Source organism: Thalia democratica, chromosome 4 (genome assembly GCF_965202585.1).
Source record: "Thalia democratica chromosome 4, ktThaDemo2.hap1.1, whole genome shotgun sequence".
NCBI classification, from domain to species: domain Eukaryota; kingdom Metazoa; phylum Chordata; class Thaliacea; order Salpida; family Salpidae; genus Thalia; species Thalia democratica.
Window position 1 is genome coordinate 20,740,239 of NC_139168.1, and position 72,089 is coordinate 20,812,327.

Sequence of the window (72,089 nt, forward strand, 5' to 3'; positions counted from 1 at the left end):
TCTAAAATTTCTTTCTCACTAAAACTAAAGCTAAAAATTTACCTTTAAAAAGTTTTCTAAAACCAAGATAAATGTCTTTATATTATTGTATTACTAGCTTTGTAGTTACTTAAATATTACAAGCTTGAACAAAAAGTAAATTGTTATAATCATTTAAAAAGATTAAACTTATTGTGTAAACTTTTAGTCATTTACTTTAATGTTCCTACTTTTACCTTTAGATAGAGGTCTTTTTACAAGTAAAAAGTTACTTTCATACCTTTTTAGCGGCAACTAAAATGAAGTTAAATATACATAATTTACATGATTAATTTGTTTTTTAAAATTGTTTCAGTAAAAGTGTTTGATAATCTTTGCATATTTATTTTATTTAGGTTTAGCTTACGACTAAAGTGTAAAAAATTATATACTAAATCATCGACTATTGCAAAAATGTTTTTCAATTTATCAGAAAATTTTACAAAAATGTTGTATACATCATTAACATTTGAAAATATTTCTTCACGAAAAACTAAAAAAGGCTAAATATTTAAAAATTCGCTATGATATATTTTATTAAGCTGTCAGCTTTAAATTTATTTAATTTTTTGTAATTATGCAATTAAAACTTCCAAAGTTTACGAAAACAAGTCACTCATGTATTACGTTAATCGTGACTAATTAGTTCACGAAAAAATGTATATGTTTATATACATGGCCGCGTTCTAAGCTATTACAGCAAATAGGTTCTTTTAAAACCACAATGACTTGTAGACTTTGTGAGCATTAGTTTACGACTTTAATATAAAGATTTATTGTTACAATTACATAAATTTAATTTTTAAAACTATTAGTAAAAACAAGTATTTAGATTTTCTGGTAAAATAAAAAATTATACTGTTTTATTTAACTTATATCTTTGCGATTATACTAGTTTTTGTTTTTCAAAGTTAAAAGTATTTCAGTGGTCTATAAAAGTAAAGTTTTAAACCTAAAAGCTAATTAAGCAAAGCAATGTTTTGGTTAATACTTATAAAATATTATAAAAATACTAAACATTAAATATAAAGTACATAAGATTTAAGTATTTTTGTACCTTTATAGTTAAATAATCTTTAACTAAAATAAAACAGTAACAATTAAAAAAAATCATTTGAGCTTTTTTAAATTTTCGGAATAGTAGTATGCGATTAAACTTTTGAGAAAATATTTTTTTTTAAGTATAATTATATTTTTAGATTAAGATTGCTTGAGTCACAAGGTTTGTTTCTTTGTCATATTTTTTGGTAAAGTAGCGAAAATATGCATTCAGGAAAAACTTTTTCATAAAAACTTAGTCAGTACACGTTGTTGTTGTTGTATACAAGCAACAGTTTTTTTTGATACAAAATTCTGGAAATGTATTTACAGCTGTTGTTTATCGCAACTTTTTACATAACTTGTTGAAATAAAAAATAAAATATTTAAGCTGTTTTTGTTTTACAAGGTTTTTAATAATCCTGGGTCACGATATTACTAAACATTATAAGAAAAAAATCACGTAAAATGATTTTCTTCGAAATTTCAATATTTTACAACGTCTTTTTTAATTTACAAACAATTGTTGTGTCACGCTAATAGTATAACAGTATATAAGTATTTTTGTAATTAGTAAGCTATTTAAGAAAGATAATTAATAAACATGCTGTATCAAGTAATATTTGATTAGTTCACCTTAGTTAAAAGGAATAAATGCTTAAAAGTATTTAGTGAAAAGTGTTATGATATATTTATTGCAGACCTTCAAAATTTTGTTTAAAACGAATTATGGTTTTATTTAAGTTTTAAAGACATATAAAATGTACGACAAAATAATTTTATATAGTGTTATAAAATCAGAAAAATTAAATAAAACCATAGTTCAAACTAATTATTTTTTTTAAGATTAGTGGTTAAATCAATGCCATTACTGTTCTAACGTATTTAAGTAGTTTATTTTAGGATGAGTAATCTTTAAATGTATAACAGTTTTGTATAGATAGCCAGAAAATTATGAAAAATTTTCAAAAAAAAAACTTTATTTGTGTTACTATGTTTTACTACTTTGCATTCTACAAACTATTTAAAGCCCCTTGAAAAAATAATGTCAAATAAATAAATAAATCGGAAACCCTTACAAATTTTTGTTATCTTTAAGCGTGTGCTAATACTTTTAACACCATCTTAATTCGCAGATAAAAAAAAATAAAACCCGTATTGCCTACTGTTACGTCACAGTAATACTTGCTTTTGTATATACTTTCAAACGTGAGCGTAACGAAAACATCCGCACTACTGCAACGTATATTGTTGCTGGTAATCAGTACCAGCGCACCGAAATAAAGTAGCTGATCACAGAGGAATTGCTACTCGAATTGGCTCGAGGCATTAGCGACTTCTAAGCGCACGAGAAAAAGTTCAGTGCGTTTATAAAGCGCCGGTTGTCAGAAGTTTATTTCAGTTTGAAAATCAGTAAAGATTTATTTGGTGAAAGATTAAAATACTTGGTTTGGTTGGATTTTGAATTAAAAGTAAAAATGTAGAAAATCATTTAAGCTCTAAATCTTTTTATTGTTTTTTACAGTCAATTGTGTATTTGTGTAGACTTATAAACTTTCATAACAAACTAAAGATTTTAATTTTGTTGAAATATGTTAAGTTTTATTGTACTAAAAGTTTAATAATTTAATAATAAAATCTCTTTTAAATTCTAGATTTTGCAAAATAAAATAGAAAATGAGACAGTTATGTGCACTAGTAGCACTAGTTGTATGCTTTATACAAAGTAAGTTTGTTTTTATACTACTTTAACTTTAAATTCTTATTTTAATTTAAATATTCTTAGTTATTTCAATTTTTATACATAACTTTAGTATGTGTCATTATAACTAGATGGCACGTAAATACATTTAGGTGTTAATTAATATGATAAAATCAAAAGTAAACTAAGCTTAAAAAACAGTTACCTTAAAACTACTCAACTGTTATATCAAATTATAGTATTATTGTCTATTTTTAAGCTTTTTTTGATTATGATTACAGCCAAGTCATTTTAGACTGTACTTTTAGATTGAAATATCTTTAAAATGATAAGAATACCTAAAAACTCTAATATTTTTAAGCAAAACAATAAATACTAAAGCAGCTAAAAAGTGCCTTTACTAAAAAAGTTTTTTATACTAAATTGTTGTAATTGTATAATGTGTGGCTTTAAAAAAATAAAGATCTTAATAGATCAACAGTTAAAACTATTTAAAAGTTGTTATGAACTACTTTAAAGGATATATTTTTAGTAAATAGAGTTTTTGTAACTAGATAAAAAATCTTAATAATTTTTTGCAACAAGGAAAAATTGGTTTAAGACTTAAAAAAAATTAGTTTGCGTGCGTTTTATTTATACACAAATAAAAAATGCGGATTAAGGTAAAGGCGTGACTTAATTAATTGGAAAAAAAAAATTATAAATATAGTCGTACATTGCAGCATATTCTTGTAAGCTCTGTTAAAAAGATGAGTAGTTTACTTTAAAAATATTTCAAGTTTCTACATTGAAACAAATGTAATTTTAGTAAAATATTTAAAGTCAAACATTTCAAATAAAAGAATAGGCCAAGAAGTTGAAGTTAATCATAAAAAATGTTTTGTATTAATTTCATACCATAGTGGTTTTAATATCATATTATGTTAGTTCGAAAACCAACTAATATACATATAGTATTTTGCATTTTATATTAGAGTTTTCAGTTCAAAAATAATTTGAATTTTTTCACACCAACCGTAGCCTTACATAAAGGTTTACTAAAAGGTGCGATGTCGACCACTTTTGAAAAAAAATCAATTATGCATACTAAAATTCTGACGTAATAATGCAGTAAATTAACACTAATTAAAGTAAATTTTCACTTTATCAATCAGTAACTGTAAATAGCCCTATACAAAGTGATCTAAGTGCTTTTTAACTACTTATGGTGTATTAATGCGCAAGCTAAATAAAAATACAAAATTAAAAATTAATTTTTTTATACAATATTTATAACAAATCACCCAACAGTAACCCCGTCCCACCAGCAGAGCTGCAGCGGAGTGGCGCGCGACAAGAGGCAAGTGTGCGGAGTCGTCGGAGGAGAGGACAGCAGGAGTGCTTGTTTGAAGGTGAGGGGGTGCTGCTACGACTCGAGCTCCAGCCCCAAGTGCTACATAAACACCAGTTAGTTTGTATTAGCAAATAATAAAAAAATAACTTACAAATAGTTGCGACGACTTAAATTCAAGCATCAAGTGTCACATCAACACGAGCTAGTTTGTTAAAATAAATAATAGAAAATTAATAAAAACTAATTAATACGATTGAAGTTGAAGCCCCAATTATTACATCAATACAAGTGAGTTTGAGATGACAATTAAAAAGAATTATTTCCAAGCAAGTTGCAAGAAACCGTTTTTACCATAAAAATATTGTATTAAACAAGTTTATTTTTTCAGACGCCAAGTTTGACGGGTTCTCGCTGACGCAAGCCAAACGGAAACTGGGAACTCCCCCAAACAAAAACATCGACATGAAACCGCTGCAGAGTGTGGCGAGGAACCTAAACGTTTCTTTGGTGAGTTTCTTGTATTAGGTAACATTAGAAACAACTAATAAAAACTTTTTCTCAACGTTTCATTGGTTCGGTTTTTTAATAGCTACTGCTATTTTTTGAGTTTTTGTTTTATACAAACTGTATGAATAAAACAAAGTTCAGTTTGTTTTCGCTGTATAAGGTGTAGATAGTGATGATAAAAAAAACTAAATAACTATAAGTTTGTACTCGAATAAACTGCTCTTTTTAAGTGACGCTATAAATAAAACTATTTTTATTAAATTTATGTCGATTCAGCTGCATAGCTATGGCTAGTAAAAGAGACAAAAAGTTATTAGTCTGAAAACATTTTTACTTTTACTGCGTAGCTATGGCAAGTAGTATATATGAAAAAAAAAACTATTAGAGTGTAAATGTTTTGTACTTTTTGCTTCTGTGATATACTATAATCTTAAATTATGAATCTTAATTGGTGTTATATGTAGTAGATTTTCTTAAATTTATTTATCTTGCAGTCGGACAAGAAAGATTTCCAGGGCAGACTTGGCATGTTCAGCACTGTAAACACTTTCACAACCCTCGCTTTCGGCTTTCCTAAATGTCCACTCAACGTGCCACTGTGTCAGAGGTTTGAGACAAAATATTTTTTATTAAAATAATAATTACTTGTAAACAGTATATTGTGCTTTTTAAACAGTTTGAAAAACTCTAAATAAGTAAAGTATGTTAGTTGTTATTTCAAGTAGTGTTATCACGTTTTAAAGATCTTTTGGATATCTGTTTAAAGACTTTTGAAATAATTTAAAACAATTTTACAGATAAATGAGTAAAACCTGTTAAAGTTTTGTATTTGTTGTAATTATTTTTTTGTACACTGTATAAACTATTTTATACAAATAAAAGAGATCTGCTAAAAATAAACTTCAAAACTTCAACATTTGTTTATAAATAGCAATCCCCATTAACAGGTTGCTATGCCAACCGTTCAACCCCAACGCTGAGAAGAACGCTAACGAGTGCTACAAGGACCCCAGATGCTGCTTCGATGCCGACCTATTCGTCAACAAGCAGATATTCGGGGACAATTACCTTGGCAACGCCCCTGTTTGCTTCCTAGGACCAACATCTTTGAGATTCATGTGAGTTAGTTGTATGTTAGGGGATTTTAGCTGGTACTTACTTTGGAAACACCCAGTTGGCTTTTTTGGATGAGAATCAATGGTGTTAATTCAAATAAACTAGTGTTTGAGGTTAGGGGTTTTTCTGAAACCAATGGCACTTAAGTTATTTGGAACAATAGAAATATTTTTATGAGTTATGTAAAGATGAACTAAATGTGAGACAGAAATTTTAGCTAGTTGTAAAGTAAATATAATCACCGGTTGTGCTGCCAAACTTTTGTGGTTAAATTTATGCTAAGTACGCCTTACTGTTGTCACAGTGTGTTGCTAAACTTTGGAAAAAAAAGTGTTAACGTCTGTTTTAGACAATCTTCGTTATCTAAAATTGACCCAAAATGGTGTTCAACTAGGAAAAGGTTAAAAGATAACCAGTTAAGTTTGTAACTGTATTTGTATAAATGGAACTAGTTATGTACAAACGATCATCAGGTTAACAGGTCATTAATCAAATAATCATTAGTTTTTAAACTATTTCAGTTTACGTTATGCATAAACAAAAACAGGGAGCTTGCAAGGAACATCCGGCCGTGGTCTCCGTTCTACCTGGAACCGATCGTTGAGGTGTTTGGAAAGTATCTGGATCTGAACATAGACTTCCAGAAGGCCCGCCAGTGCCTGGGCGCCACCATTTTCGGAACCTCGAAATATTTCCAAACACCAAAGTGCGGCTGGCATGGTTTGTTGATGTTCTGTGCATATATTTTTGGACTATTATTTTTCAAACTTATTTTGTTGTAAGTATGTAATCTTAAAATAAAACAACTCAATTTTTATATTTTTTAAACTCTAGAAGCTTATAGTTTTAGAGTTCTTGGAATTTCAATTAGAATACTCGAAGTAAGTATATGATTAATAAAATTAAAATTTTATTTTTGTTTATAAAGTTTGTTAAATTTTCTAATAATTGTAAAGTAATACATAAAAGTGAACATGATAGGTACAAAGCAAGTTGTTTAAACACATTAATAAGAAAAAAAAAAAAGTACAAAGTAGTTAAGCCATCTATAATAGTATTACTTTTCAAAATTTCATCCTAACTATTCCAAACTTTAGGAATCTCGAAGATCGAGTGCAACTTGAAGGGGTGCTGCTTCAACGACAAGAACGGACAGTGCGTGTACCCTAGGTACCTGTTCAAGGAGCTTCAGTCATTCGGTATCCAGCAACAGATTACCCAGGATGACAGGGTCCAGTTTCCCGAGCTGTTTCAGTCAACCACAATGTCCACCACTTGCTCCGATGTTAGTTGCTATTCATTTTTATTGAGTTTTAATTTGGTAATTAGTCTTAACTTTCTATTTAGTTGTTTTTAGGTAAAACGGTTGTATGCTATGTGTTCTGATCTTAATTTCTTTTGTTATAAAATTTATATTGCTAATTTTTTATCATGCTGAATGTTTAGACATTCAAACATGGTTTTTATGTACTATTTATTCCAGTTCAAGTTACATCGCATGAAGATTATTAAAATGATCATTAAAGTAATTAAATTTATTTAACAACGCTTTTTGCTGCTTACTCAGCCAATGTTTAAACTTTATGGCGTGAGTTAATATTAAGGTTACAAAGTTTGCTACATAAAAAATCTGAAAAAAGTGATTAAGGAAGTGTTCCTGAGTTTCTAAACTTTTGCTACTTTACTGTGCACATTTAAAAATAGTGCTAAAATAGTTTTTTAATGTTTTATGTACAACTTAAAATTTTCAATAAAAAAAAGTAAGTACCCATAAGCATGTCACGTACAACAAGTTCAAAAAATTTGTAATTTCGAAAACAATTTTTTTACACAGGTGCTCAGATTAATTACCATCTGATTGATCTTTGCACTATTTACAAAAATGCTATAAAAGTATGTAAAATATTGAACAAACAATTTGTATACAAATATTTACGGAAGTGACTCATAAAGTTTTAATATCATATAATACATACCATACATGTGTTTAATTCAGCTTTATGTACCGGTTTAACACATTTTAAAAGAATTGTGTAAACAAAATTTTACAATTTTGTTTTATTTTGTTTAAAGTAAATTATTAAGACGATTAGAAACTCTATGTATTAAAAACCATTTAATAAATATTTTAAAACGAAATTTTTATATTGATTTCGTTAATAAAATCTAATTTTCAAGCTCTAAAACAGGTACATAAAGCGTTTGAAATGTTTGTTTTCTAACAAATTAAGTATATGTTTCCTAAAATTGCTTTTAAAAAGTTTTATTTTTCTTCTGCATGAAAACTTAAACTTAAAATCAGATTGTAAAACTAACCATACTAGCAGCTAATGGTTTATATATGATAATATCTATTGTTTTAATAAATTCTAAAAAACATGTTTATTTGTCCAAACAAATCAGAAGCTTAATACTATTATTTTTTAAACCATAAAGTTCTTTAAAGTTCTTAAAAAATTACGCCAAGCGAAACAACTTTTATTTCTTATTTCTAATTCTTAAAATCTTTATTTCCTTATTTTTAATCCTTATTTTTTGTGTTTGCTTAAAAACCAGAAGTTTATTATTTTTTCAACCATAAAGTTATTAAAATCTTTTTTTACGATTTTTCTTCACAGCCGAACGCCAAGCGAAACAACTTCCATTTCTTATTTCTAATTTTTAAAATCTTTCTTCTTCACAGCCGAACGCCAACACTTCCCCTCTCGAGGTGTTCCAGAGGCTCCCCTGCTCCTCGGACACTTCCTCCTCCTCCTCCTCTTCGCTGGTCACCCTCCTCTACTCCTGCCCCGCCTCCTGCTGCAAGAACTACTACGCCTTCCTCGACATCGGCACGAGCTCCTCCTCCACCTCTTCCAAGTGAGTTTGTGACGTCACAATGTACGCTTGTATGTGTTGTTCGTTGTAATAAAATTCTGCTGGCTTACCTAAAGCTTTATAACAGCGTTAAAGTTTAGTTGTTGTTAGTTTTGTAAAGCTTTACTTTTGTGCATAGCCTGTTATTTATTCGTTAATTTAACTTTTAAAATAAATTATTTAACTATTTTTAGCGTCATAATGCACACTTGTTTGTGTTGTTCGTTGTAATAAAATTCTGCTGTTATACCTAAAGCTTTTTTAAGTTTCTTAGTTTTGTTGCAACAGTGTAAAACTTTATTTTTGTGCATAGCTTGTTATTTACCAACTTCGTTAATTTAACTTTTAAAATAAAATATTTACATATTTTAACCGTCTTGGTGTTTTCTTATCAGTATTACTGTGTTCAGTTATTTTTTAGTGAACCTGGAGTAATAACGTTAATTTAAGGTTTTTCATAATATTTTTATTCTTCCAGGTTAGCACTTTTGACTGGAGGCAACTCTCAATTCAATATCGCATCTGCACTTTCTGGTAACAGGTATAAATTGTTTGATGTTTAACAATAAAAATTTCTTATCCGATATCTACTAAAACTGTAGTGTGGTAACTGTTTAAAAACGTGTTTTTATTTTTGTAAAAAGAATATAGTTGTACTTTTACTTAAAAAAAATGTAGCTTTGCAATTCTTTTTTTAACTCAAACTACATGAAATAAAATTATAATAGAAGAGCATGCTTATTATTTGGACTTAAATTTTAAAAAGCTTGTTAGTTTTGTTGAGTAATTTTTGACAATACTTTCATCGCTACGATGACAACTATGGCTTTAAAAACTCAAAATAGTTTTTATTTCGCAGGAGCTTTATTTCATTTTTACTTTTTTGAATTTTTATTTATATATTTTTACAGGAACCCCTAAACAGCACAGTTCCTTTTAAACGCATACTGCTACTTCATTTATTTCATACAAAAAAAAATTTCACAGGAACTTTTATAACTAGTTATTTTTTATTCTCACAGGAACCCCTTAAAAGCACAGTTCTTCTCAAACGCATACTGCTTCTTCTTTTATTTCGTACAAAAATATTGTGTTTTCACCGGAACTTTTACACTTAGTACACTTTTATTTTCACAGGAACCCACTGACAGCACAGTTCTTCTTGAACGCATACTGCCCGTATCTATACTTCCAGCTCAACGGACTCCCCGATCTTTCGGAATCGGTGAAGGGATGCTGCAAGCAGTCGTCTTGTTACCACAAATCTCTCGTTAGTGTTTGAATAGTAGTGTTTGTTACGATTCTTTTACTTAATAGTTATTAAAATCGTTTTAGCTTTTAGTAGACTTCAGTTAAAGTTGAGTTTGTTTTATTACCTTCTTTTGCCAGTCTAAAAATTTGCATGCAACACCGAGTGAGTTGCCAAGTTATAAAAAAATTATTAAGGTAACAATGTATTGCCTTTATTCTAGATTCTAGAATTTAAAATAAAGGCAATACATTGTTACCTTAATAATTTTTTCTATGGATATATATTTTTTAACTTGGCAATTCACTAGGCAATCTTGGCAACTTGGCAAACTAGAATCTAGATAAAACTATCATACCAATCAGAGGGCCAACAATAATATTTACGATAACTTAAATGTATAAAAGTATAAAATTACTCTTTATTTCAGGGTCAACAGCAACAAATGGCAATGTGGGGACAGTGGGGCCAATGGTCCCAGTGTACAGGTAATTATTGTGACTATTTATACATAAATGTATATATATATATATACAGAATTGTTTTAAGTAATGTCTTGTTTTTCTAATATAACTATCTCTTACGTACGTTCACAAATCAAAATATGGAAAAAAATATTTTGTATATTTGTAACTATGGTAACTAGTAATGTATATTATCTGTTCAAAGTTGTATTTAGTAACTCTAACATTATCGGTTTTTATGTATGTACACAAACAAACACTAAAATAAAAATGTTTTCTGTATGAGTAAAAAGGCAACTGTATAAAAAATAGTTATGTAGTGCAAACAACAAGTTGACAAACTATAACTTCACATAAACAATGAGTGATGTTGTAATAAGAATTTTTACAAAACTTACAAAATGATAATTTAATAAACAACCCACAAAAAACAGGAGGATGTAACCAGCCTGGGCAGCAGCTGCGCACCAGGGCTTGCATGATAATGGGGCAGGTCACGCAGGGCTCGTTCTGCACTGGGGGCAGCCAGGCGGGCACGGACAGGAGAAACTGCGTGGGACAGTGCGTGGGTCCCATATTCAACTGGGGGCTGTGGTCGGCGTACGGTAACTGCATCGGTGAGTAACAAAATGGATTTTAAACAACTGATAATAATTTTTGGAATTTAGTTTTGAATAAAACATTTAGCTAGGGCCATTGGTCAGCTTATTGCAGCTGTTTTAGTAAACAAAACAAAACACTTATTTAATTATACTAGTTAATACAAGCTTAAGTGGGTTTCCTGGTCAACGAATAGTAACCGTATAGGTGAGTATCGACTACTTAAGAGTACAGATAAATCATATTAAACAATTTAAAAGAGTACTTCATTGAAATTTTTAAAATCTAAATAAATACAAGAAAATGTATAAAATTTAGTGTCTGCCAAAAAGTTAAAATCCATAAAAGTCTGTTCGGAAAAGTACTTCTATCTAGAAGTGATAATTTTTATTTTTACTAATTATAACGCGGCCTTGTTTAATCAATTACAATACCTTAAGTTATTCCAAGCTACTTTAAATAAAAATAAATAAACATTTTTGCAGGCCAATGCAGCATGGAAGGATACCAGCTGAGGTCCCGAGTCTGCCAGAGTCCCGACGGAGCCCGCGGCGACAGTTGCCCCGGCAACCAGGAGCAGAGGCTGACCTGCACCTTGGCCCCGTGCCCCTGCAGCTGGACGGCGTGGTCGGCGAGTGGCAGCTGCTCGAGGACTTGCAGGCCCCAGGGCACCCAGTTTTACGGGAGGCAGACCTACACCAGGGACTGCAGAAGGTAGGAAAATATCAAGGACATAAATACTTTGCTGCATTTTTAATTAAGTTAAGATATATGAATTTATTCTTTTAAGAATTTCTCTTATTTAAATAGAATTGTATTTGAATAAGATTTATTTCTTATTTAAATAGAATTCTATTTGAATAAGATTTATTTAAGCACTGACGAGGTCTTTGACTGAAATTTATTTTGAAAAGTAAATTCTTGAAAGATTAAATTCATTACTTCTTCTCTAGCAGTTGAGATCTCTTTATTTGTTTTCTTAAAACCAAAACGTATAACAAGTTAAGATATATGTCAAAATACTAATAAAGTATTCTTGAAAGAGGTAAGTTTTACTGCCTTTATACACAAAAACCTAAATTTTATACTTTTCAACAAATGTTAAAACAGTTTTAGTTTTTTTACAATCTGCTTTTATTGTGAAAACCAACTTTAAAATCCGAGGTTTACAAAAAATAACTGATAAACTAAAACATCTAACAGAGAAGGCACCAACGCCCCATGCAATTCAAACTCATGTCCGGGCTCGGCATCCAAACAGGAAATTTGCGCCTCAAACGTGTGTCCAAGCTACCAGATAGGTTGGTGGACACTAACGCCCTTAAACATAAAAATATCTGTAGTTTAAATTTAATAAACAGTTTTACGTATATAAAACACTGAAAGATAGTTCAAATGAGGACACTAATGTCCCTACTTGAAATTCCGTGTATCTTCAATTTATAGTTTTATTTTCACGGCTGTCTTTACACCTTTAACTTAAAAAAAATAAAAGTTGACACTTTCTAAAAAACCCGCACATTTTGGTAGAATAGAACTTAAAGCGAAAACTAAGTTTTCTTATCAAGTAAGTTATCTTGACATATGTTAAGTAATAATTTTTATACAATTTAAGTATACTCAAACAATCTTGATCAATTTTCAAATTAAACGGTTAAAACTCTCTGTCAAGCCACAAAACACCAACTAAAGCTTCATTTATAGTTAATATTACTTTACTTGAAATATTAAATTAATAATGGATTAACAAAATAATAAAAAAATAGTAATTTACTTTACTTTCCAGGAGCGTGGACTCCGTGGGGACGGTGCAACCAGAACTGCCAGCAGGAGAGGATGCAGATGTGCACTTTGAACGGGAGGACGGCCGCAAGGAACACTTGCCAGGGACAGCGGCAGACCAAGAAGTGCCAGACAGGACTTTGCAGGCCGCTGAGGTCTTGGGTGAGTTGACATACTTTTTATAAAGTGTAAATTATAGAAAAAAAATCGGATTTATTGAGACCAGACTGTACAGACCGCTGAGGTTTTGGGTGAATTGAAGGATGATACATGCTATGTGTAACTATTTTAAAACTAGAGACCAGCACTGTCAATTAATTATACATTGTCGATAGAATAGCGACAGTAATTTTTAGACTCTGTTCAAAACGCGTACTTATCTGGTAGATTGCTGTACGTACATTTCTTTTTTTTTTTAATTTTTATTGATAAACGAGGTACTCGTGTGTCGAGGGTCATGCTCTCGTGTAAACCAGAACTTACCACAGCTTACTGCTCCCTAAAGTTTGTACAAAGATAGTGCAAAGTGTTCTATAAGTTTTAAAACGTGAAACTGTATAAAAATATGCGAAATAGAATGGATGAACATGTGTTTTATAATACCAAATGTTTAGTCTTGTTACCTGCTACTAAATAGTAATATTTCTACTTTAAATGGTTAAAAGTCTGCATAAAAGATTTCAAAAATACGACACGCTTATTTTAAACACTAAATGTTTAATTAATTTTTACCGAGCGTTTTTTTCCTGAAAGTGAACCAACATTCACTAAAACTTCTTCTTCACAGGTGAGCTGGTCCAACTGGGGCTCGTGGTCCGACTGCGTGCACACGGGCCTGTCCAGCAAGACCAGGTTCCGCATATGCCTGTACCTGGGCAGGAGCGATTCGGAGATTGGCGACGACATCTGCGAGTACGTGCACCAGAACACGAAAGCGGTTGAGAGCGCAGGGTGCTCGGGCGGCAGTGGGGGCAGCTTCAACTGTTAGTATTTGTTTGTTTTGATGCGTTTTTATTTAAGTTTTAGTTTTTATTTAATTTGATGTATTTTAAGGGAAATAATTTAATATAAATTTGAGTTCATTTGTTTAATAGTTAATAATCCTAATTCATTTAGTTAGTAATCCAACTTGTGCAAACAATTGTAATATAGATAGATTTAAAATTATTAAAATTTTTAGTAGTGTTTTCGATTGGATTAATTTAGAAGCCATTGGTTTTTTAATAAGGAAGCCTGTTTTATGTAAGCAAAAATATTTTGACCATACTGTTTTTTTATTTTCGTAACATTTTATAAGGATTGTTTCCATTTTATTTATGTTTAGTTTTACTGTAGATCAATTATAACGTAAATGGACTTATTTGATTTTAACTGTTACTAATTGCTTTTTTCTTTTTTTAATCTCTTGATTACTTTATGATTACTTGATTACTTGGTTACTTTATAAGTTTGTAAAATCTTATTATTTGTTAGCATTGTACTCTACTGAAGAGAATTGCTCGAAATATATTTAGTCTTTCTAAAATTGTGTGTCTTGTGTAACTTATTGTATACTTAAATATACTAAATATTTTTTTATTTATTTTAATGCTTCTATTGTTAGTTTTTATCTATGTTTTTATCTTTTTTATGTAATGTTTAGACACTAGTTTATATTGTTTTTAACGTATTTTTAAGGATTAATTCAATTTAGTTGTTTGTCCATATATCTTTTAAAGTTTCTGCTTAACAACTTTAACTAGTTACTATATTTAATTTATATCTAATTTACACCATATTTAATTACTATATTTTATCACATTTCGATACACAATAAGTTTCATTATATTCAGTTAAGTAATTTTTTTAATGGTCTTATGCTTGCTAACGTCTTTACTTCCCGCTTACTTTTTTACTTATTTATTTAGTTAACAATTTTTAAGTAATTAATATAATTGATTTGTTAATTTTTATCTTATTATGATACGGAAGAAGTTCTGTTATATTCTTTATGTAACTTGATTGAAGTTTTGCAAAAAAGTTGTTAAATGATGACGTCGTTACATACCGCTCACTTTTCTATTGTATAAAACATATCAAAAAAATATACTGTTTCAAAAACAAAATTTACACCACAAGACAAAAAAACAATAAATAAAACAATTTACAGACGCGTACAATTGGTCGTCTTGGGGCAGCTGGTCTCAGTGCGACGCCCCGTTGTGCCAGCAGGGTAGAAGGACTAGGACCAAGCGGTGTCTGAACAGAAACAATGGGGCAACTGTGAGTTGAAATAACACTTGTATTTTTTTTTGTAAAAAAGTTTAAATTTTACTTTTAGTGAGCTTAAATGTATTTTTTTTACAGTTTAAAAAAATAATGTATTAAAACTGGTTTTTTATTAATTAGTTACTTTTAAAACCTTTGATCTTAAAATTTTGAAATGAATAAAACCGCAGTACTTATAAAAAAGCTTGTTAAATACAAAACATTTTGGAACTGATTATGTTACCTCTAAACTAGTTACGAGGTTAAGCAAATTTATTTTTTTCATTCAAATAAACAATTTATCAATTTTCAGGTTTCCACAAACAACTGCCCAGGAACTGCGTTCGAGCAAGAAACATGCAATGGAGATTGCAATGTCAACATATTTGCAGATCTTTTCGGATAAACTGTATAGAAAATAGTAAATATAGTAATAACTGGTTTCAACATAAAAAAAAACTTCTCGCTGTAAGAGCTATAAATGTCTTAATCAATTTATTTTTACTTTTATCATATAATACAAGTTTTTAATTTTAATGTTTGGAACTCACAAGTATTTTTTTTAGCCTTATTACGTTCCTATTGCACTTACGTACTTTTGTACAACTTACTTGCGCTACCTACCGGTAAAGTTTAGAATTTATGGTAATGCTTTTAAATGTTAAGCCAAATGGTTTTAGTAAATGTATTAGCACTTAAAGTATCTAGTTTCTGTTTATTTATGCGAACTTGCTTGCACTGCTGTAATTTGTTTTGAAGTTATTCAATAAACAGCTGTGAATTTATTTAGATTTGTTTTATTCGTACTTTTGTAAATATACTTGGCAAATTTTACAATGAAATTCATTAGTGGACGACTTGACGACCGAGAAGTCTTTTCGAATACCCAGGATTCTAAATCAATATTATTTGAGATTTTTCATTTTTTTCAGTAAACTTACTATTATGACATCATTTTAAAGTGACCACGAGTATTTAAAATTTATTAAACCTTTTTACTCCTTAAAAATGCATCAAGCTTTGTAAATGCAAACACGACTATTTTTTTCATCAATATCAATCAATATATTTTTATACCTGTACGTAGAGTTTTAAAACATTTAAACACAACATCAAAACTTTCAAACTAAAAATACTAATACCTTTAGGAAAATGTTTTGCTTCAAGAATAAACAATGCAACCACATTCAAAAGTAAACTGAGCTAAATATAAAATCTGTTTCAACTATATTATTCAGCCATGTTATTGCTATCAACATTTTAGGCTAGGTATAAAATTGTTTTACACAAAGTTTAAAAGTTAGCTTAGGTCTGATTATGAAGTCTTAAAGTAAAGGTTTTTATAAACGCACGACATTCTCCTAGTTGGCGGCGATTTTGGCAATCAGTAGTATAAGGACGAAAAATTAAATAGGCAATTAGTCTAGTAAAGGAGCGATTGTTTTTAAAAATTCTACCAAATTGACGATTATGAAAATCTGTTTTAGAAAACCTGATTTAAATAAATCAGTTGTTTGATAATTAAAAGACAAAATTTGTTTTAATACCAGGTTGCAAACTAAAACTTATTATTAAGAAAAAAAAAAGTTTTATTCATCTTTTTAAGCTTGTTTAAAGTTTATTCTATGAAAAATATTTGCTTTGAAAACGAACTGAAAAAAAAGTAGTTTATCTAAAAAAAGTGTTCTTTAAATTACTTTACTATATTCAAAGAAACTGTGTAACCAAATAGAATTAATTTGATAAAACCATCTTAGTTCGCGTGTGAGATTAAATATTTCAATTCATGCAATCATTGCCCATGAATAGAACCAAACGTAAATAGATATTCTTGCGGTTTCTAAAACAAGTTTGGTACAAAAACAGCGGTTTTGACATCAGAATAGCATCAACTAAGTGCTTGTATAAGGCTGATTTATTTATAATCTGGAGGCACATTCTTGTAAGATTGATGTTTTGTCAGAATATAAACTTGGATGGTTTTTTATAGGCTAAGTTTTAAGTGAAATAAATAAACGATTTACACATTACAAAAGAATGCCAAAAAAATTAGTTATACTTTTGCATATTAGATATAAAAAAAAACATTTTAATTAAACAAAAGCTATTATATCTTTAAAAAAGGTTTTCAAATTGCCTTAGTTTTGTTGAAAAGGACTGATAACTATTTAAATGCTTAAACTTTAAAACCCTTGCTATTTAAAAGTTAATTTCTTATGAATAAAACGCAAATTCTGCAATAAATACCTATTAACAGTGCAAAACACACTTGAAAACAAGTGTGATTAGTTTCTCAAGTACCTTGTGTTTACATAAGCTAAACTGTGCACTTCTTTCTTAACTGTTTATAAGTGCTAATCAGTTGCTGAGTGAAAATTATAAGAACTATTTGTTAAAAACATTATGAACTTTTAATTAATTATTTTACACTGCACATTCTCATAAAAAATATTTATTAAAAGTTTAACCCGTTTTAATATATCTAAGTCTACTGTGAAGCTATTTCCTTAATACTAATTACTTTTCTTTAAATGTTACTTGAGGTATTCAGTTTTCAAACCAAGCAATTATGAACTAGGCCAAAGGAAAAATGAGTTTATTTCTCAACAAAGACAAATCGACACGAAAAAGAAGTAAGTGGAATAAGCAACACAATAATCCCATATAAGATGAATCTACTTGAATTGTCTTAAAATTCTCACGTTATAAATATTTCGGCACTTCAAATGCACTCTTGAGCGCATCCTTGAAAAATTTTAATTTTACATAATGCTCAAAAATGCAACTAAAGTTTAAAAGAGAAAAGCATGTTCGATGATTATAAGCGAGATAAAACAGATTTGTTCTTAATGATAGTGTAAAGTAGTAATGTATTAAAAGCACAAGCTTTCAAAAAGGATGTGATTAAGATATACGCAAGTACCGTATGATAGAAAGTTTGAAATAATCTTTGTTTTAGTAAAGTAAAATGGTAAACAGTTGTGACGTCATAATAAAATCATAGTTCGATTACGTCACAGAGACACCATCCAGGCTTCTTCTGTGTTTAACTCAAAATGTTTCATAACTCCATTTGATTGTGGCTCTGTTAGTTAAGTAAAAAATATCTTACTAACAGAAAAATTAAAGTAAAATTTAGTTCACACTAGATATACTTAAAAAAAATGTTTTAAATTAGAGTTGGTGTTTGTTGTTATTACGTGTGCCGAATAAATAATGCAGCAATTTGTTTTTATAATAACAACGACCATTATGAATGTAAAACACGTAAGTTGTTTATAATGCTAACTGCAACAGAGTAGTTCAACTACGTTAAAGCTACTACAGAGTGGTTGGAAGCCCAGGGAGAAAAAAAAAGTTACTTTGATAAAACTTTTGATAATACAATAACTATTATTCATTTATGTAACAAAACTGAAAAATTGCAATTTTAAAAACTAATGATCACTGATTTTTAACTAATGTTAACAAAAGGTTCAATAATGTTAAAAATTCAGTAACATTAGTAACAATATGTTTTATCGAAAATTAAACAAAACTAACTTTTGTTTCTTTTCACTTCCACATGACCACCTGCGTTGCCATTGGCAACCGGCTTCTTCCTGGCAACCTTGCTCCTGTCGAATCCCACTGCCCTCGCCACCTTCTCCATCTGCTCCTCCCTCCGGGTATTCCCCTCTTCCCTCTTTCTCGTCTTCACCTCCGCTTCGTACTTCTTCTCCGTCAGCGGGCGCATCATCACCCGCTGGAACCTGGCCTTCAAATCCTCCTCCTCCGACGACTCGGTGCTCTCTTTCCTAACAGGGGATTTTTCTTCTGGTTTAGGGGGTTTACCGTACAGGTGGTCGGTCGCAGCGAGCTGGTCCACGATGCTCTGGCGCCCCGGCGCGGAGTTGGTGGAGTCGCGGTGGGTTTTCGGTTCGACTGGGATTTCCGGGATTTCGGGCGTTATCATTGGAGTTTTAGGCGATTCGGAGATTCTGATTGGCTGTTTGGGATTTTTCGCGCCGTTTTTAATCAGAAGGGTTTTTGGGGGAGCGGTTTTAGTTTTAGTCTTCTCATATTTTTTGCCCTGCTCTTCGGATTTTTGCCTCTCGATGCTCTGCTTGGTCACGAGCTCGTCCGTGTAATATTGGATGACCGGGGTCGGTGTGTTGCGCGCCCTAGCGGATGTTTTATCCTGCGCCGCTTGCTTCTTCAGAGCAGGTTTCTTCCCGTTTTGTCTCGACTTCAAGGATCCTTGAGACTTGGCCTTGACGGATTTAGGGTTCTTTCTTACTTGGCTTACCTTAATTGCTGACTTTGACACCAGCTTGGGTTGTGCAATCTCTTCCTCTGAAGAGCTTGATGAAGAAGAATAGGACCTCGTGAACCTCCCGCTCAAAACCGCTTCTTCTATCAGGTTGTCTGCGGAATTGCTCCTTGAGGGCCTTGACGCCGGTCTCGTACCCAAGATTCTTGCCGCTCTCTCCTCAAGAGTCTCGTTTTTTGGAGGAGGTGGTTTCTGAGACGGGAATTTTCTGTTGAAGAGAGGCGAGTCTCCGACCACCGAGCTGTCTGAGTCCGATTCAATTTGTTTCTGTTGCATTTGCGAGTTTGCGTTTGTTGGCTTCAGTCGAACGTTCTGGAAACTGTTGCTGCCTTGGGGTGAGACTCCGTTCAAATTCGTTCTGTTGTTAGTTGACCTCAGTACCACCTTTGGGAACCCGTTTTGTGGACCTTGCGCACTGAAGTTTGAGCTTCTTAGAGACACGTTTTGTGGTTTGTTTTTGTAAATACTTCCCGCCACGCTTGTGGGTCTCAACCTAACCTGTTGAAATCCATTTTGCTGGTTGTTTTGTTGAAATCCATTTTGCAAAAAGCCATTTTGTTGATTGTTTTGTTGCATAGGGGCCAAGCTTAAATCGTTGTTCCACGACGAAAAGTCCAGTGACTTTGGTCTCGGCTTCCGTGGTCTCTGGTTCATGGGGACGACTCTTTTGAAAACAGGTGAATCCCCGACTACGCTACCTTCCGATTCCTGCTCGTTGTCAGGGACTACCTGGGTGTTCAAGTCGTTGCCAGGGAAGTTTTGTGTGTTCAGGGTCAAAGTTGAAGAACTGTACTGTTGATTTAAATTGTGAGGTTTGGTGTTGAAATTATTTACAAATTCGGGTTGATGTATGTTGTTTCTTCGAGATATGGTGTTAAATTGGTTGTTATGATTTTGAATTTCTGGTTGACTAAAACTGTTATAGTTGTTATGGTTACCAAGCTCAACGGGTTCTTCTTTCGCCGGGGGCCACTGGGGAAGCTGTTTTCTTGCAGCGGCCGGGTTCCTCTCCTTGAAAACGTTCCCGCCGCTCGAGCTTCCGTTCCTCTGCCTCACTTGGCTCCTTTCGTCCACCCTCCAGTTTGAGCTGCTCAAGCTCGTCTTCCTCAGCTTGACGTTGAACGGACCTTCGCTTGTCGGTGACGTTCCAGTCGGTTTCAAAACTGCGCGAAAATTCGGCTGCGAGCTCGAAGACTGGTTTTCTGTTGCGGGAGTTTTATTTTCAGGAAAGGGGGTTTCTCGGTCCCCGTTCAAGATCCCGTTGACCCTGTGAAGCAAGTTCTCCGACTCCATTTTCTCCCTCTCCTGCTTCTCCTTCGCCCTCCTGATTTCCTCCAGCTCCTCCAGCTGCCTCCTCCTGATTTCTTCCTCCTCCCTCGCCATTTGCTCCTCTTCCCGTCTCATCTCTTCTTCCCTCTCCCTCAGGTCTCGCTCCTGCTCCTCTCTCAGCATCTCGAGCTCCTCCTCTCTCTTGCGGCGTTCCTCCTCCCCCTTCTGCCGTTTGAGCTCCTGCAAGATAGTCAGAGAATTGATAATCTTCCTCTGGTGAGACTATTGATTATAACTAGTTGTATTGTAGGAGCATTATAAAATTTTATTAATTTGTCAAAATTGCTAGACTAGTTTTAATACTAAAACAGCCGATAAACTTTAAAAGTAAATTTAAACGCAAACAAAAAGTACAGTTAATAAACTTTTAAAACGTTTTTTATGATCCAGTTTGAGTTTGAATCACACAGTAAAACAAAGTTCTGAGACAAAAGTTATCCTAGTTGTTATGAGGAAACTGAAGTTAGTGTAAAGCATGTACTCCTTTCAACCTGTAATCTATGGGAACTGGCACTTAGCTCAGTGAGCATTGCTTCTTTACATAAAAAAAAATAAAGTAAAAGAATATCTAGTACCTACAAACCTGTAACCTCTGGGAACTGGCGCTCAACTCTGCAAGCATTTCTTCTTTCATCTTTTCAGCTTCCTCAATCTCTTCATCGCTCAACCTCGATATTTCTGAGTCATCTGCAAAAAAAAATACTAGTGTTAGCAAATATAATTTGTTGTTAAAAACTTAACTGTACTAATTTAAAGTTCAAAATGTGTTTTTTTTTTATTTTTAGTAGTTTTTTTTTTTGATTTTTAACTAAAGTTTTTTTTAAAAGCATGTTGTTGTGTTATATAATATTACTAAACGCGTGAATTGCACAAGTTGTCAGTTTAGTAAACCATCAATAAGTTTATTTGAATTTTTAATAAGCATTTTAGCTACAACTCTGCGGTCAGAACACGTTTTAAAATACTTTAACATTATTAAAGCTAGTAAGCAAAACAACTATTTGTTTTACAAATAAAAAGTTGTACAATTAATTTTCTGAATAGTTTAGTTTAATTTCGATCATCAAAGCGTTTGAAGTTATGATAACTAAAACAAACAAACGAGTAAAAACATAAGTAGTTTGTTTAATCAACCATAGAAGAGTACTTGTGACATTAAACTACGTTGAAGCTACACATAGTGAGTTTAAACTTAGTAGGAGAAAAACAAATAATAAACTTTGTTTACGTGTAGTTTTTAAGTTTGGTTATAAAGTTTGATCTTTTTACTTAAACGATGTTTAAGTTTATGCAACTTATCTATGATCATCTGCTTGAAACGGAAATGACTCAAACGTAGTAGAATCTTCATTAAAACTTAATTAAGGACTTATTTCTCAGTAAAAACTTTTTAATCCAAATACTTGAGTTTATTAAATTAAACCAAGTGTAGCCTTTAAACACTTAAACGTTCTAAATATGAATTTTGTTCAATTGACAAAAATTTTATAAAACAATCATTCATTAATTATTTATTCAAATAAGATTTACTGATCCATGACTTATTTTAGTTTAAAACAAAATTAAAACAACCTTTAAACAACAAAACCTCAGTTTTTTAGTTTCCACTGTAAAGTTTATTCTATTTATTTCTAATATTTATATATAAGATTAATTATTTCACAAAAAAGGTTATTGAGTAAATTAAGTGTAACTTTAAATACTTTCATTTCTAAAAAAATTAATTCACCTGTAAAAGAACTTTCACCGGTAGATGACGCGCTTTCCTCGTAAATAGTTTCCTTCTCAGGGCTATACAACTGAACCTCTGCATCTAGCATTTGTTGCTCGCTTACCACTGAAGCGACACCAAGAGATAGGACTGATCTAGGACGAGGTATTGGCGGCTTTATGACGTCACTGTGTGATGATCGTGACGATGACGACGTCATGGAAGACATGTCGTCATCTTCGTTTAGGTCGTTTTGGTCTTTTTCTTGTGGAGCTGCGCTTTGGTCGTTTTGGACCTTCAGTTGGTTATTTTTTTGGGGTTCAGTTTCCTTTTTACTTTCTTCGCCCAAATTTTTATCTTTTGTGCTTTTTACTTTGTCGTCTTTCGTCGGTGGGATTTTCGGTTTGTCAATCTTCACCGGTCTCAGCATTTTTTTGATTTTTGCGATTTCTTCGTTCACGATTGACGGTTCGCTTTCTTCATCGTCATTCTAAAATTGAGTTAAGATATAATTATCTTTTGAAATATACTTTTTACTTATATAGTAGAAACAGGTTGCTGTGAAATGCTTTGTACTTAGGTAAAGATGTTTATATTTATATTTCGGCAACACACAGCTGTAAAAAACAATTAAAGCTTGTTTTTTACGAAGCTGCTTTGTTGATCTGTTTATGTGTTGTGTGGAAATTTCATATGATTGTGTTTGTATTGTTTTATGCAATTTTGGTATAAAATAAAGGCGTCTCAAAGTAACTGCAAAAACATTGAATGTCTTTTTAATCTTCAAAACATTTTGCAAAGTCTATAAGTAAATAAGATAAACTTTAGATCTAGTAAATAATATGAATAAAAATGCATACTTTTTATTGAACGATAAAGCATTTTTGAACATTTGAAAACTTATAATGTACAAATAATCTTTGAATTTTTCAGTAAAACTAATTAAGAAACCATGTGGTATATTTCATATTTGTTTACCTTGATACGGTTTTATTAAACCTCAAATATAGTTTGAACATCATTCTTGCATTTAAAAAGCAATTTAAATTAAGATATTAAGCTTATTGTGGTTGTTTTCTCGATTAATGTACAATTTTGGTCAAAACTAATTTACTGTTAAGTATGATCGATAAACTAAAATGAAGTTTGAAAATCTTTGGCTTAATAAGGTATTTGAAAAAAATGCTGTATTTTGTTAAAAAAAAAGTAGGTAACTTACAAGAGCTTATACAATAATAAATAGCTTAGAAAACTAAAAACATGATTAAAAGTTTCGTTTAAGTAACTGTACTACAATTTTATATAAGAACAAAATAGAAAAATGTTTTTAAAAAGCACTGTCAAAATCCTTAATCTTTGTCTATCATTTAAATATAAACATATTTAGTATCTTAAAACATTTTTAGATATCAAACTTAAGAACCTGATTTAAAATATTGAAAACTTTACAAACTTAAAATTTTTCACTTGTTAAACTTGAAACAAAACATAAAGTTCAAACTTTTTAAGTAGGGGATTTAATTTGACAAAAGTTGTTTAAAAACATGACAACAGTCAAGCAGTAATACAGAATTCAAGCTCAAATCCAGAAAACAACAAGTTTCTGCTTTAAAAAAAAAGCACTATATGTTCAACAACCTTTTTGTGTGCCTCTGAATCTTTCTCAGCGCTTACAGTTTCACTTGGTGAAAAACAATTTCTTGGACCATCACCTTCTGAATTTCTCACTTCATTTTCAATGTTTCCAGGGCTGGTCTCCAACGCTGCTGGGTTGTCAGTTTGTGAGGCTTCAACTTCGTTTCGGTTTTGGGGATTTTCTTTGGGCGGGCTGCTCTCTGAAGCGGTGCTGATGGACTTGGGTCTGGTCAGGCAGAAGAACTTACCTGAGTTTGTCTGAAAGGAGGTTGCCACGACTGAGTCGCACTCCTTCATAACCATCACTGGTTGCTCGTTCAACTCTGTTGAAGGATAATTGTAATTCGATAATGGATTATAAATCTAATTTAGACATTTATAAATTGTTTACAGCATAAACATTTGTTTAAATAAAACTAGTTTATTGTGCACAAAAAAGGTTCCAAGATGAACAAACATTTTCAAACGACGATATTTGTGTTTTTCTATTAATAAAAATATAAACAAACACTAGTAAACACGCTATATTTTTTTTATTAAGTAATAAAATTAATTATTGATAAAAATGTAACAATCATAGGTTGTTTATTAAGTTCTCTGTGTTAAAAATAGTTAGGTAAAATGTTTTCAAATTCTATTCAGTGATTAACATAATAAAATTTACTACTAGAAGCGTAATTGCGTATTCTAATTTAAAAAAATGCATAGAAATTTGAAACGATATTTTCTTTGTTTTAATAAACAAAAATTAATTCTTTTTCAAGTTTTACAAATACTTGAACTTAAACAAGTCGTAAATTTTATTTCAATAACTGCCTTTTTTGTGTACTTAAATAAATAATAATTAAATTCAATAGTTCTAATTTTGAACATAAATAAAAGTATATGTAAGTTGTTTGTAAACTCTTTTTTATAATATGAAACGTGATATGCCTACTTATTACACTCCAAGCCGTCTACTAAAAAAATTTTTAAGTCAAAAGTTAATTCTTAAGAACACTTTAAAAGTCCATGACTGAGTTTGCAAATTCTTAATCGGGTTAACTTAAGTTTTTGCTGCTACTTAAGTAAAGTTCTGCTCGAAAAACTTAAAAATCACGTATGTAGATTACAATTGTCAAGGTTTTCTGTTCACGCATACTTAAATAAATCTTTTAAACTTTCACTCACTAGATTATTTTTGATGAAAATTATGTTCGGTTATCAGTTTTAATAAATAAATGAGTATTTTTGACCTTTTTTGCTAGTTAACCATTTTAACTTGCGAATATGTCGTGGTTAAATATTAATTTGTCAAACGCATGCATTGCTTTAAGGCATGATAATACTTTTTTTTGATCGATATGAAGCAAATCTATGGTTACAATAAACTTTTCATTTCACGTTTTAAAAGTTAACGACTTGTTTTAAACTATGCAATTTTTTATTAACAAAAATGCGAAACTTTTTATAAGTAAATGAAAGACTTCATTTGAAATATCAACATGTGGAGTTTACTATTGAATTAAAAAATAAGGTTTCTGCACAAGTTTAAGTAAGGTTACTGAGAAAGTCTACATTTTAAACTGAACATACCTAGCAGTTTTTAAAATTAAAAGCTAGAATGCAGCTTCGTACAACGTTTAGATTAAGATTCAGTTCAAACTTTTAAAAACTAGTAGTTGATTTTTAAAGACTTAGAGTGTACAATATTTTTTCAGGGTATTTTATTTGAGCATAGTTTGACAACGGAGCAAACATTTTAAATTAAACTTTTTGTAGAATAGTTAAAAAGAAAAACATAATAAATATTTAATGCAAATTTTAGTGAAATGAACAGCTTTAATATTTTATAAACAGGTCATAAAACAAGTAGGCTAAAGTTTAAAAGTTTAATAAATTATGGAGAACCAATAAATAAAAAATACTGGATGTAAAATTAAATGCACAACTTTATATTTTAGCACACTTGTATGTAAAAAACGTAGATATTATACATCTACACACGGACTTGATCTTATCTACGCTTAGACATTTGCATGTAGGTTGAAAAAGGTTTACTTGAACTTAAAATGAAGCCAAACAAAACAACAAATATGCTTATTGTAATTTTCTTATTGCATAACACTTACATATAAGACAATAAGCAAGTTTAAAAAGGGTGTTCTTGTTTAAATTGTACTTTAAAAAGTTTAAATTACTTAGGCTTGCTCCTTAAATTGAAACTTTAATTGGGCAATTTCGATTTGTGATCTGTCCCATGGCTAAAATTTTTGACAGAACAAAACGTTTAAGTACAAAACAAGTGAATTAACTTTTTGGAAAATATTTTTTTGATCTAGTTTTATTTTATCTTTAGTTATGTAACGTAGTTTTAATGGAATTTAAACATGTTTTATGAAGCATACTTAATAAAAGCAAATTATATTTTTTCTCGTTGTTTAAAAAAATGTAATTTATGGTAGGTAATGAATTTATTAAAATACTTATTGACTAATAAGAAACAAAAGTTTACTAAATATAAATAACTTGTTAAGTTTGCTTTATATTATTGTTGATAAATTCTGGAAAATATAGTTTTAGTGCTTTACTTAATTTACTTTTGTTGTGGTTTATAGTCAACTAATAGCATACTTTTATTAAAAAAACTATAATACTGCACTAGTTCAATGTACTTTAAACGAACACAACTTAATATTTATGTTACTGTAGCAAGGTTTTAGTATGTGTTTGTAATAAGTAGCCATTATTACAACACATACAATTGTTCTATAAAACAAGCCATCCAAACTAACTTTTTGTGTATATTTAACTTTTAACGACAAAAATAACAGTAAAACAATACAACAAACTTTAACAATATAATAATAAAAATGGAAAAGCTGTACAACGTTGAGATATGGTTATAATAAAATTTTTAATATAAATTTTTATTGTCATTAGCACCATTGATCTGCATACTACCGAATGCAAAAATGCAAAAAAAATCTTAATAAAGGCTTTTGGAAAGAAAATATTTTTTTTAAGTATTCAAACTTAACGCAATAAACTAGTGAAGGGTTTAATAAAAGAGAAAAATAAAATATTTTTAGTAAAAATATACCGGCGTATTTATTCAATAAACCAGCCGTGGCATAGAGACTAGTGAATAAAAAGCTGTGAAAAATCGATAACTTCTATACCTTTCCCTTTTCGCTACTGTGCGCGAAAAGTTTGAAAATTTATAAGTTGGCTTTGGTGTTTATGGCCAGATTGAATTAGTTCTGATGTTTCAATTTTTATTTTTGAAACGTTGAGTTTTTTGTTGGTGAGAAGTGAAAAAAAAATAAAAACTTTCTGAATTAAAAAGACTTTATTCACCAAAAACTTTTAAATTCAGAAAAAAAGAAAGAATAAAGAACTGTTTTAAAAGGTTAACTTTGTTCCACAATGACAAAAAATTGTATAAAACAAAATAAAACACATAAATTGTTTGTATTAGAGAAAAACATAACAAGCTTACAAAATCTTAGAATTAGTTATGCAAAGAAAATCTTACTCATAACTGCATTACTTATGCACAAAATGTGCTTTTCTTTAAGTATACATAACAGCTTATGTATTACAAAACGAGATTAGATCTGCATCCGATACAAAGGAATATATATTTCATGGTAATATCATTCAAAACAACAAGGTTCTCTACAAGGGTACAGTGAATCGATTACTTATGTAAAAATATTCTCATTTTGACTCATATTCGTAAAGGTAGCCGATATTATGCGAAACAATTTATTAATCATAGGTGATCGTTTGTATTGTGAAGTACTTTAAGAGTTGCTAAAGAGCATATAAGGGAAAAATGTCAAAGATTTGCTGTTTAAATATTTCTGAGTCATCTAATTTGTGTCACTTGACCGTTTTAAACTATTGTTGTGCTAAGCTGTAACTTTATAAGTTGCCACTTGTTTTGCTAGATTATTGGATTGAATTACGTTAGATTTTTAGTTTTATAAATGTTCCCAGGCTTTAAGCAGCTAATAAATGAAGTCAATCTAGACTTTTATGCACAGATTGATCTAAAGAGAAAACAAAAGCTTTAGTCTGTTGAAATTTTTAAACTGTTTAGTTCATCTCAAAAAAATATTTTTCGATACAACTTTAGCTATAATTTTAAAAGTTTAAAATACACTGTAGCAGAATGGTAAAAAAATATTAGTTTTTATCAAGTTTGGTTTTTATATTTTACACAATCTCTATTTTTTATTCTATGCAATTATCTTTATCATATACGTAATTTTTTCCGAACTTTCATTAATTTTTTAACAACGTAATAAAAAAATTAACAAACTTTTTGCTTCTTTCAGCCCCAGGTTCACTTTCTCCCCTCCATTAACGAAGTTTGTTTCCTCCGCAATCGCTATGACGTCATTGAAGCTGCTTCCGGTGAAGGAGGACCTGTCGAGGGTGGCAAACGACTTGCGGTTCGACCACGTTGTGGTGCTTGGAGGTCTGGGGTGGCTGCCATGGTAACTGAACCGGTTACCAGGGTTACCATGGGAATTGCCACTAGGGGGATGTAGAAGGTTTGCTGTGGGGTCCTCGCTAATCATTCCTATCGAGCTCGGTGTCTGAAAAGATTTTATAAATTTTATTCCTAAAGTATTTATAATTTGATGTTAATATTTATTTTTAGAAATCAAAAGAAAGCTTCAATATAGCTTCTATTGTTTGTCTCTCATTTTTGAAGTATGTACTTAATATTTTTGTTTTATAGTAGTAACGTTAAATAAAAAATCAAGTTTACTTCTATGGTAATGTTTAAAAAAAGTTAAGTCATCAATTAAATTCCAAGAGATTTGTTTGTTTAAAAAAAAGTTTAAAAGAGCTGTTGATGTTATTTTACATTGAAATGATGTTAAAATGTATCTTAATCAAGCTACCGAAAAGGTTTAGAAACTAGATAAATAATAATCGTGTACAAATAAGAAATAATATTCATTTGTTCTAACAAAAAAAACACTTTAAAGATTATATTTTGAACTTTTGTGAGTTTACATTTAGAAAAATGTAATGCTTTCCATAAAACTTAATTTTTATAAGAACTTTTACAAGACATTTTTTAATGTTTAGATTTTACTGTTGAAAATGCTTGCAAAGCGCCATACAAGTTTACCTTTCAAAAATTAAAATAAAATACGTTAGAAAAAGGTGTGCCCCATACAATTGTAACGTGAAACTGTTGTAATATTGATTTCTTTGTTTCGAATTCTTAATGCCAATTCGGAAGTGCGAAATCCTAAGGTTTTTGTGTACGGGTTAAACAAATATCGTAAAGTTTTATTATTTAAAAACATAAATCTAGTAAAAAAATTTTTTTCAGTTTTCCGTTTTATCTTAACCTTTTTCAAAAATACCTGCTAATAAGAAGTCAACCGAGTGTAAAGTTTTAATTTTGAATTGGTTCCATGAAAGTTGTCATTATGGATCAAACTTTCACTTTTAACCTATAATATTGATTTTATAAACCTTTATTACCACCTGTGAAAGTTTAATTAAGTTCTTAATTTTCTTAAATTATAATTGCAAAGAAAAAGTTATAAAGCTTTAAACTTTTAGCTGTATACTTTAAGTGCTTGAAAATAATAAGTTGATTTTTTTTTTTGCTTTTATCACCTTTTGTTTTGAAAAGTTACCTTCATCAAATAAATAAACATGCTGAATTTACAAAAATCGTTTTTTGCTTTACATTAATAAGCATGCTTTAAAACTTGTAAAGATAAAGAAAACTAATAAATGTACAGTGAAGTTAAAGTTTGAGCATTTCGTTCAACCTTTTAAAACAAGTACTTTGTTTGTCTCTAGCTGTAAAACACCTTTTAGATATTATTCAGATAACAGTGCTTTCTTTGAAGAGCAATTTATAAAATTTATAAAGTTTATAAAGGTTTATCACAGTACAACTTTAAAAAAAGCTAGTCTAAAATTTAAACTTGAACTTTAATAAAGTGGTAATAGGATTAACTTACAGATTATACTTTAATTTATTATTTTTATTTAAACTTGTATAAACAACTTGTTTGAAACGTGTAATGATACAATAAATAAACGCTCGTCAACCTTTAAAGTTTCTTTTAGTATTTACCATATTCTAAATTGAATTATTTCCAGTTTGTATTATTATTTTTGCTAACGTAAATCTGTGTCGACACGTAGTATTTTTGTTAGGGGGTGCGAAAAATTTGAATATGATTGTCTTTTACTTGTTTTAAAAAATCAAAATATAAAATAACGTTTTATGATTTTTTTTCTAATTGCCTAATTTAGAATTGTTTTTTTGGAAACTTTGCTGCTTATATAGTTAAAACTGTAGTAGCACATTTTTATTATAACCTCAAGTATATTTTGAAACTTTTGAAGCCAGATATTCACTGGTCTACACGATATAAATTGAAATTAGAAATAAACTTTACTTTTGCAGTATACAAACAGTTAGTTTGCACTTCAATATAAAAAGGTAGGCAAACCTCTTTTGCAAACAATAAAAACAAATTGTTCAAAACAAAATATGCGAGTTTGTGGTGAAAATAGCTTTTGACGGTTTAGCTTGCTCTTTTTTATGTACAAATTGCTTGATGTAGTTTTATTGAAGTAGTTTGAAATGAAATTGAAACTTTTAAAGGTTTATGACAATATATATGATGGATTTGTCAATTTATTGTGCAAAGTAAATTTAGTTTTCAAAATTTCAAAAATTTTAAAACTTTCAAAGATTAGCTAATAGATAAGAACAGTCTAGTGTTCAGAAATTATCTCAAGTTATGCTATACATTATGACGTAAGAATAGTTTTCTATTGACTTTCTTAAAAAAAGGCACCATTTAAACTAGTTACAATATAAAGTCAAGTTTTTATTGGTTTTTAAAATTCTAATTAAACATCAAACAGTCTTGTTAAACAATTTTTTATTATAACTTAAAACAACATAACCCTAAAAGCTTATGTCGTTGTTTATGCTATTGTGCAACTAAAATGGATATATTTCTATAGCTTTTTAAATGTCTATTTTTGTATGCAAAACAAAAAATTGTATGACGCAAAAACAAACTTTTCTTATGTGAGTTATGCAAGCATGGCATAATTTTTTTTGACTTGTTTGAACAGTAATTAAACTAATTGAAAGATTTGTGACAAATAGTGTTGTGTCATGTTGTTAGATATACAATACAAATTCCCTTGCGTAAAAGAAACTCTTTTGATGTCTATAGTCTGTGACACAGCAATGTGTCTTGTTATAATTTGCTCGTGTTATGATTGATCGTAATAATAGATGTTTAAACTCGTCTATGTTGTATAGAAAAGGTGTTTAGTAAAAAGAGGCTTTAAGAAAAAGTAGTATGTCGAAAGTATTTCAGTGTTTAGTGTTAAGAAAAGTGAAAGTTTAAGCACAAAAAATGAAACAACAGAACTTAATCAATTATAAAGATTAATTAAGCTTCTTGGCTGATTTAGTCAAGTCTAACAGAAATTTTTAGTATTTTAACTTAATGTCGTTCTACGTGCTTTTTACATGCTTGTTCTATCCATAGAACTATTATTAACGTGAGTTTCCTCATCAAATTGAGTAGAATTTCCCTTACAAGTCACGATTATAACTAAGTTAAGTTTAACGCGCGTTTAATTATAACTTTGGCGGGAAGTTTAATTTTAAGTGAGGAAAACAATAACAACATAACTTGGTTATAGCGATGGGTGGTAAAAAACACTTAAATTTACTAATTTGTTTCAAAAGTTAGAAAAAAAAGTTCAAAGATAGTACTAGCTGTTAACATACAAAACAGTTAAGCAAACAAACTAACTGTTGCGGAACTTTTGGTCACTTTAGTAAAATAATTTAGCAAAAAAGCTAGTATACTAGTAAACAGATTATTAAGATAAATAAACTATTAAACATTTTTAGAAATTAGCAAAAAAATTAAAAAAAGTTACCATTTTTTAAAAAATGACGGAATACTTAGATCAAATCGTAATAAAGTAAAATCATAACTTTAATGAACACCAACAAAAGTCGTATCATTTGTAAAAACTAACCAATGGTCCGTTCATGTCCGAATACGTCTCAGGATCGATACGCCTGGTGTCCAAGTATTCCCTTCCCATGTTCCTGGTATCCAAATAGTTCCTGGTGTCCAGGTACTCCCGGCGATCGGCCAAGTTGTTCTGAGACTTGCTCTTGCTGCTCGGCCGGTTGCTTCTGTTTAATTTTTTTAATTTTTGATTAAGTTATTTAATTATTTTTGTTTGGAAAAAAAAAACAACATTGTATCTTTGACTTTTTCTGCATGGTAAACTTAGCTGTCCTGAATGAGTTAAGTTTCACAATGCTGATATCTTTCAAAGAAAGTTTTGAGTACATAAAATAAATTACGTGAATGTTTTTTCTTGAATTTAATTTACTTTGTAAACGAACATGCTCAATTAGCTTTCGTTTCTCAAAACAACTGTTTCGCTTAATGAAATAAAGTTTGTATGCTTTTTAGTTTTGAGTTTTCATCTCAGTTGATGAGTATAAATTTAAAAGCATTTTATTACAAATAAAGACTTTTTTTAAAAGTTTTATTTGTTTTCAACCACTAAACTGCAAAACTATAGCGCTAACATAACACATGCTTTCTTTCAAAGTGAAAGATTTTAAAACCAATTGAAGTGTATACAGATGATCTTTGAACTTTATAATTTAATTTAAAAATTTTTTGAACTGCAATAAATTCAACTGACAGAACAAGTATAAAGCCTTTGGTGCGTAAAAGCTGATAGTTTATCATGTATGCACTTGAAGTAAATCAATTAAATTGATTGTTTTATTAGATGAATGAACTTGTCTGTTATAAATTATAAAGAATTTGCTCGAAAATATAAATTTCTAAGCAAAACAGATAACTTTAGTACTGAAAGTTTGTGGCGTAAAATTTTAAATAAAAAAATCTATGTAAACGCATAAACCGAAAGTAAAGTAATGTAAACTTGAATATTTTTAAAATGTTCAAAATGCGTAATATCTTAATTTTGATATATTTAAAATCTATAAACTAGTTTGCAACTCTAAATAGTTCAAAGAATAACAAACTATTCATTTAAACAGTACAAACTTAACATGAACTATATCAACAAATTTAAAACTAAAATTTTATCCGAATATAGCAAACGTGTACACTTAATTTTTTTTTAACAACAAACCTCTGTTTGGGAAGCGTCATGACGTGCTGCTGGTAGTGCGGGTTGTGGACCATTTGGTAGCCGTTCAAATGGTTCAAGTGGTGTTCCGAGCCGTGGTACTGGTAGTGGGGGTGGTAAAATGGTTGCTGGTAGACCATTTGCTGGTACGAAGGGTGGTACATGTGGTGGTCGATGTGGGGCACTCTGTTGGTTTGTTTGAGTTTTGTATGGGTAATAACTTTTATATGGGTAATAAGTTTTGTATGGGTAAAAAGTTTTGTATGGGTAAAAAATTGTTGAACTGTACTTGCAAGAAATACTTTTGATTGTAGAATTAAAACAAAACTCATGTATTATTCTGTTAAACTACCAACGTAAGCTGTTAGTATATGTACATTTATTAAATTGTATTATGATATCTATTTTGTTAGATACAATTGTTATTTTGCTACTAACATACTTTACTCTTTTCTATTCTATAAGCTAATAGTAATTAACAACAATCTGATATTTGTTAAAGGCATTATTGTTTATGAAAAACTTTAAGAAAACTGTGTAGTGCTCTATTGGTTTAGTAGTAAAATTTAATTCTGTTTTTTATAAATAATACTTATCATTAATAACAAGTTAATTTATAAGTTTTTAGTTAATTTTTTATATAGGTTCTATAGTTGTTTGAATAAAAGTAGGTAATACTACAGTCAATGTAAGATATTCTATTGAAATTATTATTGTCTATCTCTTAAACAAAAACTTAACGGAGAAAAAAAATCATGTGACTTTTTTACAACGTTCTTGAAAAAGTTGTATAATTAATTCTTTTATTTTAAGATAAATTATATTACAGTATTACGAAAAAGAACTTTCCATGTTAAATCTGATTTCTTTAACATTTATGCTTTTTTTATACTTATTTTGTTTATTTTTTAACATAAATTTACTGTTTAAAAAAATAAAACTTTCATCTTTTTATGTACAAGCCATGATTTTAATCAGGTTAAATTTCGTGGCACGTATAATTAAAATTTGGCGGAAATTATTTTATGGCGCGGAAAAGAAAGACAACTAATATTGATTAAATTATTTTTCAGAACCAAGTCAAAGTTTAATTGACACAGTTTTCAAAAAAACATCTTTTGTACTTTATGAAAACAAAGGCTTATATATTTACAAAAAAACAATAAAACGACTTGATTTAGATTAAAATACTTGTAAGTTATAAAAAAAATAATTTACTTGTTTATAATAATTTATTTTTTAATCACTAATTTGTTTAACTTACTTATTAAAATATTTTTTTAGACTTTTGTTTTTGGTTAAAAACCCGCTAAAGTAGTTGACGTGAATTTAATTAGTTATGAGGCCGACCGAAAATTGACTCAGCTAAAACAATTAACTAACTTGTTTTTAATTAAAAATATTCTGCAAAGTTTGCTGCAACAGCAGACTATTTATAGTTTTTGAAGATTTTTTAAGGTTTTTTTGAAACTTTGACGCTTTAAAGATTAAGTAATTTATTTACAAATAAATCTTTAAAATGATTATGTTATGATAAGAACATCTTATGTTGTAGTCTTTCAATTTAATTACAATAAAATACTTTTTATAATCAGATGTTATATCAAAGTTTTAGCGCTTAAGCGATTGAATACACAAATGTAGTTAAAAAAAGTATATTTATTACCAACCAACGGTTGTATACATTAGACTGTAAGCCAAAAATTAAATTAAAAAATGATAAATTTTATTGACCACCCGCATTATTAGAAAAAATGAATTTTTGTCGATAAATAATAAAAATAGACAAAGTAACGATTTTTCAAGAAATCAATAAATATATTGTTGGGCGGTTTTTTTTGTATTAAAGCTAAAAAAACAAAAAAAAATATACAAACTAAATACTAGTACATTGTTATATACTTCACATATAAGTTTTGTAAATTTGTTCTGTTTTTTTAAATAAGCATCACAAGTAAAAGTTTTATAGTTATATATTACCACCCGCAAACCACATTATAAACACATTGATTTTTCATTCAATTTAGGCAAATTAAGAGTGACAGAATAACAAAAAGTCGATCTATTGGACAACTTCCAACAATTTAACCGAATATTGTTTTTTCCAACTAAACCATATGGTCAAACTTTTTGTCTTTTTTTTTTTTGAAAGTTGCCCGTACAAGAGCATTGTGGTGGGTGGGTTGAACAATAAAAGGGCTGTGGAAATCAAAAGCTATTTTCGTAAGGTTACGCCCCATACTATAAGTTTTTAATAAGTGAACTCTTTTATTTATGTACGTAGTTTGGTTAGATATAAAAGTTTTGCAGATAATCATTTTTTTGTTTTAGTGTCACAAATATAAGGCGTATTTTGAAATCGTTTGAAACAATAAAAGAAATAAAAAGATGTTTGTTTGTTTTAGGACGTGTTTTTTGTAAACTGTTTTTGTTTTGGAATTAAAAATCAACAAAGCAATAAAAAAGTAGGAGTATTAAAACAATAGCATATTTTATGTCAGATTTTAAATTTTATACTTTATTTACATCACTCTTGTTATGTTTGTTGTTTTTAAATGCGCAGTTACTTGAATGTTTGTTATTGCTATAAAAACTTGAGTTTTGATGTTTTTGCTTTTAAGGTTTTATAGCTTAAAGTATTGCATGCTGTTTCTACATAAAAGCCGTTAAGTTTTTAAATAAAATATTTTATTAATCTTATTTTAGAATGAATATAGTTAGAATCACTAGACTTGTTGTAATTATCTAGTCTATTTAGTTTTAAAAGAAGCTTATGAGCATACAAAATTAATACAAAAACAACACTTGAAAACAAAATAAGTTATGGCATAGAGCAGTGTTAAAGAAAAAAAATACTAGTAACATCAATATATAAAAAATTAACACTATCTTTAATTAATTTGCAAGCAAGTTATCAATTAAAACTAAAAATAATGCAATGCACTAAAATAGTTTAAACATTCTACTCAAAAAAAAAATATTATTTCACAAACTAATTAAAACGAAAATTTAATGTATTTAATAAATAATGTTCGTTAGTAACATTTTTTTTATTAATTTAAAAAGAACTAACCGTCCAACAGCGTTCTGGTGCGGTAAGCTCCTTCTGTTCAGAGATCCGTTTATAGCTATAAATTGTTTAAAAGTTTTATATTAAGCATTATTTTTTACTTTGTAGCAGTAAAAACAATAATGGTTCTACAGGTTTCATGGTCATGAATGCTTCTAAAAGTTCATGATTATACGCTATGAAGTAGGTGTTTAAACCTTTTTCAGCCGTTTTTTTATTATGCACAGGTTTATAACGCTTTAGTGTATGAAAACCAAAATATAACATTCATAGTTGTTGACTCTTGTTTTAAAACGAAAAACTAAATTTTATAATTTTATGAGTTACCTAATTTTATAAAAAGAAAATACTGTATCAAACTATATAAACTGTTTTATTTTTTAGCATCGATTAACAAGTTTTCATCAATTAAATTGACCGATAATGTACTTCGAAGCTCTGTATGACGTAACAAACCCTGTCTGAAGGATATTTAGTTTCGGTTATATAAACAGCCAGTTAATCGATGCATACCGAGTAAAATAAGTTTTATTGCAGACTTCTAGCGACATTTGAAAAATCAATATTCACTGTACTGAGACATATATCATTATAAAATTTCACTTGTGCTTAATCACAGTCTAGTGCTAGATTAAGTTACATAACTGAAAATTGTGTTTAGTCTCTTTCTAGTATGTGCCCTGAATTTCTAGTATGAATATTTTTTGGAATTCGAAGCTAACTTTTTTTCGACTTACCTTAAATTGACTCTATAAAAGTAAAATACACTGTGTTCACTATAACATACATACTAGTTAGGTTTGCTGTAAAAAGTTTGCCTGACAGTGCTATTAATAAATCTAAAACATTTTAGTTTATCCAAAGTTTAGTTTGTTTGTTTATGAAGTAACTGACTAGAAAAAACTTCACAACTACTGTTGAGTTTATAAGAACAATAATTAAATAAAGTGTTTATACAAGCTAATGAACAATATTAAAATGCTCATTTAATTTTATGTGGTAAATAACGAGATTACAGCAATTAATCGTTTGAAAAGATGCAATGGATTTACTTACAAGAGTTTCAGTCAATAAAAACGTGTTTATTGCGAATTTGTTGGAATTTTATACCTGTTCGATTTGTGTTCTGAATTTTTCAAATTCAAATAAGTTCATAAGGTGAAACGCAGATACAAATCTAGTTTCTTATCTCTGTCTGCGGTAAAACAAGTAAGAATATTATGCAATAGAGAAACTAAACTTTTATTTTTGACTCATAAAATCCATTAAGCATGACTTGTTTGTTTTTCATTTGCTTATTTGAAAGATAGATAAAGTACTCTTTTTACTGCTATGATAAACTATCAACTTAAATAAATAAGTAAACTAAGATATATAGATAAACAGTTTGAGTTCAAAAAAACTACCGTTTTTTTGATGTTTTTTAATTGTAAAATGAAAACATTGTAACTAACATTAATCTCGTAGTAAAAAAGTTTAACTCGTAAGCGATATATTTAAAGACTTTTTTAAACTAGTAATGTCATCAAAAATGTTGTATTGAAACCGAAACAAAACATAATTTAATAGACTATTATAGAAAATTTAAGTAAAAGTTTTAAAGAAAAACAAAGAAACCAGTTTATGTTTTTATTTATTGCAGTAAAGCTAAGTAATATTAATTAGATTGAAATAAAACTTTAAAAAAGCCTATTTTTGAGACTTTATTGTGTTTTTTTGATGCAGCTTATAGTTTGTTTGTTATAAAACTAAATTCACCCATATCAGTATAAGTTGCATAAATATTGAAAACCTCTTAGAGCGTATGTTGATGCTAATTGGTTTATTTATGGAGCTTATGCCGCTAATGAGCCAATTATAACTTTATTGATAAACTCAATTATGAACATATAAAAGGAAAAGTAAAGCCTCATAAAACCCTATTAGCTTCCGTCTACTGTATTAAAAATGCATAAGGTTGTGAGCATGTTATCTTTAAAACTTTCTTACCTTTATTTTTGTCGTTTCTTATTAGCTTTTATGGATATTATGAACTTTGTGAACCGTATATAGTTTTTATTGTTTCTTGTATTATAAAGTGAAACAATAATAAAAATGTTCCTGGTACATTATTAAGACTTTGTAAGTTTTATATTTTTTTATGTTTGCTTAACTAGAAAATTAAATGCTTGTTTTATTTCAACTACCTAGTCTAAAAACTATCTTATATTTTTATTATATAAGGCTATGGACTTAAGAGTCACTCATTTTTAGACTACATAAAATTCTAATTTAACCGTGTTCTTGTCAAGCTATTTACCTTTATCTGTTAAATAAATACTATTCTAAATAGTCAAAAAGTGACGCCGTGCCAAAGTGTCACTCCGTGCTAAAGTGTCACTATGTGCTAAAGTGACGCTGTGCTTTTATGACACCTACCCATGATAAAAAGTTAAAATCATATTTATAATTGTCTCATTTATTCACATTAAAATTGTTATTTTTTTAATGCTAGTTATGATAGTATAAGTATTATTTTATATCTATAACTTAATTCTTTTATGAAGGAAAACTTCAATTTTAATAAACTCAAAGCATATTTCGACCTTGGAGACTCTAGTTCAAGATTTTTTCAACTTTTTCAGTTCTGTTATGTATATTTAGTCTCTTAAAAGTCACGCTAATTATTGATTCCGGAGTCAGCAACTTAACGAGGTATCCATAATTACATTGACTATTACGAATCAATAAATCCATATCATTAAACAAGTTATACTTAAAGCATAAAAATATACACATGGTCTCTTGGGTATATTATAAGATGCAAGAAATTTACGACCAAGTATTATATTTAGTCTTTTAGTTACGTCTGCTGCAGTAGAATGTAGTTACGGTAACAATTTTATGGTTTTTTTTATAGAAAAACTTAATATATTTTCTCAAGTTTATATGTTTCTTTAGCTTTGAATTACCGTATAAATTTGTTTAGCGTAAAACCTAATGGGAATTAAAAAGTTATGGAACATTCTCTTTCAAATATCTATTTTGTCTAAAATTAGTTTTTAGATTTCTTACTGTCTCTTGAAAAAAATGTAAAAAAAAACAGTTTTAAATTACTTTTGTTATCAAAATACATATCAAAACTTAGTTACTGAAACCTTGTTAATATTGAGGCAATTATAAACAAGCGTAGTATTTTAAACTTCATTGTTTCAAAGGACTGATTACTAACAACGTAATAAGTCGGATATGTGAACTGAACAGTACATAAAACGACTGCAGTAACTTACAAGCAGAAATGAATAATTACAATAGTCTGCAATGTCAGCCTTGAATGTATGTAACCAGATATGCTGTTTTTTGTCTAAGAAAAGTCATTTTAGTTTTTTGTTACATTACATTTACATAGACTTAATGAACCGTTGCTATGCTTACATGAAATTTATAAAAATTTAAATAATGGGTGCATAACGTTTTTTGTTAAGCGATCATTTGCAGAAGTAATTTTCACTTTTAAATCAATATTCATTGTTTTTATGGAAACAAACATTAAAATTGACTTAATCTGTAAAAAAAAAGTATGCTTAAAAGATTTAAACACTTTAGTTTTTACTAACAGTTGAAAATTTATAGCAAAGTACTATTGTATTAAATAATTGTTTGTTATTATTTTATAATATCATAAAGTATAAAAAAATTAATATAAAACTTAACACTCACCCGGATGATAATGATAATTGTTTTGATCGAATGAAAACATCTGAGCTGGGTGCATTTGCCGGAAGTTTATTTCCGCTAATGTCCTATGTAAAAAAGTTTTATTTTTATTTCTGAGCTTTTAATACGAGATATTAAAATTTCCTTTAAAACATCAATTTAAGCTTTTTAGAATTAAACTTAACTATATTGTTACTTTAATTTGAGATGTCAATAAAATTAAGTTTTGATTTATTTTTATTGTTTTCATTACTTACTTTTGTGTTTTTTTTTTCAGACCAGTTTTTTATTTCTATGCATTTTATACAAATAAGTCGTAATTTGTTTTTCATATTTCATATTTCATACTTTTACTTATTCTAATCAAACCAACCTTGGTGAGTGAAGCTCATTAGGTTCCAGCTGGTAGAATCCCCACAAGTTGTTTTCGTTATTCAACCATTCGCCAACCTTCATCTGAAGCCGTTCCGATTTGCTTTGCATTTTGTTGCCGTTCTGTGTATTACGATTAAGTTAAAAAATAATTAGCTGAAGTTTTACTTTCAGAAAAAATTTAAAAGTTTTTTGATTTGTTTCCGTTCTAGAGTTTAGTTTTTAGTAGAGAGTTATGTGTGTTAGTTTTTAATGTTGGTGACTATTGCTCTGCAATTTTAAAATGTTTTTTCACTTTTTTCAATAAGTTTTTATTCTGTATATTAAATTAGTTACATAAAAATAATTTGTTTGAAATCACGTCTGAATATGTATGAAAGAAGATAAAAACGCTATTATGAAATAATTTCAGTATGGTGTATTTGATTAAATAAAACATTTTTAAGCAGCTAAAACAACACGTATTATGGAAGGTAAGCAGTTATGATCAAACGTTATAAATACATTTTATTTAAGTTTTAAAGTGTTTTTTATTTGATGCTTGGAATTAATATTCCAGCAAAACAAGTTTTTCTGCTGTGTTACAAGTATATAAATAAAACGTAATAAATATAGCTAATGTATTAAATTTTGGAATGCTATCAGTTAAAACTAAATTAGTTAAAAATAATATCAACGTTATACGGAAACTTTAATTAAATTTTTGTGAAAGTTGTTTTTTTGGCAGTTTTTTGTTTATTAATATTTGATCGAATTATAAACGTTTAATTGTGAGAACTTGGCTTAAAAAGTTGTTTGTTGTACTTATAATTAATTAATTTAACATTAAACAGCTTGACTTTCTCTAGAACACTTTTCCGATGATTTTTAAGAAAAACAACTTATAAGTTTAAGTAAAAACAAATTTAAGTTAAATTCCGTTTAAACATTATTTTAGTAAGGACTTTTTTCATAATACTTACAAAATTATTATTACTTGTAGAGGCTGATCATTTTAATACTTTTTAAAGCAACCGTAAATAATCTAAAAAGAAAACATTTTATTATGGAATAAAACTTTTCTGTGCTTGCATTTAAATTATAATAATTTAAAGCATAATACTCGGAAAATGAACAAAAGTAAATGACGTTGCAAAATAAAACCACGAAATATTTGAACAAATATTTCCACTAGAAACAAAAAAATGCGCGCTTTTCGAATTTACAAATTTAAGCAAATATTTTCAGAAGGCTATAAAAAATGACAATAAAAATACCGAAGGCAAAGATAAATTTACTTTTAACTGCAAAAATGAAACGCTTTCTTTTTATTAGCTATATTAGCAAATAAATTTTTTTGTTGTTATAGAAGTTAAGAATATAATAACATTTATTTTTCTAGATCACATGCATAGATAAATCGTAGAAAATATAAACCTTTTAAGTTCATTCTATCAAACATATTTTTCATGATTTAAGTTATGCAAGCTCTTATTTAGTGTCACTTGACAGCCAAATTTCTACTACAAGTATTTCAATGAGATTAAATCTGTGTTAAAAGTGTTTATTTCAGCAGAAATACAAACAAAATAACAACTGTTGTTGTACTTTTACAGAAAACACTTGTTAAAATAAACTTGCTCGAAAAATACCTCATACAGAGAAAAATATGTAGAATAAAACCACTTGTTATAAGTCCATCAAGGTTCTTTATAATTTTTGAAACATTACACTTACAACTTAGATCATAACACAATTTATAAATTACTGACACCGTATAAGTAAATAAAAGGATAAATTGATTAAAAGACAATTATAACATAAAACAAAGTTAGTAAGATACAAAAATATTTGGTTAGTACTGTTTAATCAAACAAAGTTATTACAAAATAACCTGAGTTACCATAAATAAATTAAAGTAGTTATATAGATCGTTACTAATTGAAGAATCGAAGAATTAGTTATACTTTGTTTTTGATTTCTTCTTAAGTTAATAAAGTTCATCATCATAGGTGTTTTGAAGTTTTACAAAACAATATACTAAAGTGTTAATAAATCAAAACATTAATTTGTCCTTTACAAAATGTGGAATTAATAATTCTTTAGAACTAATTTATGCCTAACTTATTAGTTTTTACTCACTGTCAATAATGTCTTTTAGTGTAAACCAGTTCAACATTTTGTTTTTATTGTTTTGTGTTTTCACTCTTTTAATCTAATATAAATCGTAAACTATTATTAGTTCAGTAATGTTATGTGGTCTTTTACGAAAAACATAATTATGAGAAAAAATGTATTAAGTTTCAAATTACTTTTTTGTTTTAACCTTGACCTTAAGCAAAACAAAAACAGTAAACTCACTTAAACTAACAGTGCTTTAATTTAATGTTAACAATGCAATACTTACACGCATTTGGAAATTCAATATTTTAGTTAGTTATAGCTGAAATTCTCAGGTTTTAATGTCAAAGTTGTTCATAAAAAACGTTAAAAAAATATTTCTAACACCAGGTAAGTAGTAAGAAAGTAGTCATTGCACTATTTAAAGAAATGTTTGAACAAACACTTATGAGGAACACATTAGTTTAGCGCGCTTTTTTGAAACGAAAATGTAAATATTTTCGAAAGGTCACAAAATACACATTACGACAGCAGAAAAAAAACATCATATTAGAAATAGTCTCTTATAAAACCATAAAGATAACATTCGAAAAGTCTTATTAAGTGTTATTTTTGTCAGACTAAGAAAAGTAGTTTTATGTAAAGGCTTTAAGAAGTTATTAACTACAAAATCACGTTCCAACTGATAAAAACTTGACTTTTGACCTTAGATTAAAGAAAAACTTTTAAAGTGAAAATATTTAAATTTTTAACAAGTTTTAATGTTCAAAAATAACTTAATGTCGTTGACTTTAGCAAATACAATCCTAAAATAAGTTAATGTTATCCATATAGATATTCTAACTTATAAAACCATTGCAAAAAAAGTAAATGCATTTTTAAGTACTTGTAATAAGCCTATTAAAACGACTATTAAAGGAAAAAGTGTTGATCATGAAATAAATTATTTTTGGTAATTACTGTCATTAAAAACGAAACAAAATCAAAACACCGTGTATACATCATCAATAAAACAATAAATAGTTTTGCGTTGGTGTCATTCAACCAACTATTAAAATTATATCAAACAAAATTAGTTTAATAAAGTTTCAGCTTATATAAATAATTTTTTTTTTTTTGCAAAAACTGTTGTTTAAATATAGAGTTATTTAGTTTTAGTGTTATTTCAAACAACATTAATTACAACTTGTTATTGTTTTAACTTTGGTTTATATAGTACTACAAAAACTATAAAGCGAAACTTAATTTTTTATTACGACAATAGCTTTCAATGACAGAAGTCAAGTGAACAATACTTTACTTATTAAATTCTCCATTAACCTGTTCTTGGCCGCTTATAACTTTCAATGTTGTTTTTATTATAAGCAAGTCACTGTAAGTAATGATTTAAGTTTTAATTTGTTCGATACCTTAGGCTATTGCGACAATGAAAGTATTTGATCTTTTACGAAGACTTATACATTTATCTTAAGACAATAGAAACAATTTATTGTGCTAATTTTTAACTAAGTTTTTGTTTTTCCTTCAAGTTCAAGCCACTTTAAGTTGAACAGAGCATTTAAAGTTGTAAATTAATAATATACATTTTTGATGCTTTTTACTGTTACTATATTTAGTACTCATAAAGTTCTGACTCCTATATAATCACTAGCGTCAAATTTCGTAAGTTTTAAAAAGTTTAAAAGCTTTAACACAGTTAAAAAACTTAATTTTTAGTTAATTTTTTATTAAGTGATATCTTTTAACGAAAGTTTTCACATGCAAAATACGAAATATGCCTAAACTTATAACTCTTATTTAGGCAAATGTGTTTTATGATCTCTAAAACTACTTAGTGACAGTAGAAATGTCATTGCTTTCAAAAATATAAATATCATAATCCTGTTATCTTTGTGAAAATAAAAGTATCATAATAGTATCATGTGAAGTTTGATAGACGTAACAAAATAGCCACAAGCACAGTTATTTTGAATATTTCAATAAATCTTTGTAAGCTAAAGTACTTGAATTTGTAGTAAAATTTGACAGTCTAATTTTTACTATAAGTGCACAAATAAGCTTACGTTTGTACTAAAACTGTCATTTTTAAGCAGAAATAATCCTAAAATAACAACAGCTCTCTTCTTATATGGGAAAATGTGTTTTGAAAAAGGGTTTGAAATTAAAAACATCTCTTTCAGAGAAGAATATTTAAAAACAAACTATTTGTAAGAAGTCTATCAACTAAACAGCTAAAGTAAAAAAAGCTGCCAAAAACTTAAACTACAATAAAAATTAGCAACTTAATTTCATTGTGGACAAAAAGGTACAATTTTGTAATAAATTTGTGTTATTAGCAGTTTTGCTCCAGGAGTTTTAAATTGAAACCAATTGTTCAAGTCTTACAAACAAATTTTTTTTTGAAAATTTAAACCATCAGAAAAAATAAGAAAATATTGACAATAACTGTCATTGACAAAAGATTTAAATTAATAACATCATTATTACTATCCTCTATATTATAATATTCAACCATTTAAAACTGTCAATAATTTTAAAAAACAACAAAAAGTAAAGTCAGTACTCATGTTTTATATTTTACTCTTTAATCATTTTAAACGATTTAAACGCAAAACGTGACTCTTTATTTAAGTATTTTGTTTTTTCATTTTACAAATACTTATACCTTTAGAAACAGTGTGCTGTGTTTTACTTAATTTTGGTGTTTTTTTTAGCATTGACCTTAGTAAAGGAAACTAAATCATAAATTAGATGCTAATATTTTAACTTTCAGTATTTTTAGTAATTATCAAAAAAAATTAAGATCTAAAAGTTTAAACAGAAACTTAATAATTAAAAAAATAAAATAAAATATCTGTCATAGTCTATTTATTAAAATTACGAGAAAAATGTAAACAAAGAACACATTCTACGTTTCCTCGTACTTTTTCGATGTTACTATTTTTAGTAACAGTTTTAGAAACTGCACATTTTTATTTAAACATTGTAAGCCTTTTCTTATATTAACACATAAGAAAAAAACAAATAAATTGTCTTAGTATGTAAGTTTAATTTTACAAGTTTGTCGCATTCAACCTTTCATAAATTTATTAACCACAAAATTAGCAGCTGGTAATAGTTTGAAATGTCAGCTGATTAATATGTAAGTTGAAATGTCAATAACATTTAAGTTGTTTGAATGCTTTTAATGTAACATATATTACAGCTGTTAAAAATACTTAAGGTTTAATCGTTTGAGAACAAATAAAGTAATTTTAAGTTGTTTCTAGTTTTAACGAACAACTACAACAAAGACTTTCCAGTTTACAATGAAGTATACTAAATTTTTTTTAAATAAAACTAGAACTTTTTTTAATATGTACATTTGTTAGTTTTAAAAATAAATAAATATACATATGTTAGCGTGAAATTTTTGACAAGCTTACGTGTTTTACATCATTTTAAGCAACCAAAATTAGTTTATTACGACACTTTAGCCCGAAGCTTTATCAATTATGGTTGTGCTAATTTATCATTGTGATAAACGTAAAAAGAATTTGTTTCTTTTGCAAAACTGAAGTAACAACTTTTATATTTAAATACCATATAAGGGTGTTACAACTACTAAGTTATTTTTCAGTTAATTAAAAGCTTATTAGTTATGTTGTATAGTCTGAATTTGCTTATTTAGTACAAATGACAGTATTAAAGTTAAACTCTGAACTTTAAGTAGCTTTTTATCAAATTAAAAAGACTACTAACAATTTGAATCTTGTAATCACACAAAAACTAAAAAAGTGTTTAACTAAAAACAAAACCGATAACAACATATACTCCTGATTTTTAATTAAATATATTTGTTACTATACCTATTAAGAAAAGGCTTAAGTTTATTAGGTAGAAGTTTTAGTAAAACTTTGAAAAGTATAAAATTTGGTATATTTCAAAGAAAAACATAATTTATTTTTACCAAAAACATAAACAATTTTAAATTTTATTCTAAATTGAAGATAAACTTTGTTACATAAATTGGATAGAAAAACTCTTAAAATAAATTTTAGTGATTTTTTCAATATATTTTGAAAATGGTTAATGTTTTTATATTGTGACTTACTTTTTAGTATATTCATTAAATATTCTTACCTTTTTGTGAACATAAGACTCAATTTTTGACAAAACATCATCATTGCTACCACTATCTCCATTGATTAAATCAGATATTTGTTTTCTTTTTGTTTCTCCTGTCAAAAAGTTGATTTGTTTGTTTTGTTGCATAACTTAATAAAACTCACGTAAAAAAATTTAAGTATCAAATTGCATGTAAATAATTTATAGTAGATATTTTTTTGTAACCATTTTTTATAGACCACAATAAATACTTGTTTTTGTTGTTAAAAAAACTTGAAATACTGTTATAGTTTTTAAACGAGAGTAAAAACTGTTAGAAAAACATGATCGAACTAACATATCTTGAAGACTTTTACAGAATCACATGAAAAAGTTTATAAATAATCGTCATGAGAGAAAAAAAAATGTCAAAAAATAATATGATTAATGATTCTAACTAAAATACTTTTTCTTGAACCATTTAACTTTTGATGCACAACGTTAAAAGAAAATTACTTTGAAAGCAAACTTTTTATTTTTCCAGACGTAAAAAGTTTTATTGAATATAAAAGTAATTATATAAAATCAAACTTCTTTATACGTTCATTCTTTAAAAAGTTAATGTACTAATGGTTTAAAATTACAATAAAATGACTTTTAAGTTATAAATTAAAAATTGTGAAGCAATTATTAACATTTTTTTATAACGTTTTTAGATTGCATTAACATGTTAGAATATATTTAAAATCGACTATAGGCTAAACTTAAGACAGTTTTTTTTCCACATGTTAGTTATTAAACTACAAGTATGTTCAATAACAGAACAAAGTAAAGTTTAAAAAACAAAACCTTAAAATAGTGATAAAGTAAGAGAGCTTCATGATAGACTAATAGTTTACTCTATCAAAGACAACAAACTAAACAATTATTTTTGAACCTGAAAAAGTGTAAGCTTGCATTAAAAATTTTGGTAGATAAATAAATTTTTTATAGCTTTGGACCACCCTGTTTGATTTATACTTAGAATGTTGTAGAAAAATAAAAAGACTTGTGATAGGTTAAAAGTTAGTTTCACTGAATACAACGGCAGCTTTTGAAAAATAGTAGTTATTTTGTCACACAAGTAAATAGGTAGTGCACAAAATGAACCATGTCACAGAACTTTAGTAAGCTTATAAATATATTTAACTTAGAAACTGACATTTTTTTATGAGTCAAAGGTTTGTTAAAACTTAAATAAGAGTAAAGTTCATTTGAAAAAGGTAAAGTCGTGCAGTAATTATAGGTAATTTATCAAATATTTTTCCTTAGTTTGTTTTATAAATTATTAGTGTGTTCTACAACTACATTCTAAATAAAGGAAATTAGTTAACTATTTTTTTCCCGTTTACATTCCTTGCTTATTTATATAAAAACTTTTCAAATTACTTTCAAAAATTAATACTGCATGCAAATCATTTTAAAAAAGAGAAGTGTGACTTCTTCAAAATGATGACAAATCTTGTGGATAATTTCAAGCTCATAAATAACACTTATAGTTAATAATGTACAAATTTTTAGAACTGAAGTCAGTAATTTTTGAAAAACTTTCATGCCAAAGTTTAAATTCAAAGTATATAAATTTTATTTTAATGCTATTTTCATGACTGTTATATATCTTATAAGATTTTTATTCAAGCACTGGCGAGGTCTTTGACCAAAACTTAATTTGTAAAATAAAGTCTTAAAAGATTAAATTAATTTATTAATTTCACAATATTGAATCAAACCAATTATTTACTCACTATATTAACACTTATTAATAAAAGTTTTATTTGCAAATTCAGCACTTAATCATACCCACCTTTTTTGTCTTGTCTTCCCTGCTTCTTGTTCTTCTTTTCGCCATTAGATTCCTTCGTGACGTCATAACTTTTTGCCTTTGACGTCATAATCCTGAATTTTGACTTCTTCTGCTGCTGTTTCTCCTTCTCCCTCATCTTCTTCTGCTCTATGACGTCATGGATGATGTTCTGCTGCGCCACGTCACGCCCCGGCACCCCGAACACGTCATCGCGGTTGTCATGGCCACCGATGACGTTTTTCTGGTCTTTCTTGGAGAGCTTGAGGGGAGCTTTTATGACGTCATTGTAGAATTTTAACATTTGCGTGAATTCAGATTTATTTATTTTATTTTAATGTATACTGTGAACATCATAAATGTCATTTCAATATTATTAATAAAAAAATAAGTTTTATAGGTATTAGCTAAAAAGGGGAGAGTTATAATTAAGAATTTAATTAACTCAAGAGCTAAAATTTACAAAAATAATTTTAGTAAAAATATTTGTTTAAAGTATTAGTTTTATGAGTATTTTCTTATATTATAAAAATCATCGTTTGATAAAATGTTACAAAATAGTGTACACAATTAAAAAATAAAACAGTTGTTTAACTCTTAGAATAGCAAAATAAAGTTCTAACCAACTATCACGTTGTTAAACAGTTAAAATACCTTAGTTATTTTCATAAAAAAAATTTAAACAAAAATTAATAAGCTACTGATTATAAAAGTTATATATGCTTTTAGCTTTTTTTTGTAATTTAAAGCTTCTAAGTCGAATATAATAACTGCTTTCTAAAGCTTTACTTTAATATAGCTCTTTGTTGTTCTACAAAAAGAAAAAATACATCTTATTATGCTCAAAATCTGTTTCTAATGCTTTATTTAATAAGCAAGGAAAAACATTAAATCATCCATTTTTTTTTAATCTAGAATTAAATCCTTTTTAAATTATGTAAACTCACGGTTGTTTAAATTTGTTTTCCATCCTTAAATTGTTTAAAAGCTGGTGATAACAAAAAAAATTCAGTTTATCTTCTTTAAAACATCATTTTCAAAAGTTATTTCAGTAAATATAAATAAACATATATTTATACTAAAAGTTTTTAACAAGTGATTGAATACATTAAAACAATCTTTATAGACAGAAGTGTTTTGAAAGCTGATCTTTTTTGAATTTAGAATTGATTTTATAAATTTAATAACTAATTTAAAACATTTATACATTTTTAAAGCCATTTATAAAGAATATTCTTAGTAGGCAAGCAATTTTTTAACTCCCATATCAATATTCTTGTTTGCATTAGTAGAAGCAAAACATTTTAGTTTCAATATTTTTCTTACACTAAAACGAAATATTTATTATCTTGCATCAAACCCCTTCAAAGTAGTTAAAAATCACGAATGTTTATCGAAGATAAGATTATAAGACCTCCTTTTGAATATAAATCCCCTTGAAATATGAAAATGTGCATTTGATATTTTGTTTGCTTAGCAGAAGTTTACTCCTGCTTTTGTGAATATGCAAAACAAACAAAAACATCAGCTCTTTTTACAACTTTGTTCAATGTTGAAAATATAAAACGTTGTGTTTGAATAAAAGACATTAAATGTTAAGCTTAAAAACAAAAAAATATTTAAGAAATTATAAACTTTTCTGACTAGCTACAATTTATCTTATTTACCTGCTATTTATTATTACCTTTTTGTTTGTTACTTTGGTTCTAGAGATTCAAACAAGTTCTAACTGTTAAGCTGTAATAAACAGGTGTTTAGAAAATTACTTCCAAACAGTGAAAATACAGTTTTTCATCTTTCACTTGATATGTTTTACTTTGTGTAAATTAAGATTTTTTTTTTTTTTAATATTTAATCATTATTTTTATACATTGTTAATATGAATAAAAACTTTTCGTTGCTCGTTAATTTACTTTTTTCTTTAAAAATAGTTAAAAGGATTCTTTTACCACTTAAAACAGCTTGCCCTTATATTGTTGTTTTTAAATTACAAAAGATTTTCATCTTCTGAAGCTTATAAAGTTCAACTTTTTTGATATGGTAGATAAACAAAAAATAAATTTTCAATGAAAACACGCAAGCAATATTATACAAATCAAAAAAAATATTACGTAGATTTTTCCCTAATAAACAACATTATCTTTTAAAAAATTATGAAGCACTTACTTATTCATCAAAAGTTGTGTTTTTAAATTTTAAAACCCCTATATGTTTTAATAACGTAGCTAAATGCTCAAACAAAGTAAGTGCATTGAAAAGTGGATTTATAGTAAAAGTTTCATACGCAAAACACGAGCTAGTAATAAAGGCCAGTTTTTTTGTTTCGCTTTTCCGTGCAGGCTTTTGTATGATGTTATTTTCTCTTTTGTTTCTCATTGTGACTTTCATCAATTATTAACCTGCAGCATTTCTTTCAATTTCGAGCGGAGCTCAAAGGTAAACGTCAAAAACATTTACGCTACGAATAACAATTGTTTAATGTCAAAAAGATTACTTGTGCTGTTTACAACATTTCCAAAGGTTTAAACATACCACTGAGTTTTTTTTTGTTGTTGAAGTACTTTTTAATTAAGAAATTTTCCTCAAAAGTTTTAGCACTTATATTGATTTTTTTGTTATAAATTAACATGTTAATTAGCAACTATTTTCTTAACAATGAGCTTAAGTACAATTCATTTTTTCAACTCTTTTTTTATTTCACGAAAACTCATTGTCATGAATGATAGTTGTTTAAAGTCTACATATTATTTTATGATGATTACAAACTTCTAAAAGGTTCTAACCTACTACACAAGTTGGTTGTAAATACCTGTATATGGATTTGTTTAACATTAAAAGCTTATACTGGGAAGCTTAAAAAATTCATTTATTAAAGCTAGATACTTTTATTTTCATATGTTTTTTTTAATATTATGAAAAATTTGTCTAGTTTCGCTTATACAACGTAAAAAAATATTTTTACTTTTAGAGCTCTTAAAAGATATGAACAATTGCAGTAAAATGTTGTCTTGTTATATGAACAATGAAAACAGGCACTGCATTATATATATTCATTGTTTAAAGTGAAAGTAACTATTTAAATTTAGAGTTTTTATCTGTATACTTTTGAAATTTTTAAACAAAGTTTTAAGGTACTTTTTAGCCTATATAGTTTTAATTCATTTAAATTGATTTTTTTTGATTCTCTAACATTAATGTTTTATTCACTTTCTGTTTAGTAATTTTTATATCAAAAATATCTTTAATTTAAAAAGTTATGTTAAAAAACATGCAACTGTTTCACTGGATATCCTTATTTGATGAATAAAAAAAACCTTCAAAACTAACTAACTTTAACTTCATTATTTTGATACTAAAGTATTCATCAAGTCTTTTAAGTGGAACAATTAAAACCTAAAAAACTTTTTGAAAAGCCTTAAACAGTTAGAGACAATGTTTAGATAAAAAAATTTTATGATTTTAAAACGAATAAATTTCTACCTAACCACAACAAAACAGTTTTATATGTTTTATAAACAAACAAAAAAACACATTTGCTGACTTTTATAAACAATTAGATGTTTAATTTTTGGTAAAATTTTATGTCAATTTTTTGCATGCAAAATTTAATGGCCATCAAAATACCATGTAATATTTATTTTGACAACTACAAAAAAAAGGACAACATTTTGTAAGTTGCATTATATATGATAGCACAATTTATTACACTAATTGAATTTGCTTGCCTTTCAGGACAATTATTTATGCTTGTAGCTGGTAAGAATAAAAACAAGGTATATTTCTCTGTGCCATGTAAATTACATGAGCGTTTTTTTGTAAATAAACAAGCCTTTCTATTTCGTAAACAATGTTAACAAAAAATTAATGATAAGTAGTACAACTTCTCAACTAATAATAATACTAAAAGTTTTTTTTATCTAATAAATTGCTACTTAATTACTAATCGTTTTTCAAGCTTTACCAAAAACATAACTTAGCTTTCAGTAAAAATTCATCAAAAAAACAAAAAACTTTTCCTTATTTCTGAAAACAAACGGCTTAAAAAAAGCCACAAATCTATCTTCAAGCCAACACAGCAGACCACATGCACTGAAAGAGCAGCGCAAACGAATGTGATTGTAAACAGCAGGAAAAAATAATAAGCGGCTCACAAATAAAGACAAAAAAGGCATGCTCCGAAGTCAGCAGCGTATAAAATAGCTGATTTGAGCAGCGCGAAAAACGAGAGAGAAAAAGGTAGTTTGAAAACGAGAGAACTCTGACGTCACTTTTCTACGGTAGCAATTTTGTGCTGGTTAGAATTGGAAAAGTGGTAATTTGAACAGGCTCAAAAGTGCACTTGTTTTTGTTCTTTTACTTTTGATTGCCTACCCACTTTTTATTTTCTTTTTTATTGAGACGTGTTTTGATAGAGGTTTTGACAATTGCACGAGCGAACAAAAGACAATTGGTCTTATTTTTGCTGCTGCAAAAATGTGGAAAACTACAATAAAAATTTAGCTTAAGTTTTTCCTAAAGACCAATACAAGTTTGAGAAATGATAATTTATTTGCTTTTTTTAAATTTAAGTTACGTATTTAATAAAATATTCTTATTTGAATAAAAATATTTCGATTAAAGTATTTTTTTTTAATCAAAGTTTTTCAACACTTTTATTTAATATTTATTCATTTAAAAAATACTATTGAGTTATATGAAACCATTTATCAATACTTATATTTTTTCTTAATAATAAGTTCAAGCAACTTGATTTAAATTTCTCTCGCGTGAGAATGAACTGGAAATTAAAAGTAAAAATCTTTATTTTTCGTTTTCGTCATCTAATTTAATTTTGAGATAACATTTTCTCATAAGTATAAGCTTCGAAAAGCTTTTTTTTATTGGTATAAATTTTTTATTTTTACTTTGAAATTTTCTGTAACTAAACTTTATTTTTTGTATAAAACTTTAGCTTAAGCACAATTAAGAAGATGAAAATATGAAATGAATGTATATTTAATATGTGATTGGAAAATATTCGTTTTTGATTTTTACTTTTATTATACTCAGTTTCTTTTTGTTTTGATTTCTTATACCATATACACTACACTTACACTAAAAACAAATACTATAGAGAAATTTTAACAAAATGCTAAAACTTGTTTCAACTTATATGACTATTACTTCACTTTTCTAAATTAAATTTCTGTAAGTCAGCAGCGTATATTTTTAATTTTTTCAAAAACGTTGTAAAAATATTGCAGTTATAACTTCTTAGATTATTTTAATATTTTTAAAAAGATAAACCATACCATAACTACTAGTATGACTTAAAATCTCAGCGAACTTATGTTTGTTTTAATTTCACAAACTAACTTTTTTAATTAAATTTCGTTCGTAAATTGAATAAATATAAATTTTTGTATTTTATTTTTGTTTTCATCTGCAATAAATGGCATTTAAACTTAGTATTGACTTTTTTTATCAATTATTACAATTTTTGTTTATTTATACAAGACAGTAAATTTAAAGTAGTTTGTAAATTAAACTATTTCACTAAATGAATTTAAAAAGATAACGTTGTAAAAGATATGATTAAATAATAAATAAACTGTTAAGATTTTAGATAAATAGCTAATACAACATGTAAATTACAAAACGTAAAACTTCTTGTATTGAATCAACAAAAAGGGGTTTCCAAAAAACATTTTCTGCAATACGTTTTGTTTAAACGTACTTTTACATACAATCTATTATGTACATTAAAATTAAATCGTAACAATGTTTTCTTGTTTAAGTGATTATGTATATTCTTTAAGCCTTATAGTATGCTTATATCCGTATATCCAAGTTTTTCTAAATAACAATCTCATTTCAACTTTTTAATATTTACTGTTGAAATACTGTGATATTGCAGACTAACTAATTTATGAAGTTAACATATCCTTCCTCTCAGCTACTTAGTTACTTCTAAAGTTTTTAATATTGAAAATACTTAACTTTTCATTTTGTTCAGAAACTAATATTATATTCATACGTGTACCGAATAAATCATTTTTAGACATAACTTCTAACGATAGTATACCAAAGTTAGTAATAGTTCCAAAAAAATTTTTAAGAAGTGTTTACAAAGATGTTAGTAAATTAGAGCTTCTCAAACTTCGATGGAATACATACGTAGCAATTATCAGTTATGCTGGAGTTTCTAATACAGTAGATGTTTAATTATTTAAACTACATACTTACCGATCAGTTTTTATAAAACAGGTTATAAATTAGTCTTTAAAAATTCGTCATGTACTTAAAGAATAATTATAAAAGTCTTGTATGAAGCACTGATTAGCGTTAGGAGATTCAAAATTAAAGAAGAATATTCAATTGCAAAGCGTTGTCTACGAATATTTACAGTATATCAAAATATATTTTCTACAATAAAAACTCTAACCAGCAAAAAACAGTTAAATTCACATTCAATAACTTTAAAATGCAAAACCATAAATTAAACTTTTTTAAAAATAAAGCTTTAAGCTTAAAACATTAAACTAATGAATATGAATCACGCAAACATAAGCCTGTTGTAAATATAAAATCTAATGTATCAATTAAATCAAAAACACCACCAGTTAAAACTGCTGTAAAGTGAAAAATATCCTAATCAACAAGTTGAACCCATTAAGGTGCAAATCTTTTATCATTGAAGAGCGTCTTCAGATAAAACACCTTCATAGGATGTTTAGAAAATAGTAATACATTTTAAAGCTAATCAAGTAATCCAGTATACTACACATAAATTTCAACTAGTTACACCAAAATCATTAATACAAAGAATTAATATAAAGTATATGCTTTAACTAAAGCTTTTGTTAACTTAATAGAAACCATAATAAATATCATCAGTTATGGTCAATTTTCTAAAACAGTAGGATTTAAGAAAATCTTTCAGTTAGTTTTCACTAAGACCAGTAATAACAAAATTTATTATTAGAAAAAAACATTTTTTTCTTTTATTTGACTTTTATTTTACAATCAAGTCTTTACAAATCACATATTAATGAAAAGAGTACTAAACAATAAAAGATTTATACAAGAAGAATATTTCTGTTTAAGGCATTGAATAAGAAGTACTTAAAAATTTAAGATCAATTTTTAACAAACTTATATCTTTAAAAATATGATATAAAATGCTTTTAATAATTTTATGATACATAAATAACTATCAAACTCGTCGATAACAACACTTTCAGCAAAACACATTAAAGTATAGCTATGGCATATGAATCACACAAACATAATGTAAATAAAAATATTAAGCATATCTAAACTGCAATAAAATTGTCTTGAAATTATACAAATAATATACCACTTAAACTGCTGCACAGTTAAAAATATTCTAACAATCAAACTGAAGCATTCAATTAAGGTGCTAAGTTTATATCACCGAAAAACTTCAGAGCATCTTCAGATAAAATCAGCGAATCACAGCTAATCGACATCTCCCATATTAAACATTGCTGCAACTACCAGGATGTAGCAGTAATCCATTGCATTTCGAAACGTGAAGGTGAACAATACTTCGTTGCTCCACGTCATCAGGACAAATCTGTCTGATATAAAATCATCCTCACCAAGCTTGAAGAACTGGAAGCAGTTGTTCTCGAACAGGAAATGTTGACAAAAATCTTCGAAGGTAGCAAATTGAACTTCTCTTGAATCTAAATCTTGCTGACGCACGGTGATGTAGTTTCGCACATTAGGAATTACATTAAGATCCACTAAAACTTGCACTGTACTTTCATTCAAATCTGCCATTTTGATTTTACTTCTGACTCACTAGATTTAACTGATACAAACATTAACTTTGCATAAAACTATATTGTTTTGAAGCTAGTTAATTTTGTAAACTTACGTAATAAACAATATGATTGATTTCTACCAATCTGGCTTATGAAAACTAAAAAAAGACATAGTTGTAATGTTTCTAAACATAGTTGTGAGTATATAAAGCAGAGTAAAAACGATACTTTTAGCTTCAAATAGATTCAGTGTTGTTTTTTTACACATAATTATAAAAACATGTAGTTAAAAAAAACTAAAAGTACTTGATATATTTAAGTTAGTGATAGGGACAGTTAGGGGTAGCAGTGATATGGAAAAATTGAAAAAATTAAAAAATTATATATAATAAACTAATAAATAAAAAATATATAAAAAAAATTGGGTGGATTTTGATAATATACCAATATAACACAGTCTTTTAATAAAATAATTTATAACATTATCATTTAAAACACTATCATCCTAAAATCATTTAAGTTTCGTTTTAAGAAGTTTTTTTATTTTTAAATACTTTTATTTTAGTTCTGTAGCAAACGTACTCATGAGGATCAAATTTTGTTATTTATACTAAAAACAAATACAGACGTCAAGATTAAGATGAAGGAAATTTTACACGGTGTTTATATTTATATGTTATTGAAAAATAATAGTTGTTGATTTTTAATTTTTTATACTTAGTTTCTTTTTGTTTTAATATCGTATATTGTACACACTAAAGTTACACTGAAAATCAAAAAGCTATTGAGACATTTTAACAGTAAGTCAATACTTTTGTAAATTTAAAACTGTACTTTCGTTCAATTCTGCCACTTACAAGATTCAACTGATACAAACAAGTTTACTTTATATAACACTCTTTTGTGATTTAAGTTAACAAGCTTCTTAGACTTTAATAAACTTTAAGTTTTTAGTAAAATAGTTTCTTTTTAACTTAAACAATTAACAAAACAAAGTCTGTTAAACTATTAACCATTAACCAATTCATCTTATTTTGCAGCAAATTATTTTTAAGTTTGTTCAGTCATTATTCAAGGTAGAAAATTAAATGTCTCGGTGTTACAATTGATAGTATCTCAATCGGTCTGACTATACTGAAGCAGTAAAAACAAAGTTATTGAAAACAATAGGTATCTTATACAAAACTAGGTACTTTTTAAATCAAAATTCTTTGTATTACATCTTTAATTTACTTCTGATGAGTCATGTAAGATATGGTCTGTTGTGTTGGTGTAGGGCGAGTAAAACTAAATTCACTGATGTTGATTAACTTAGAAATAGAGCATTAATTAGCTTTAATTCTAAAGGTTGGAATGAAAGTGTTAACAGTATAAAAATAATCTGAGAAAATTTTAAATGTTGAAAATATAGTTAAGTATGAGTTTGAAGTTTTATATGCACAAGTTTAAAAGAGATAATTTGCCAGTTAACGTTAAGCCTTCCTTTACAAAAATAATTAAAAATCACAATCAATAACAAGATTTTTAGAGACAAATTATAATATCCCTAGAGTAAATAGTTTTTATGGTTTTTAAAACTTTATCCTATCTTGAATGTAAAGTATGAAAGGAAGTTCCAAGAAACCTAAAAGATCATAGCTACCTTGGAGCTTTCAACCTGGACTAAAAATTATTTTTTATTAAAAATCAATCAGATAGAAGTCAAACTTAATTATCTCTATATTCTTTAACAACTACGATAAATTTTTGGTATTGGTATATTTGTAATCTATTATCGGCTGATTGATGGTTGTTTGACTGGGTGTGGGCAGAAATGGCTTGAATTTGTTTTCTAAATTTGGGTAAAAAGTTATGGTATAAAAAACACAAAGTATTTGATTTCATGATCTTTATTTACAATTAGTTTTATTATCAAACACTTATTAGCGTAAAGAATTAAAGTTAAAAGAAATTAATAAAAAATGTATATTTATTTGAAAAGGATTGAAAACGTAAAACTTGAAAATATCAAGATCAATTATAAACAAACTTATACCAACAAAATATGATTTAAATGCGTTTAATAACTTTTTGATACATATATAAATATAAAACCTGTAAAAAACAACATTTTGAGCTAATTACATTGAAATAGAGCCATGGTCAATGAATCACATAAACATAAACCTGCTGTAAATAATAATATTTAGTATATCTAAACTGCAACAAAATTGTCATGAATTTATACAAATAAGTTATTACTAAAACTGCTGCACAGTAAAAAATTTCTTCACAAACAAGTTGCTAGGTTTTTATATCCGAAAAGCTTCAGGGCGTCATCAGATAAAATCAGCGAACCACAAGATTAACTCTGCACAGCACAGCTAATCGACTTTTCCCTCATAAAACATTTTGGCTACCTCCAGCATATACCCTACGTCCAGTACCCGAAACCTGAAGGTAAACAAGACTTCGTTGCTCAAGTTCAACACGACAAGTCTGATGTCAGGTGATGACAAAAAATTATTACCAAGTTTGAAGAACTGAAAGCAATTGTTTTCGAACTAGAAATGTTGACAGAAATCTTCGAAAGCTTCAAATTGAACTTCTTTTCTATCCAAATCTCGCAGAGGTAAGGTAATATAATTTCTTCCGAATAACTCTGATATATAAAGATTAACTAAACTTTGAACCATGCTTAGATTCATTCCAGCCATTTTTTTTTACTTCAGACAACTGGATTCAAGAGTTAAAATAAATTTACTTTTCTGAACAAAGGCATTACTTAAGTTAAAATACTTTGTTAACTTGCGTTATGATTATTATGATTGATTTCTACCAACCTGGCTTATGAAAACTCAAATATGACATAATAGTAAAGTTAATAAGCGTTGTTGTGTAAGTAGGTAAAGCAGAATATAAAAATAACTTTTTATTTTAATAGATTTTGTGTTGTTTTGTTTACAAATAAATATTTAAAAAATCATTTGAAGGAAAAAAAATTATTATATAATTAAATATATACTTCCCTTAAAATAAAATAACACCATTGTTTTTTCGTTTAACGATTAAAGTTTAACTTTGAAAAGTATTTGATTAAAGTATTCAAGAAAATTTTATAATTAAAACTTTTTAAGCATAATTTTAAGTTTTATTTTTCAAGGTATTAAAAAGTTCAATGGATATTTATAGAATATAATTTTTACAAATTTTTCTAACAATACATAGCTATAACTTAAGGTTTAGAAGTTTTTTAAAATTCTTTTTTGCTACTTTTTGAAGTTTTTATTTCTGGTCAAAGTAGAACGAAACATACTTATTATAAATTAAAAACAAAAACTAATAATTGTTTCCAGTTATAATATAAATCCTTATGTAAACCTCATAAATATGTTTAGTTTAAAACTAGAATCGAAAATATCACTTAATTGTTTTCTTTTTTTTAAAGTTTCCCTTAATTTCTTTTCTAGATCTTTACCTAAATACTGCCAAGTACCAGCCTTAACTAAACACATAGTTGTTAAAAAATGATTTGTAGTATTACCCAAAATAAATTAAGTTTTGTTAATAAAAATATTTTAAAATTTTAACTAAAAGGTTTTATTACGTTATATAATAATTTTTTTGTACAATCTTTTATTTAAGTTCTGTAATAAACATATTTATAATGATCTTTTTTAGGGTTTTATTTCTTAAATGCAAATTAAACGTAAAAGTTATTTAGTATTGAAATAATTACGGACGTTATAGTAGTTGTCAATTTTTGCTTTTCTTATACTTGTTTTTTTTTTATAATCTAATATCAAACACACTACAGTCATACAAATAAACAAAAACTGTTGAGACATTTTGTTAGTATATAAAAACTTGTGTTAATTTGTGTGACTCTGGAACTTCTAATTTTACTTTTCAAATAAATTTATGTAAATCGGCAGCGTGATCTTTTTTTTATGCTCTATTTTTGAAAACAACTATAAAAAAAACTTTAGTTATAACTTATTTGATTTTCTTAAGTTGTTTTTACTCTACCATAACTGCTATTATTGTTAAAATCTTTACAGACTAATAAGTTCGTTTTTAATTTACAAATTAACCTTCAGTTTGAATTATGCTTTAAATTCATGGTAAAACCTTTAAGTATAAATATACTCTGATATGTTAACTTTAAACTTCATCTACAATAAATGGTATTTAAACCTTTTAGTGACTTTTTTATCAACTATAAAAATTTATTGTTGATTCAACAAACACTTAAAGTTTAAAGCAAATATAACTGGTTTGTAAAAAAATTATTGTTCCATTACAATCATTTGAAAAGATTACGTTGTGAAAGAAGATGACTAAATATTAGGTAAACCGTTAAAATTTTAAACAAATAGCTAGTACGATATTCAAACTACTAAATACATTCAAATTTCTTATGATTATTTAAATCAGGACTTTCCAAACTGGGCCAAGCTACCCCCTTGGGGGCTCTTACGGGACTTTAGGGGACGATGTGCTAATTGGGCTATGAGGTCATAAACTGAAAATTTCATCAGATATTATGTAATCAATAATGAAGAAGAACAATAGGTCTTAGGCTTTGAAGAATACTGTTGAAGGGGGCCATAGCTTATTTATTTCTTTAATGGGGATTTTTGAAAAAACGTTTGGGAAACCCTAATTTATATAATATAGGGATTCTAGAAAAGTATTTTTTTCAACACATTTTTTATAAAAGTACTTTTTCATATGATTTAGTTTGTATACAAGAATTAAATTGCAACAATGTTTTTTGTCAAAGTTTTTATGTATAAACTCTAAACCTTATAATATGCCTACCTTATATCAACGTTACTTTTAAATAAATATCTCATTAAAAAAAATCTTTTTTTTAAAACTTGACTAGTCGTATACATATAGTTTATCAGATAAATCATTTTTTACATAGCTTTGATGATAATATACAAAATTTAGTTGTATAATAATATTAAATATACTATTGAAAGAGTGTAAAAAGAGAATATTACTAAATTAAGGCATTTTAATTTTCAATGGCAAACATAACAGTGATCATCACTTACGCTTGAACTTCTAAAAGGTTGATTTTTAAATGTTTAAACTACACTACTTAGCAGTCAGTTTGTTTTCAATAAACTCGAAATAAATAAATTTAAAAAAATATCATAATATATTTATATGGTTTTATTTTACAATAAAGTATTATATATAGCAAACATTGGCATGAGGAATTCGAATCAAAAGAAAAATTTTCAATTTAAAAACATTGACTACGTAAATTTATAAAATGTCAAGATGTATTTTCAATAACAAAAATTATACTGCGACATAGTAAAAAATATCCTAACAAACAAATTGAAGCAATAAATTCAGGTACAACATTTTCATCATTTAAAAACATCATAGTATCTTCAGATACACTTTTTGAAACATAACTAATCGACAGCTCTTATTGCATGACGTCTTACTACATCTCTGACGTCATCTAATCGATTGCTCTCAACCGAAACTGTTGTTCAACTCCATCATCGGATGACCCACAATAATAACGGTGAACAGGACCTCGTTGCTCAAATCCAGCAGGAGATTCAAATTGTAGAAGAATATTCAACTTATTCAACTGCAAATTGTTGTATACGAATATTTATAAAATATCAAGATATATTATAAACAATAAAACTTATACCAAGTAAAATACTGCTTAATAGAAAATTAACAATTTTAAAATGCAAAAAAAACTTTAAGCTTGAAACACAAGAATGGAGCAAACGAATGTGAATCACTCAAACATAAGCCTGCTGTAGATATTAGAAATGAATCAATTAAACCAAAAACATCACCAATTAAAAGTGCGGCACAGTAAAAAATATTCTAACAAACAGAAGCATTAAATGCAGTTGTTAAGTTTTTAAAACCAATAAGCTTCAGAGCGTCTTCAGATAAAATCTCCGAAACACAACTAATCGACAGCTCTTATTGCATGACGTCATATAACATCTCTGACGTCATCTGATCGGCCGCTTTCAACCGAAACTGTTGTTCAACTCCACTCGCGTACACCAACTGCAGATGACCGGCAAACATGATGGTGGACAGGACCTCGTTGCTCGAATCCAGCACGAAAAATGTGAACATTTGAACATTTGTGGATATTGGTCCAAATGGTCCAATCCGAGCTTGAAACACGGGTACAATTTGTGGGCGTGGAATAAATGTTGACAATTGTCTGAAGGTCGCAAACGAAACAAGTTTTGGTTCCAAACATCGCATGGGTGATGTAACTGTAGTTATTTGGAATGTTGAAATGAAACTACATCCACTTTAGTTTTCACCGTGCTTCTGACCAAACCATTTTGTTTTCACTACTAATAACTAGGTTGGACTACTGAAAGTAAATTTACTTTTTAAAATACTCACAAATAACTGAAAGTTTAAGTCTTCATACTCTTCTCGACTACATTGTATTCATTATATTTAAGTATTTACCGATTTGGCTCATGAAAACTAAAACAAACCATTATAGTTAACTAATTCAAGACTGGTGTGTAAGTAGTTAAAGCAAAGAAAAAAAATCAAGTTTGTATTAAAAAAAAAAATCTTTATTTTTGTTTTAGTTACTTAACCCCAAAAAGTCAATGTTGACGAAAAAAACGAATCAAATCATTATTTTGCTTAAATGTAACAAAATTAACAACCTTCTTAGCTTGTTAAAGTTTCTAAAATTAAAGTTCAGGCTTTTGAGAAAATAGTAATACATTTTCAAGTTCATCAAGTAAAGATGTATTTTACACTAAGTTTTTATATGTTTTTAATGTTTTACTAAATTATTAAACATTTTATATATAGAGTATGGCTTTACTAGAGAATGTCTTAAATTGATAGAAGTCATAATAAATGTCATCAATTATGGTCAATTCTCTAAAACAGTGGACTTCAAGAAAATCTTTTAGTTAGTTTTCACTAACACCGGTAATAAAAAAATATACATAATAAAAAATCTATTGCATTCGTATGACCTTTATTATACAATCTAGTCTGTTACAAAGAACATACAACGTAAATATTATAAATTTAGAAACAAATGACACAAGAAGGGTATTTCTGTGCAAAGCATTGAATACGAAATACTTAAAAATATCATGACCAATCTTGAACAAACTTATACCAACAAAATATGCTATAAAATGCTCTTACCAACTGTATGCTTCATAATTAACTATCGAACTAGTAAAAACAACACATTAATTAACACATTAAAATAGATCTATGGCATATGAGTTACATAAACCTTAACCTGCTGTAAAGAAAATGATTACGTATATCTAAACTGCAATAAAATTGTCTTGAATTTATACAAAAAAATTACCATTATAATTGCTGCACAATAAAAATGTTCTAAAAACCAAGTTTAAGTAATCAATTCATGTGCTAAGTTTAAGTCATTGAAAAACTTCAGAGCATCTTCAGATAAAATCAGCAAAACACAGCTAATCGACTTTTCCTTCATGAAACATTGCTGCAATCCTCATCGTGTCGAAGAATTCCTTTGCATATCGCATCGTGTAAGTTAAAATGACTTCGTTGCTCAAATTCATCACGACATACCTTAGTCATTGATAATTGCTCCAGGTATCCTGACCAAACTTGAAGAATTGGAAGCATTTGTGGTCGAAAAGGAAATGGCGACAGAATTCTGTGAAAGTATCGAATGGAACTTCTCTTGTATCCAATTCTCGCAGACGCAGTGTGATGTTGTTTTGAACAAGACCTGAAGCTACATTAAGATCCACTTAAACTTGCACTGTACTTTTATTCAAATCAGCCATTTTATTTTTACTCCTGACTCTTTAGATTCAAGTGCTGCTACTAAATTTACTTTATATAATACTAAGATTATATTTAAGCTAATTAATTTCCAAATTAACGATCTAATCACTGTGATTGATTTCTACCAATTTGGCTTATAAAAGCTCAAAAAAGACATAATAGTAAAGTAAGTAAAGGTTGGTGTGTAGGTAATAAAGAAAACTAATAAAATACTTTTTATTTTGAATAGATTATGTGTTGTTTTGTTTACATGTAACTATAAAAAAATCAAAATTGACGAAAACTAAATAACATTATATAATTAAATATATACTTTCCTTAAAATGAAATAACTGCATTGTTTTATCGTTTGACGATTAAAATTTTACTTTGAAAAATTTTTAGTTAAAGTTGTTGAGAAAGTTTTATAATTCGAAAATTTTCGAGCACATTTTTAGTTTTATATTTTAAGGTATTAAAAAGTTTAATGAACATTTATAGAATTAACTTTCTACAAATTTGCAAAACAGTGCAAATATATAGCTTCAGATTTAGGAGTTTTCAATGTCTTTTTATTGCACTTGAAAATTTACTTTGTGGTCAAAGTAGAGCAAAATATTCTTGTTATAATATAAAAACAAAAGTTTACAAAGGTTTCACAGTTATAGGATAAAACTTTATGTGAAACTCAGAAATATTTTTTATATAAAACTAGAACCAAAAAGCTCACCAAATTCGTATAAATATTTTTTGTTAAGTTTTCCCTTAATACCTTTTATACGTTTTCATCAAAATACTACTAAGTACCAACTTTAAAAAATTTCAACAGCCCTAGTCAAACACAAAATATTTTAACAAAATTATTTGTACTAATATCACGAAATCAAATAAGTTCCGTACAAAACAGTGGTTTTCATTTTTGAGTAAGAATTGAATAAATCATTTCGTACTACAATGAAATTTTATACAAACTTTGATTTTAGTTATGTAACAAACATATTTATTAGTATTTATCATATATTTAAAGTTTTATACTTTAAGTGCAAATAAATTTAAGTTGTTATTTTACATTTAAAATGATTAGGATTACATTGTCTTTGAGATAATGAAAGCTTTACAAGTAACGTAAAATTTTATTATCTTATTGAAAACTAGTCATATTTGATTTTAACTTCTATTATACTTTTAGAACTCTTTATATTAACTAGTGTCATATACATTAAAGTTGTAGAAAAAACATCATTAATAAAAAACTTAAATAGAGTATCAATTCACCTAATTGCTTCAGATACTTAATATTTGTCTTCACTTTTCAAATTTAATTTTGTAAATCGACAACTTGAGTTTTTGTTTTATAATTATTTAAAAACAAAACTATCATAAAAATGCAATTAAGACTTTTTTTTTCACTTGTTTTTAAATATATTTTAACCATCTCTTAGTACAAGTGTCGGCAAACAAGTGGCGGCATTCAAACTTTTGTTTCAAATTATATTATAATTTCGTTTTCATTAATGTATTCTAAATTTTTAGTGTTGTATTAAAAAGGTTATCTGTTCTCTAAACATTTTTGTTTAAAAAAAAACAATAAAAAAAGTTATTTAGGCATAGCAAAATAGTACCTTTTCAAATCTGTTGAATACTGTGCTAGTAGGACTTAATTGAAATCACTGCATACAATTTTTTATTTTCATTTTAAAAACAAACGATCTGTTTCGATTTTCATCATAGTAATAAGACTAAAATGAAATTTAACATTTTTATTTACACTTAGCATTAATTATTATCTGCAATTAATTGTACCGAAATGTTGTAGTGACTTTTTATCAAATAACTTTAAATTCATTTATATAAAAGTTTGCACATCTGTGTTTACTTTTGTGTTGTAAAGGCTATATTTCTTTGAAGAGAAAAATATTAAATACATGAAATGTATTTAATAAATTTTTTGTGTGTTTTTAAAGTAGTTTTTTTCTGCCCATACAAGACATAACTTGTTTTGCATAGTTTTATAGAAATATTATTGGGTTTATTGGAATAAATTTTATTTCATAAATAAGTGTTGAACATTTTATTTTGTTCGGTTTAAATGTATACAGAGGGTTTAACGTTGTTTTAAGAATCTTAGTTAAACTTGTTTTAACTATCAAAGTTTATGGTTCACTGAGGAACAATTAAACATTTAGTTTTTTGTCATAGAACATAATTAAAAAAGTAAATATGAAGAAAGATAGTTTAAAACAAAATTTGTACTATCATCTTTAAGTTTTCTTTATTTTTCTTAATTAAAAGTTCTTATTTTAATGCTTTATTTTGTATATGAAAACTAAATTTCATCATTATTCTGATGTCAAAGTATACAAATATAGTATATAAATATTTTTTAACCTGTTTAGTATTTAAAGCTACACTTATTTTAAATTAAAGTTAGAACTATGTTAAATCATAAACTAACCATAATTTAAAACTAATTAACTTGAACTTTATTTTAGATTGAAACTTATTTTGACGACAAATTTATTAAGGTTTTCAATATTTTAGGTACTTAACTCTCCTGCGTTGGTCAGGCTTTTAAGTAAAAGTAAATTGTTTCCAAGTTCAACAATTAAGTTGTTTAAAAATGTCTTAAGTTAAAATTATACAAAAATTAATAAATTATACACTAAGACTATTTTTGAGTTGGGGTTTCCTTACTTCATTAGAAACTGTAATGACGACCATCAGTTATGGCTTATAGACTGTTATAACTACTTAACTATGTGATGTTAACTGAGACTCGTAATTAATACATAATAAGAAAAAAATGTATTTATATGATATTTATTGTAATTCAAAATGTTTTGTTTAGCACAGATTAGCGGAATGAAATTAGAATTTTAAAAAGTACTAAAAGAAAAAAATTAGTTGCAAAGCATTGAATAAATAAATTTTTAACTATATTGTTTATTGTTTATTGAACGATAAAAAAACGCTCAAAAGATTGGTTTAAGGACCTGGTGTACTAAGAAACCTTTCGGTTGTCGAGTCGTACACCACATGCTTATAAATTTTCTTACGAGCTTCTACGTATAACTTTTTATCGTCTAGATCAAGGGTCGGCAGGCAATTGCTTCTCGCGGGCCAAATTTCAAATTTTAAAATTTTCTGCGAGCCGCAGTTTTAGTTTTAGTCACTCTTTATGTTTAATCCGTTTTAGTCACATTAAGTTACTTATAGGGGTCTTGCCTGGCCTATTTAAAAAGTATTTTTAGTTTAGAGTCTAAAATTAATAACTTAAAAAATACTTATCTCCTAACATTATTTCTATCACTATTTATATATTTATTTAAATTAAATAACAGTTTTATTCTTTTAATTACTACCTAACTCGTTAACAATGAAATAAGCAATCTATCAGACGTTTTGTGTTCGAAAAAAATGTACACGATACACAACAATAAATGTTCAACTGCAAACTCAGTGATGCACTAAAACAACTAATACAATTTGATATCCATTTCCTCTACTAGTTCGATTTTATAAAGTGTTTTTTTTTCTCTTTCTTTTGCATTTTGTGGATTGCCATTTCACGTTGTCATTTAAAAGCAACTCTCACTGACATTTGTAAAAAACTAAGCTCAAAAAAAGATGCGGACAGTTTTTTATATAATCAACTTCTGTTAATTTAGTTATTATTTTTATCTAAGTTTTTAAATATAATCTTTTATATATTCAATAAGGGCACGGTTCTAAATTGCACGAAGACAAAATTGCATGAGGGGACAAAATTGCACGAGAACAAAATTGCAGGAGTGCAGAAAACTGCACGAAGCTATATTTGCACAAAATCGACTGCTGTTATGACTTATTTATTTTTCTTAATTTTTTAAATTAGTTTTACTAGACTTTAACTTTAAGTATGAATTAAAGTCACTAAAAAGTATATTTTTCTTAAACGTTAACTTTTATTTTTATCTGCAATAAATCTTATTAAAACTTTTTTAAGAAGTTTTTACCAAACATTAAAACTTTTATTAACTTAACCAAAACAGTAAACATGAGTAATTTTTAAGGAACTTTTTTACGCAATTTAGTTTTTATAATGAGATCAAATCGCATCAACAATTTCTTGTCAAAGTGTTTATGTATAGTGTATAAGCTTTATAGTATGCTTATCTTATATCAAAGTTATTTAAAAAAAATATCTCATCTAAGATTTCATTTTTTAAGACCGAATGTTAAAACATTGTTTTTTAAGACCTGATGTTAAGTTTAGTTTAAATTTACTTTCAAGTTTTCTTTAATTAAAGATATTTATATTTTCTTGCCCTTGAGAAAGTAGTAATTATTTCTTAACTTATCAAAAAAAAATATTTGTAATAATTTTAAAATTAATTTGTTTTATGTATAATAAAAGCTATTTAACTAGGGGTTATGAAATTCAATGGATCATATAAATAATGGTTAACAGTAATACTGAACTTATCAAACAGTGGAAGGTTTTGATAACTCTCAAAATTACTAAGTAATCAATTTGTTTACAATGATACTAGTAGTAAATAAAACTTTATATAAAAAATTTAATCACAATAAAACTCGAATACGATGCTGCGAAGTATTGACTGCGTGTCATTGATTATATCAGTATCTATTTCAAACAAACAAACAAACTTATACTAAAAAAATATGCTAGATTAATATTAAAAAACCTTATAGTTCATCCAATATGTTAACAATATTTAAAATTATCAAAGGTATATAAAACACGCAAACATAAACTTGCTGCAAGTATTAAGATTTAGAATACCTTTAATAAAATTGGCTTCAGTTACACAAATGATTGACAAGTTAAACTGCATCACATTAAATAATATCCTAATAAACTAACTGAAGCATTAAATTTAGGTGCAAAGTTTTCATCACAGAAGAGCTTTAGAGCATCTTCAGATGAAAACACCAAAACACAACTAATCTACATCTCTCTCATGAAATCTTGCTGCAACCCCAATCGTGTACTGGAACTCTTCTAAATTTACAATCCTAAAGGTGAACAGGACTTCGTTGCTCCAAGTCAACACGACAAATCTAGGTGTCGGAAAGTTGCTCCAAATACCTTCGCCGAGCTTTAAAAGCTGGAAGAAATTGTGGGTGTAGAGGAAATGTTGACAAAAATCTTTGAACGTCGCAAATGGAACTTGTCTTGTTTCCAAATCTCGCTGACGCACGGTGATGTAGTTTCGCACATTGACAACTACATTAAGGTCTAATAAAACATGCACTGTAGTTTCATTCGAATCAGCCATTTTTATTTCACTCTTGACTCACTAGATTCAACTGGTACATAAGAGCTACTATTTTATTTATTTATGAATCAAGTTAATTATCATCATAAACTAACATTCAAATAAATGTAATTGATTACTACTAATGTGGTTTATGAAAAATTATAAAAAGACATTAAAGTAAAACTACAAAACGTTGGATGTGTAAGTAATTAAAGCGAAGTAATAAAAGCACTTTGTATTTAATAAAGAATCTGTTATGTTTTTTTTACTTATGATTAAAATAGTGATGTACTGGACTCACTATCCGGGTACGGATCAGGCCGGATTCTGCCATTTTTGTCTGATATCCGGATCCAGCCAGATCTTGATATGAAAAAAAGATCCGGATCCGTTTCCGGCCGGATCCTAACAAAGATCCGGCTGATTCAGATCTTGTTAATAAAAAAGGGCATACAGAATAGTATTTTTTCAAAAACAAACCCTGTGTAAATTAAAAAGAGTCATTTTCGTCAATTAATATTAAACACCTGCCGTGATTAGCTCATTTTGTACACGTGACTAATTTACATTTGTTTACATTTAAAATATGAAATAAACATTTCAGAAAAGCAACTCTTTACCTATGTTGTAAAATTAAAAACTTTACTACCAAATTGTCAATCTTATGGCTAGCTGTTCAACTGATTATTAGATTAAAATTATTTTTTCAGTTTTTAAAAACTCATTCTAACTCAGGCTAGTTTATACTCACTTTACAGGGTTCCTATATCCCTAGATTTCTCTAGATTTCCCTAGAATTTTGCAATTTTCAAAAAATCCTAAATTTCCCTAATTAAAATTGAAAAAACTATGAATTTCTCTAAATTTCTCTAAATTTAATTTTTTTTTAGTGCTGGACCAATTTTTATGATATATATGAATTATAAAACATAATTTTTTTTTAAAGTATAATTATATTTTAGAGTTTCAAGTTAAAAAAGCAAAGTTCAAAAACTAGAATAAGATTAAGGATATACTACAAATTTCTTTTATTTTCGACACATTTTTTTGATAATCCGGGTCCGGTACCGGCCGGATATTGGCCTTTTTGTCTGATATCCGGATCCAGTTTCGGCCGGATCCTAATTTGAAAAAAAAATCCGGATTCGGTTCCGGCCGGATATTGCCCTTTTTGTCTGATATCCGGATCCGGCCGGATCTTGATAAGAAAAAGAGATCCGGATCCAGTTCCGGCCGGATTCTAGTTTGAAAAAAAAATCCGGATCCGGGTCCGGCCGGACCCGAAATTGTTTGTCCGGTACATCACTAGATTAGAAATATTTAAATATAGTGAAAAACAATGTCTAGTTAAGTATATATTTTCTTTAGAGCGTAATAATATTATGTCTTAATCGTTTGAACAAATAAAGTTCTAATTTGAAAAACTTTCAATTAGTGTAGATTAGAAAATGTTGTATTTTAACAATATCAAAAATAATTAATCAAAAAGCATATTTTAATCAAAAATCATTTAAAAAGTAGTATTGATTATTATGAAACTTATGAGCAATACTTTTTTTCTAAATAATAAGTACAAGCAACTTGATTTAAATTTCTTTCGCGTGAGAATGAACTGGAAATTAAAAGTAAAAATCTTTATTTTTCGTTTTCGTCATCTAATTTAATTTTTTGAGATTACTTTTTCTCATAAATATAGGCTTCAAAAAGCTTTTTTTTTATCGGTATAAAATTTTTATTTTTACTTTCAAATTTTCTGTAACTAAACTTTTTTTTTGTATAATACTTTAGCTTGAGCACAATTAAGATGATGAAAATATGAAATGAATGTATATTTAATATGTGATTGGAAAACATTCGTTTTTGATGTTTACATTTATTATACTCAGTTTCTTTTTGTTTTGATTTCGTATACCATATACACTACACTTACACTAAAAACAAATACTATAGAGAAATTTAAACAAAATGCTAAAACTTGTTTTAACTTATATGACTATTACTTCACTTTTCTAAATAAATTTATGTAAGTCAGCAGCGTATATTCTTTTTTTGAAAAACATTGTAAAAATATTGCAGTTATAACTTCTTAGATTTTTTAATATTTTTAAAAAGATAAACCATACCATAACTACTAGTATGACTTAAAATCTATGCGAACTTATGTTTGTTTTAATTTCACAAACTAACTTTTTTAATTAAATTTCGTTCGTAAATTGAATAAATATAAATTTTTGTATTTTATTTTTGTTTTCGTCTGCAATAAATGGTATTTAAACTTAGTATTGACTATTTTTTATCAAATATTGCAATTTTTTTTATTTATTAAAGCAAAAAAGTAAATTTAAAATAGTTTGTAAATTAAATGATTTCACTAAATGAATTTAAAAAGATAACGTTGTAAAAGAAATGATTAAATAATAAAAAAAACGTTAAGATTTTAGATATATAGCTTATACAACATGTAAATTACAAAACGTAAAACTTCTTGTATTGAATCAAACAAAATGGGGTTTCCAAAAAACAGTTTCCGCAATACGTTTTTTTATAAACGTATTTTTTCATACAATCTATTATGTACATTAAAATTAAATCGTAACAATGTTTTCTTGTTAAAGTGATTATGTATATTCTTTAAGCCTTATAGTACGCTTATATCCTTATATAAAAGTTATTTCTAAATAAAAATCTCATTTATAAATTCAACCTTTTAATATTTACTGTTAAAATACTGTGATATTGCAGACTAACTAATTTATGAAGTTAACAAATCCTTCCTCTCAGCTATTAGTTACTACTAAAGTTTTTAATATTGAAAATACTTCACTTTTCATTTTGTTGCGAAACTAATAATATATTTATACGTGTATCGAATAAAACCTTTTTAGATATAACTTCTAACGATAGTATACCAAAGTAATAATAGTTCCAAAAAAAATTTTTAGAATGTTTACAAACATGTTAGTAAATTAGAGCTTCTCAAACTTCAATGGAATACATACGTAGCAATTAT

The 72,089-nt window shown here is 27.6% G+C and overlaps 2 protein-coding genes across 2 annotated transcripts; one reads left to right on the forward strand and one right to left on the reverse strand.

Moving 5' to 3' along the window:
- The first annotated feature begins 2,709 nt into the window (after positions 1-2,709).
- LOC145833914 (uncharacterized) lies at positions 2,710-15,697 on the forward strand. The gene is made up of 18 exons (XM_082941179.1): positions 2,710-2,782; positions 4,049-4,204; positions 4,480-4,598; positions 5,093-5,205; positions 5,546-5,716; positions 6,262-6,434; positions 6,812-6,999; positions 8,398-8,573; positions 9,049-9,111; positions 9,708-9,840; positions 10,250-10,307; positions 10,718-10,900; positions 11,369-11,597; positions 12,087-12,184; positions 12,670-12,827; positions 13,453-13,648; positions 14,815-14,927; positions 15,226-15,697. The coding sequence occupies exons 1-18, from the start codon at positions 2,734-2,736 to the stop codon at positions 15,316-15,318; spliced, it is 2,469 nt and encodes an 822-aa protein (XP_082797305.1). The 5' UTR covers positions 2,710-2,733; the 3' UTR covers positions 15,319-15,697.
- Positions 15,698-17,492: 1,795 nt separating this feature from the next.
- LOC145833728 (uncharacterized) lies at positions 17,493-48,593 on the reverse strand. The gene is made up of 13 exons (XM_082940883.1): positions 48,259-48,593; positions 46,452-46,549; positions 40,231-40,352; positions 39,861-39,943; positions 36,165-36,219; positions 33,095-33,277; positions 31,949-32,111; positions 28,209-28,488; positions 23,903-24,222; positions 22,283-22,754; positions 21,137-21,240; positions 18,456-20,733; positions 17,493-17,997 (listed from the first exon to the last, which is right to left on the reverse strand). Exons 1-13 carry the CDS (start codon positions 48,557-48,559, stop codon positions 17,927-17,929), a joined length of 4,530 nt encoding a protein of 1,509 aa, XP_082797009.1. The 5' UTR covers positions 48,560-48,593; the 3' UTR covers positions 17,493-17,926.
- Between the last annotated feature and the right edge of the window lie 23,496 nt (positions 48,594-72,089).

Coding starts and splice junctions, on each gene's coding strand:
- LOC145833914 (XM_082941179.1), top strand. CDS start 2,734: ATGAGACAGTTATGTGCACTAGTAGCACTAGTTGTATGCTTTATACAA. Junction 6,435..6,811: donor ACCAAAGTGCGGCTGGCATG/GTTTGTTGATGT, acceptor TCCAAACTTTAG/GAATCTCGAAGATCGAGTGC. Junction 10,308..10,717: donor CCAATGGTCCCAGTGTACAG/GTAATTATTGTG, acceptor CACAAAAAACAG/GAGGATGTAACCAGCCTGGG.
- LOC145833728 (XM_082940883.1), bottom strand. CDS start 48,559: ATGTTAAAATTCTACAATGACGTCATAAAAGCTCCCCTCAAGCTCTCC. Junction 24,223..28,208: donor GGGGCTGAAAGAAGCAAAAA/GTTTGTTAATTT, acceptor ATCCTTCAACAG/AGTTGAACGAGCAACCAGTG. Junction 20,734..21,136: donor CCAGTTCCCAGAGGTTACAG/GTTTGTAGGTAC, acceptor ACTATCTTGCAG/GAGCTCAAACGGCAGAAGGG.